Raw genomic sequence first — 67,740 nt, forward strand, 5'->3', positions numbered from 1 at the left:
GTGAAGCGGGGGAGGGAGGCTTTGGAGACGGTGGCTCGGTCTTGAACGACACGGCCGGTGGTGACGACGGGGGTTACGCCGAGAGGGGTTGGTTGCCGGTAAAGACAGGTGTTCCCGTCGCAGCCGTTCCCGGGGATGGATTTGCAGGTGGAGCTCTGACAAGTGACAAGGCGGAGTAACGATAAAGATTTGAGTTTACGGCAGTTGAGCCACGTGAGGCTGGTTTGGAGATCGAGGAGGAGGTTGACGGGAGATTTTGCGGCGGAGTCGATGTCGAGAGTGGTGTAGAATTGTTTGGTTGGTTCGTCTTTTGTGATCGGAAGAAGGTATTGAGCTTGTGATGTCAGAGTTATAGCGGCGAACATGGAGAGGGAGACGGTGAGGCGCATAAGGCCACCCATATTTCTTTTCTTATTAGTCTGTTTTTTGGTTGTTGTGATGAAGTTGGACAATAGATGTCTGATATTTATTGACCTAAGAACACGTTTCGTATTTTAAGAAAATGAAAGATTAAATTATTTGAGTATTTTTATTTCCTTCTATATAAAAAGTAATGTATCCTTTTTGGTCACCATTAATGGTATTGAACAATGCATCATACACTATGCATGAGACCATTAACTATATTTGAGAAAATGGAGATCAGTCGGTGTAGCATTAACTGGTAGGGGTAATAACTTGGGTGGTTAGATCTACGGTATAGTATTATTTTGACCTGATCATATAGCAAAAATACAATATTACTTCTTTCTAGATCGGAAATTGATATAAACAAATACATTCAACTTGAACAACAATCATATCTAAAACTTCAAACCTAGCTAGAGATTAACACATTTCAAATTGCCAGAGAGTTAATCCTAATAACTAGCTCATCCTGTTGTATATAATGCCTTATGTAACTCTTGTCTTCTTATGGCATCTCCATCCATATTTCATATTTTCCTCCAATATAAAGTAAAAGTGAATATAAAGTAAAAAATCCTGCAATCCAATTACATATCTCACTCTATAATGAGGTTTACTCTACAAATAGAGTAATTTAATTTTGTTTGTTCATCACTCCATATTCACTTTTACTCTTATTTTGGAAAGAAAAAATGGAGTTTAACATTAGAGATGCTCTTAATATCCTATCCGTTTCAAAAAATTACATATCCTAAAAAAATATTTTGTTTCAAAAGATGTATTTTTTATATTTCTAATACAATTTTTGTCAACTAATGATAAAAAATTGTAAACTTCAAGAACATTAATTGCATTTATTGAAGTCTTATTGGTTTTAAAATATAGAAAATATTAAAATTACAAAAACTATGCATTAATAACAAAGTTTTATTATGTTTTATTAATAAGTGTGAAAATTCCAAAACATATATTATTTTGAAACGGGTAGAGTATATCTTGTTTAATTAGCATAAGCTTTGAACACCCAAATACGCTTGTCTTATAATCGTAACCCTAGTATGGATTATAATAAGTAAAAAAGGTCAAACTAAATAATTGGAATTATCATTCATTTTTCAAAATCAAATAGGTGTATTAATCTAATAATCATTAATATTTTTTTTTGTCTTATTACTTATTTCTACAACTTTGATTGCAATCTGATTTCTATTTGAAATATCTAAACATAGGAAGAAAGGAGGAAAATAAGGAACACTCTGAAAAGAGTTGCCCCAGAGCCACTAAGATTAGATATAGTTTGAAACTTAAACTTCAATTGGATGTTTCAAAAAAAAAACTCCAATTGAACTAAAGAAGATACAATGAAATAACTCAAAATGTTAAAACTTTCATTCAATATTTGAAGCAAAGTAATGGGAAGACCAAATGGTTTTGGTCGCTTTCTTAAGCTCGTATTTTTATGTTCTCAGTAGATTTTATTTTTATAAAAATATCCTACTTTTCAAATTGGTTTTATTTGAATATGTATAGTCGTGAATTAATTCGTGGTTACAGTAGGTGAGTTTCCAACTTGTTGAATTCAGTTTGGAACTTCAGGGTGAATTATTGATGTCGTCAAAGAAGCCATTATAACTTTCCTTCTTGATTTAGAAAAATATGGTTGCTACTTGCTAAAATGGAATTGACGATGTGCTTAGAGTATTTAAGTCCTTTCCGTTGACGGGATAGCATGAGACTTTCCTTGAAAGCGTTGGACATTTGGTTTGTATATTTCCTATAAGGTTTTCTACTTTAGTATTTGGTTAGTCTATCATCTCTGATCTCCATCATATGTGCGGTACTTAAGAACTTTGTACAGAGAAAATTTAGAAATTTCAGTTAAATTTTCAACGAAAGATAAGAGTCGTTCAAATATTTCTAAAAATCATGTATACTCTCTCTCTCTCTCTTTTTATATATATATATATATACATATCTCTCTCTCTCTCTCTATATATATATATATATTTCTTATTTTGCAGTGCAAACATAAAACCAAATGTATAGATTCAACTCATATAAACCCATGATTTTGTTATATTTACTTTTACATGGGGAATTTTAAATTTACCTCACATTTACTATCGTTTTTCAAATTTACTTTTAAATGATAATCATTTTCATAAATATATTAAGTTTATTATGAAAAAAATAAAATTAACTCTCCTAATTTTTTTGTATAAATGTTTAATAATTATTTGTAACAGTTTATAAACCTAACCCACCTACTAAATACTAAATTGTAAACAATAATCAATAAACCATAAACCTAAATGTCAAAATATTTTTAATTGAGTATATTTTTGAAAGTTGTATTTAACTTAGTGTATTTCAAGCAATTTATCCTTTTACATAACTTTTGAACATATATCATTTCTGTTTCTCAATAGATTAAAAAATATCTTTATATTAATCTAGACTCGTTTTGTTTGTTTCTTTTAATTAGTGTGATATTACAGAAGTTCACAAGCAAAACTTATTTATATTTTTGAATTTACAAATCAAAATATTTAAGTTTCAAAACTAGTTAAGTGAAATATTGATGATATATAGTTTAGATCTTTACTCCAAATAATATATATTTTGAGACATAATATCAGTAGTGACTCTTCTAAACTTATATTTTCTTAAATTTTACTTAGGATATATATTTATTTAAATAATAAATATTATAGGCACAAGCTTAAAAGAGAAAAATAACTACTAGTCTTGATTCTCTTGAAGACTGAAAATATCCAACCTTTTTGAAACGATTTAAAAACTATCAGTTTGAATGGTATGTATAATATCATATATATGTTTGTTATTTAGTGTAAAATGTCTAAATTATTATATCGAAATGGAGGAATGCTATAAATAGATGTGAACACATAAAGAAGATATTATTCAAGAGAAACGGGACAAAAAGATGTGAACACATAAATATATGGTTGCTACTTGATAAAATTGAAATGAAGATCTGCATACGTGAGACTTTCCATTTTCAGTCTCTCATCTTTAACAAATATGTGAAGTACTTTTATAGAGATAAATTTAAAAATTTTATTTAAATTTACAACAAAAGACAGAGTTATTTAACTATTTCAAATAAATTATATATAATCCTATCATATATATATATATATATATATATATATATATATATTTCTAATTTCTTAATTTGCAATGCAAAAATGAAAACGAAAATATAGATTCAACTCACATAAGCAAATGATTTTGATTTACTTGCTTTTACATGACATTTGAGACATATCATTTCTATTTCTCAATAGATTAAAGTGATGTTTATATTAATCTAGACTCGTTAATGTGATATTTTAGAAGTTCATAAGCAAAACTTATTTATATTTTTGAATTTAAAAATCAAAATACTTTAAGTTTCAAAACTAGTTAATGAAATAGATGATACTTTAGATTTATACTCCAAATAATATATATCTTGAGAGAGAATGTTAGTAATGACTAGTGAGTACTCTTCTAAGTCTAAGCTTATTTTTCTTAAATATTACTTAAGTTTAATAGTTAAATAATAAATATTATAGGGATAATCTTTGAAAAAGTAATAAATAACTACTCTCAGTTACAAAAAAACTACTCTTGAAATTTGAAAATATCTTACTTTTTGAAACATCTATCAATTTGACGTGATGGTGTATATCATATCCTTATTGTTTTGTTTTTTTTTGAATAAACTATATGCTTATTGTTAAGTGTGAAAAATCTTCAAATTATCATTCATATCGAAATGGAGGAATGCTTTCAAAAGATGTGATCACATAAAGAAGATATTATTCAAGAGCAACGGGACGATATCATAATGTCATACGCATGTGACTGATTCTATTTTTAGGAAGGGGAAATGGAGCTGCAGGTTGTAGAATGGAGCAAGAGTGAGTCACTAAAAGCGAACGTAGACGTGCTCAAGTCAAACTCCAGCAAATATTCTTGAAGTTGATGTGTCCCAATCACAATCCAATCGTTCGGATTCATTCCGCCGTCGTAGAATGCCAAACACATCACCATCTCACTCACTTTCACCATCGTATTAGCACCATAAAATCCCCACGTCACCTCCCCTGTCTTCCCCGGCAGCCCAAACTCTATCTTCGGCACGTTCGGTCCGGTCATATCCTTTCCGGCGACGTTTTGTGCATCGAAACAATCTTTAAACGGCGCAACGGATGCGACCTTAGATATCCCCATTGCCTGTGTAATTTCAAATCCCCCCCCCCAAAAAAAAAACAGAATTAGTGAAAATCTCATTTTTAGCATGACATTGCTTCATTTCTATTTTTTTTTTTAACTTGGAATGTATAAACCTAAGTTTTGTCCATGAAATGGAATATAATTTTTTTTTCTGTAAAAAAATATCCTCACCTTTTTCATTTAAAAGAAACTCCTCATTATAATGTATAGTTTTAAACATTATTATGTGGTGTTCATCTTCTAAACCGAATTACGATGTCAAGATTTTAGTTTTATTTCATATAAATGTAAAAAATGATTTCTTATCTTTGGGAATTATACCTCTGCCTTGAGTGTAAATGACTGAGCAAGGGCATTGTAGATATCGGTGTGGAGTACAGTGTACGGAACCACCGTGCTTAGTTTGGCTCCGACTCCGCCAAGAAGCAAATTAGGGTTCAACGTCAAAGGAGTCCCGTCAACGTAGATGGATTGGACAGAGATTAGGTAATCTCCTGAGTCAGTTCTCATCGGCGTTAAAGTCTTAGGAATCTGATTAGTGCTGTTATCGAAGGGAGGGATGATGTAGTAAACGCCGGCGACATAGAAGCGACCAGTGCCGTATGAAGGCAAGCAGAGAGCCAGTTTCGGGATGACGTTAAAATCCGAGGTCACCTGTTTCGTGAACGACGAACTTCCGGGAGAAAGACTCAAAACCCCATCTACCGGAGGGGATACATCTTGGAGGTTGTAGGCACATGAGAATGTGAAGATGCGCAAGGAGACTTGGGAAAGGAAGTTTCCCCCGTCGGTAGTGGAGAAGGAGGCTGCGTCTTGGACGACATGGCCCGTTATGTTCTCGCTGCCGAGAGGGTTAGGTTGCTGGTAAAGACATGAGTTTTCGTTGCAACCGTTTCCAGGGATGACCTTGCAGGAGTCGCTGTCGCAAGCGATGGTGTGAAGAGATGTTAAAGATTGGAGTTGGTGGCAGTTGAGCCACGTGAGGTTGGTTCCTAGGTCGAGGAGGAGGTTTAGTGGAGATTTTACGGTGGTTCCGATGTCAAGAGTGGTGTAGAATTGTTGGGTGGGTTCGTGTTTTGTGATTGGAAGAAGGTATTGAGCTTGTGATGTCAGAATCATGGCCGTGAAAATGGAGAGGAAGCAAAGTTTGCCCATCATTTGTTTTCGTTAGGGTTTTTTTTGTTGGTTGGTTTGTGATGAAGATGGACTATAACATATGTATGGTATTTATAGATGTAAAAACAAACCTAGGATCTTAGAAAATAATGGTGTTCTGTTTAATTTTGTTTGGTGGCCATAGTAATGGTATCTTTTAATATTTGAACGTTGACTACGTAACCTCCATGCATAATAATGATTTAATGCTTGACAACAAATACTCCCTCCGTTTTTTAATATAAGTCATTTTACAGCTATGCACGTAGATTAAGAAAACCATTAATTTCTTATATTTTCTAAACAAAAACATCATTAATTATTTACCTAATCACAATTCAACCAATAGAAAAATAAAAGATATATTACCATTGGTCATACAACATTAATTATTAATAAATTTTACATAGAATACCGAAAACGACATATAATTTAGAACAAAAAAATTTCTCTTAAACGACTTATATAAAAAAACGGAGGGAGTAATATATTTGAAAAGAAGGAGAAGATCAATAGGTGTGTCCGCGTAGGCTAGTTTAAGGAACATTTAGCATTAATGGTACGTAAGAGATGCAAATTTTCAACCCTGCTTATGGAATACACTCACATGCATTGTGGGTTTACGTCAACATCATATATTTATTTCTTTCCAAAGTAGTTTTAATATTGAATTACCTGATATTAGGATAGCATTATATAGACATACATATATTATGTTAATATTATGATCACTTCTTGCTGGATCGAAAATTTGATAAACAGATGCATACAAAGGGAGTAACCATCGTACCTTAAACTTGTGATCAATTCGTTTCATATTGCTAGGAAAATCTTGGACCGGCATTGAATGACCATGATTACAAATAGCTCATCATATTGTATTAGACCGTCCTTTTAACCAATTGTCTCATGGAGAAATATTGTTTATAGTCCGAATCCTCAAATACATTATTCCACGTGACAATTCCTTTAATCGCAATTCTACTCTAGAAAGTCTCTTAATTAGTTTGTACGTAGAATCAATCTGACTTTCTCTGCGGATCAGCAGCTGATTCTAATTAATGCTGATTGGATGGCTCGTGTGTACCGGTCGGTCTCTGCTTCACGATGACGTCTTCGGCTGAGGTAGAATAAGCTTTGTAGTAAAATTAAATCTCTAGTTTAACTCTCGTACATATCGACAAATACAAAACATATGGTTGTCGGATGAAGTAAACAAATTCAAACAGAGTGTGTGTAACTTTCCCTCCAAGTAAAGGAAAAAAGTTTTTTTTTTTGACAAAGTAAAGTAAAAAAAAAAGTTAAGAAGGATGAAACAAGATGCAGAGGCAAAGGAGCCAGCAAGGAAGATGAACCATACCTATGTATAGATATATCGCACTCTTCCAAGCCCAGAGTAACTCTAACCATTTCCAAAACTCTCCTCCAAGGCTCAAACCCAGGCCACAAGCCCTTCTCCTATCAATCCATTCGAGATCGCGAAAAACATGACCGGGAATGCGACAGTGACCAACACAATGCAGCTGCACGACGCACGCAACAAGCTCTTACAGGACGAACTATTAGACACATTGGCACAAGTAGCTGAAATGAGGTGGCGAAGTTGATTATGGACATGAGGCATAGACCGTTGAAGGCAGCTGAAATGGTTACTGATTTCAAGACAGTCCAGTTGGTCCCATTATGACGAGAGGAGAATGGAGAGCAACCCGGGGAAGCGAAGAGGATGTTGTAGCCCACATGATGGAGCGGTTTGTTGGGGAATGTTGACACGGTACTTGACAAATAAAGTAAGGAAGCAGTGTGACGATGAAACCCAAAAAGTACAACGCAAAGACCTGTTTGGTCGCATCTAACCATTTCCATGACTTGAGGTTTTCAGCGGGGTTATGAGTGGCTTTGGCAAGAGAGTTTTTTTTTTTTTTTTTTGCTAAATTATAACTTTGGCAAGGGAGTTACATCCATCAAATGTATAAAGAGGCTGCGACCATTGGAAGAGGGGCTACAAGAATAGCAAAGGCATGTACGCTCCTACATAAATAAATTTGCCTGGGGAAGTTACTGGGTAGAGGAAAAACGATTGATGGAACTTCTCAAGGAGGTTCTTCACTGATCTTATAGTTCCTTCAAGTAACCTGTGTTTACAGAGCAAGCACAGGGTTATCATCAAACACTCATAAACGACTTATTGTAGTTCTTGCGCATTACAAGATTCACATAAACTAGCAGAGGTAGGTATACTGAGTAAGAAGAAGGAAAATATAATGATGAAAAGTTGAAAACTCACTGGGCACTTCGCAGAAAGAACTCGTGTTGCCTTGCCTTACCGTCTAGAGGAAATCTATTGCATTCTGTTTGGGTTATTTAGTGCCAAATCATTGTTTTTGTTTATATACTAGTAGTTCTTTCTTACTAATAAGGTTCAATAATGACAAGATTGATCTGATCACATATATACCTTGGTCAAACAGTATTTTTTCTCTTTGGTCATATTATTACTTAGACACTAATAAAAAGTATTGCTATTAAATTTAAACTTACATAGATTTAAATAATATCCTAATAAATATATAATGTTTATGTTGTAGTGTTTAGGTTTACGCATAAAGAAAGTCATAACATGTTCACGTAGATGCACACAAATATTAATTAGCATCTGGCTATTGTAACTCCTAAATCAATGAGTTTCCGTACGGGACAAATCATTTTCATTAACAAGCATTATCCAGAGGTTTCTGATGTAGTGAATAGATAATATAGTGATCACGTGTGAGTTATGAACAATTACCATTTATCATGCTGGGTTACTATCAAATATGATTTCTAGCACCAAAATAACACGGCTATCATATTGGATTTTCGTATGTGCCCCCCCCCCCCCCCCCCAAGAAAACCTTGTATATGTCATGTTCATAATGTAGGATAATTATCTTGTTTTAAATAGTTTTTGAAATTTGTATAAAGATAAATATTTTGCAAAACGATATCATAGTTGTTTTCAGCTTTTGTAGTTCCCACTCCCAGGTCCATGATTGCCATTGGTCAGGTATTTCTTTCTATCTTCTATTATCTTGCGAGGATGTAAGAAAATAATACTACTAGTGGGCTTTTAGTTTCTTTTTAAATAGAAAATAGAAAATGATTATTGTGTATTTTGTTAACATCAATAAAACAAAATGATAACGTTTGTTTCTCATCCGCTTTATACTTATATAAGTTTTCTTGAATCTGATAGAAAAGTCAAAAAACAAACTATTTACATAGAAATATGTAGTATGATACTAATTTAATCATCCACGTTCGTGGACATTGAACAAGATAAAACAGTAGTTGTCCACTCAAAATGTCAAATAGTGCAGCTCACGCTCAAAAACGTTGACCTAAAGAAATTTGTTTAGTATACCGATTGATTAACTGAAAGGAGGAAACGAATTGTATGTTCTCAAGTATTAAACAAGGTACGTTTAAGTTTATAAAAAAGATGTTGTTTCATTATAAAAAGTATTGCAATTACGTATGATATAAGTGCCTGGTTAATGTGTTGTTAGCTTTTTCTTTTTGTGCACTAGTCTGTTGTTAGCTTGTTATGCAGGTTATCTGTGCTAGTCACCAAAACTATGGAAACAAAAACACATTTTCCGGTTTGATCTTTAGATGGGGTATATTGCTTAACCTATTTTTTTGGTTGAGTATCGATATTTTCTTTGCGTTCATTGTAGCTTGTAAATATTTGTTGAAAAATAACATTGTTAATGGAGGCGGGAAGCATTTGCTCCTATGCATTAGATGGTTGCGCAAACATAAGCATTTGCATAACATTGTTAATGGAGGCGGTTGAGTATCGATATTTTCAACTTGCAAATATTTGTTGAAAAATACATAGAAGGCGGGAAGCATTTGCTCCTATATTTACTCTATAAAAGGAGTAAATAATAGAGTATGAACTTTTTTTTTGAACACAGAAAAATGGAGTATGAAAAAAAAAAAAAAAATCACTCTATTATTTATAGAATAATTTTTTATTTTTTGTTCATGCTCCATTTCCAACTGTCTTTTGGAATAAATTATGAAGTAGAGTTGAAGATGATTTTAGTACAACTTCCATAGATATGGTAAACCATGATATCATATAACGATTGAATATCGTCTGGTATTGATTTTTCATTTGTCTTACGCGGATAATTATCGTAATTAAAAAATAATCAAAAATATTTTACTATGTTATCGATTTGCTTAGAACTTATAAGATACAAGTAAAAAAAAAACAATCAGTTTAAGTCTTAAAATTTTTGAAAATGAAATTTTTTAGGTTTGGGTTTATATTCGTATATCTATTAGCTTCTATCAAATCTCAAATTTCAGCGATGTACCATTAAATTTGAAAGCAACAAATATATCATATTCAAAATCGAAGTAAGATTGCAAAACCACTCACATGAATTGTCAAGTAGGTTATTATTCTTTATTTTTCCTGATCCACCGGGAAAAATTACTAAAGCAGTGGGCCAGTCTCCAAAACAAAAACGATGGGCGTCCACTGTTCTAACATTCTTAATATTTTATATTTCTTTTGTCAACACAGATTCAGATTCTTTTCTGATAATGTTTTTATTCCTTTTTCTCAAAAACAAAATTAAAACTAAAAATATAAGAAATTTGTAACTATTGACCCAAAAAGGAAGAAAGATTGATTATTATTACAAAAGCTCCAAATTATTGAATGATATGTCATATGTAACACAGAGTTTTGAATCTTTGATGAATTTATAATGTCTCGAAAATTATTACTCCATAAATTAAAACAGGAGAACTGAATAGTTCTTTTGCGAACGAAATTATACAGTAAGACACGGATAATATGGATCACGTAGCTGTGTTTATTTCATTTGTTAAAGATGTTTAAATTTTATCGTTCAAAATCTTAAGCTTACTAGTTTCAATCATATTTCAAAATTCAATGATGATACATGTCCATTTAAATTAGGTTCAAGTTGCTTTCAGAACATAAATTCTACATTGCTCCTAATTTATTGGCTTATAAAATGATCTGATCTGATTTAAACCAAAAAGAGGTTTTGCATCATACCAAGACCAGTTTAAATATCCTGGTGATGGTTGGTGATTTCAATGGAATCGTATTAGTAAAAAGCGTAAAAAGAAGATAAATATGGTGATACATCACTTGATTTAATTAATATGACATATTTCTTTTCCCCGACAAGATTAGATTTAAATAGTCAGATTTCGTCCTAAAGTATATTATATTTTTATGGAAAAGGATAATTATATGTTTGTGCATATTATTACATTTTACCAGTTACATACATTTAGTTTCATTATGATTTTTTGCTGGTTTTCCTATTAAAATGTAAGAAAATAAGGCGAAGAAAATGGAAGAGAAAGTTGTAACTTGTAAGTGGATGTTATCATTTTCTTATATACGAAAAGTGTATGGTAGCTTAAAAATGGAAACAACGTCGTATCCTATGATATTTTTTCTTAACATTTTATCAAAAAAAAGTTTTATCAAAAAAAAAAAAGAAACCTAGTTAAATTTATTAAAGTTATTTTGCAAATAAACAAATAAATAAATTCCAGATAATCTCAAAAAAAAATTACAGTAATTTAAATTTAGAAATTGTAACTTAGTGATCTTCTAAACAGTAATATTCACAATAATTAAATAAAAAAGGTTATATAGTTGGAGAAATTTTCAATAACTACGTATATGAAAAGGAGATGGATAAGACAAGAGACCACAAAGGCAACATAGGTCCCGACAAAAACTAGAATCTAACGCTCAAGAATGATTCCATCTCTTCCGTGTGGTACTTACGTATTTGTGCGTCACTTCCATACGTATACACGTCAATACGTTATTTTCAGTGTATTAAACTAAGAATTAAAAAACAAAGAATCAATAAAAAAGATTCAGAAAACTTGAAATGACGAAGATGCCACCATATCATTCGTCAGCCTCCTATATTAAATAAACACCATCTCTCTCATTTGTCTCAACCTCCCATATCCATTGTCCCATATAATCTCAAACAAAGAGAGAACTCAAAGATCCAGCAAGTAGTTATTATCATCGGTGGAAGTAGAAGATGTTGGGAATTTTCAGCGGAGCTATAGTATCGCTACCGGAAGAGCTGGTTGCAGCCGGCAGCCGAACTCCGTCTCCAAAGACAACCGGCGCGACTCTAGTTAACAAGTTCGTCCAGAAAAACCCATCCGCTGTGTCCGTACAAGTCGGTGACTATGTGCAGCTTGCGTACACCCACCACAAAGAGAGTCCTCTCCGGCCAAGGTGAGTCGCCAGCGATTTACTTATATTATTTTTCGTTGGAATCAGCTTCATGATGATTCCAGTACTGAAATCATCGTCGAGCGTTTTAGTTTCATCGAGTTTTAAATTAATTATTTTCTTTAAAAAAATCACTACAAAAAGACAATAATAAAAGAGAGATTTACATAATAGGACACAATCTGACTTTTGTTTACATTAAAAAACACATTGTCTCCTTTGCACACTTTCTCTAGACAGCTGTCTTTTTCTATGACATATATAACCTTGCTTTTTGTGTAAGGAGGAGTGTGTTTCTTTTAAGAAGGCTACAGTAAAGTGAAGAAATAGAAACTAAGTTTGTCTTTAGTTACAATAAATGATAAATGTTAAAAGAAAAAGGTAATTGTATAGGAAAAAGTGAATTGTTTAGGGACGTTAGATCTAATTATATGCATAAGATCTAAGGCTGAGAATATAGTCTAAATATTTGGAGATGTGTTTGGTAATGGGTGGAGTTCGTGGTGGACAAAAAGAAGATGGTCGGATTGGGGTTTTCAGGTGTATTGTGGATGGGACTCTCGTGGTTTGTGTGATTGTTGTGGTCGTCAGATGTGTTTTGGATGGGACTCTTGTGGTTAGGGGGAGTGTTGTTGTGGTCGGGAGTGTTGTCGTCAAGGCTCTGGTGGTCAGTGTGTGAATGGATGCCGATGTTGGTTTTAGTCTGGTGACAATGCTAGTGTGATCTTGTAGGCTTTAGTCTGGGTGGAGGTAGTGTTGTACAACATATTAGTTAATGATATGGGAGTGGCTTCCAAGTGATTCTTCTTCCTCACATACTCAGTTCGTGGAATTAAAGTACATGAATAGACATAAGCTGAAAGGCACATTGAGAACAAAACAAAAGGTATCTATTAGGTGTATCATGTGTGGCGACATGAGACGGGTTGCTAAGGTTGTTATGGTTGGGTGAGTTGTGGTCGGGTAAGTCATGGTTAGGCGTCAGCTGTTCGACAGCTTTATGGTTAGAGGTTATGTGGACGGACGATGTGTGGTCAGGAGTGGAGTTGTTGCGAAGTGTGTGTTCGGGCGATGTGTGGACGGGGATTGTGTGGTTGTGCGACGAGCAGTGGTCAGACAAGTTGTGAAGTGGTGAGAATCAAGGATAGGTGGCGAGTGAATGTCGGAGTTGAGGAATAAAGGATAAACTTTTCTACAGATTTAAACAGAAGAACATAGAGTTGAGGTTTATATCGAGAACTCAGACAAAACTAAACCACCACTTCCTCCTCCTCACGTCCTCCACCATTGTATCCATATCCACCACCATAGCATCCACCATCACGGCATCCACAACCTCCTCCTCCTCCTCAGGTCTTCTACCTCCGTATCTACATCCGCCACCACGACATCTACCATCGCGGCATCCACCACCACAATCAGACAAGAAACTAACTTTTCATATATGAATCAGTTGCGAAGAGTCTCACGGAAAGACGGTGGTCTACGGCGTCCTCTGCAGAATCTGAAAAAAAAAGAAAAATCGTTAACGGTAGCTGTGGGTGTAAGATGAAGGAACAACGGCGGCGGAGACAGAGTGCAAAACGGAACTCACCTTCCATGGCGGGTTTTTCTCAATCAACGGTGCTGGCTGTGGTTAATGACGAAATCGACTATAGCCGGAGAGGATCTGATTTTTAGAAACTTGATTACGGTTTGGTGAAGGTTTGAGTTTCTAGATCTACAAGAAATCGGGGGAGAGATAAAACTAGGGTTTTTCTCTTGAAATCTACAAAATGAAAAAGAAAAAAAAAGATCGACTCTTTCAAAATTCAAATAAAAAATATCTAAAAATATATTATTTGTTTTATTGTTACTAGATAGGAAAACCAATTGTTCTGGTTAGAGAATTCATGAAACCCACTTTTACTAAGAGGTGAGGGCTAAGCTAGACATTTCACTAAGAGAAAGTGTCCACTAAGACCAAAGTGCTTTAAAGTGTAATTCATAAGATGAATTGTGTCTGTGGGCGTAAATATTTCATAATAAAAAGACTACAACGTAGGGGTTCATGTTGCATGTATCGACCAATTGAACCCTATTTTTTTTTTTTTTTTTTTGAAAAAACCAATTGAACCCTATTTCGTCCTATTTTCTTATCTAAAATCACACAGAAAAGAAGATTGGTAAAAATCACTGACTATATCTAATGGTGTAGATAATTTTGTTTTGTATAAAAGTCTAGATTCTGATCGACATAATGGGATTATTTTAAGGGTGACGTGTTTGTGGTGTGGTGTGGTACATGGTCCCAAACAATAATGAAAGTCCAAATATTGTATCTAATATATTATTTTGATAAATATGCATATACAGCATAGGTAACTTATTGGAAAACTAAAGTTTTTAAATATCTGAATATTTATTCAAAGTAAAGATTCCAATTGGTAGTTCTTTCAATCTTTATGTAGTCATCACATAATCAAAACCAAGTAACGTATTTACATGATATTTTCATGACCTAAAATATAAGATTGGGAGATCCAAAAAAATTAGATACCTTAAAATAAATAAAAAATAGTACTCGACTTGTCGGTGGAACACAAGAACACGTCTCAGAAGCTGTGTAGATCACCAAAGATGATTCACAAGCTTCTCATGACTCATAACTGAATTGTTCATGTCACAGAGACTTGGATTCTATTTGGAAGTCATTAACCACAAAACTGAAACTAGACAAAACTTGGTCCTTGTTCATAGACAGAGACGTCTACATGCGCATGAATCACATTAATGAACGGATAATAGATAACTATATGAGTTATTTTTTTTTTAAAAGTAGTCAAATACCAATGATGTGGTACAATCACTATTTACTATCCACAAAATAAATTTTCTCAGAGGGAATGACCAACCAGACACCATGCGGTAAAAAAAGTTATATCTAAAAATTCATCCACAAATCTATATAGTTACAAGAATCATAAGAGAAATATGTACTTTTGGATGTGACATGGTATGGCCAATCTACAAAAGCAGTTTTGATTGGTCCACCAAACCCTATGAGGCTATTATAACCCCACAACTATTATTTATTGATTGCCTCATGAATTATTATTATGCCTCACATTCTTAGTACTTTTTGATCAAATTGGTTTAAAAGTCTAAACCTTTGTTTTGCTCCTCTAGAGATCTCAAATTGAGTTAATTTGAACTCTGTGGATATAATATATAGGCTTATGCTCGTCTTAAGATGAGTTTTTTTTTCGAATTTATGCAGGTCATTTGGGGCTAAGGATGAGATATTCTGCTTGTTCCAAGGCTCACTTGACAACCTAGGAAGCTTGAAGCAGCAATATGGGCTTGCAAAGAATGCAAACGAGGTTCTCTTGGTCATCGAGGCTTACAAGACTCTCCGTGACAGAGCTCCTTACCCGGCTAACCACGTAGTGTCTCACCTAAGTGGCGATTTCGCCTTTGTGGTCTTTGATAAATCAACCTCCACTCTGTTTGTAGCCTCTGTAAGTTCATTTTAACCGCTTCTTTTTTACTGTGAGGTAGATTGAATTTGGCTGTAAAACTCTGATTTTCATTTGCTGCAGGACCAAGTTGGTAAGGTACCATTGTATTGGGGGATAACAGCTGATGGATATGTGGCATTTGCTGATGATCTTGACTTGCTAAAAGGTGCTTGTGGGAAATCACTTGCTTCTTTCCCTCAAGGTTGGTTTTTCTTTTTTTAAGTTCAAGATTTTAAGACACTGCAAGCTATATTAAGAGCGATTTGAATAATTGTCTGTGTTGCAGGCTGTTTCTACTCGACTGCTTTAGGTGGGCTTAGGAGCTTTGAGAATCCTAAGAACAAGATCACTGCCATTCCTGCTAAAGAGGAAGAAATTTGGGGAGCTACCTTCAAGGTGATTGATTGATTCTCCAAGAACAAATCATATCTAGTTTTTTTTTTCCAACATTTTTAAGAATGCTCATAACACAAACAATGGTGGTGGAACACAGGTGGAAGGAGCAACTGTTCTTGCAGATTGAGAATGAGAACTCTAACAGCAAAATGAAATAATGATGTAGAAAAAACAAGCTGTCCTATGAGTTCTTTAAAGCTATCAATGGTTGGTGATGGTGTTTGTACTGTTGTATCTCTCCTTTGTATTTTGCTTCTTTGTACAGCCAATGTCTGTCTCTTCTGGTGTTTTTAGTATCTTCATCCCAATAAATTAACCTTCTCTTAATGTTTGCATCTCCTGTTTCTCTCGTAAATCCCGCAATTCTCAGACATGGATATGTATGAAGTTATACTGAGATTGGCATAGAATGGATCCTTATTATTGAGTAGTAATCTTTATTTCATAATCACAACAGTCACTGAGAAGAACAATACTGAGACAAAAGAGAACAGGAACATCTTTTGAAGTTTCTCACAGACATTAAGGTGTAGTGGAAGGCAAGACCAACTCTAGTGTTCTGCAGATTAAGATGCAGGGCAGATATCCTCCAAACTGTAGAAGGAAGCAAATATATAAATGCCAAAAAAAATGCTTCGTGGATTCTCTGATGAAGAAGCTTCAGTACTTAAAAAATCAATACCTCTCCCCTAAACATCCAATAATGTCGCTTGTGAGAGTTGATCTCTTATGTTTTGTAAAAGCCAGAGATGCAGCCTTTCTCAGCAGTCCAGATGCAGCTACGCATCCCAATATAGCTGGATTCTCCGAGAGACTGAAAATTTTCAGAGAGCGTCAAAAACAAAATGAGAAAAAAAAAATCTCAATAAAACATATGATGAAGGAGAAATCTAACAACCTTTCATGACCTGATATAAGCTGTTGCGCCCATGACAAAAACACTGCAACACTAGATGAAACCAAACACATGTAGAAGACTATTAGTGGCTACACAAGAGCAATCTGATGATTTTAGATCAAAGAATAGCGAACTCACCTCCCAGAGAGGATATCACCTTGTCCACCACATCGCCTTGGAGAACCATATATGCTCACTGATTTTACTGCAAGAAACAGACATAACCACACTTGATATTCTCAAAAAATTTCTAACATAGAGAAAGGATAAGAGAAAAAGTTACTCACCTATCTCCCCATTGCTTATAAGATCAGACTTGCCTTTCCTCAGAATCGTTACGCCACCAATCCTGAATGACACATGCGTCTAATATTATAACATGAGGTTTAGTGCAATGACTTGTGGATACATAGAGATTCAAATAATTTTTCTTTCTAGACTATTAAACTGAGTTTTGTACTTACTGCTTGGCCAAAGAGCGTAGTTGATCTCCAGTATTCTCTTCATCAACTTCACAGTTCAGCACTTTCTGAACCAGACGCTTATACTCGTTCACATTCGGAGTCAAAACAGCAAGCGGATAGCTGTTGACAAGATCAATTGAATTTGTTACAAGAAACAGCCCGTCCTGCAGAATCGTTGAAGAGATCAAACATAATAAAAGATTTGGGAGGAAGAGATTGATCTGATCCAATCTTTAAGGTATATGTAACTGCTTACCCCATCTACAACAAAAGGAACATTGAACTTTTTAGCAAGAAGCATGATTTTACTCACACATTCCTGAAAATACAGAGCCTTCTAGTCAACAACCAAAGCATTAAGTAACGTGATGAAGTAGTGGGAGAGGAATCTGTACCAGGAGAAACGGATCCCTTCCCAAACCAGGACCAATCACAAGACAATCAAACCTTTCGATCCATTTATCCACTTCTCCAACCACTTTCTCCTGGACTTGTCTCTTCTCTTCCTCACTGAAATCACTAGATCATAACAAAACATAGAGATTATGAAACTCACTTAGTAGCAAACAAATGTGTGGACTGGGAATATTCACCTGATGGTGTAAGATTCTTCAAGAACAGGGTGAACTATAAGCTCAGGACTGTAACTCTTTATAACGGGAGCTGCGTCTTTCGTGCAGAAGACATGCGACAAATCAGCACCCTACAGGTTTGCAAACAAAACCAAAGATGAGTCTAAAGGATCTGTAATGAGGCTAATAGAAAGGAGACTACTGACTATCTTTAAAGCAGAAATGGCGGCGAAGTAAGGAGCTCCAGTGTATTCACGACAGCCTCCGATCACAGCTATCTTCCCTAAACACAAGATCAATTTACAAAAACATGAGCTTTAACATAAAAAAAGACTCAAACTTTGTAATTTCAAATTTGATTCATAAATAAAAAGAGATGAAGGTAAGTTTGTAACCAGCTTGGCCTTTGTGTCGTTTGAGGTCGAGAGATGGCGTCACGAGTCTCAGAACACTCTCTGCGTCCGCCTCCAATGTGGAGCTCATTGCTCGGGAAGATTGAACTTTGAGACACAAAGCGTTCGTACCTAGGACTGTTCCTTTCTGAAGGTGAATGAGAACTCAACCGCTTCGATAGAGCGCCCAAGCAGAGGAACGCTCTGTTTGATTTGGTGGGTCTTACTTATTTATTATTATTTTTTCTTATTTATTAATTTAGGGAAAGAAAGAAAACACTGAGAGTTGGAGAGAGCGAGAGAGAGGGGAAGGAGGATGAAGAGGACGGCGATGGACAACGCGATTCGATCATCGGTGGTGGTTTTGGGATCATTGGCGTTCGGGTACATGTCACTGGAGCTTGGATACAAGCCTTTCCTTGAAAAGGCTGAGCAATACGAACGATTTGTTCAATCTCAAACCTCTCAGCACCAACAACAACAAGGTATTGTATTCACTTTCTCTCAAAGCTCGATTCTTTTGTTTGCGTTTGTGTAATCAGAGATAGTTTTATGCCGTGAATGATTGATAGTTAGTTGATGCCCCCACTTCAACGTCGCTAGAACAATCTCATGATGCTCAAAGTTGGATTAGAGTGAATAGTTGATTGATAGTTAGTTGATGCTTGTCGAGCTCTTAGTTTTTGAAAATTGATAGTTAGTTGATGCTCCTTCAATGTCTTCTTCATAATACACTTTCTCCCTTCAGTTTTATTCCTTGCATGAGTGAGCCTGTCAGTCACTGCGTCTTGCATGTAATCCATGATGTCTGTTTAGAAGCTCTAACTTAGAACTTTTCTTGTTCGTAATGTTTTTCTTACTCTCTGATCTTGTAGATGGACAAGAAGAAGCGAGATGGGACAATAACAATATCGAGGGATGGGAGGAGAAAAAGTAGATGACAGAAGAACCTATGAATGTGCAAGCAATGAAGAAACCTTGTTGCTTCTTTTGTTTTCTTGATCTCAGATCATTCTGTAACCGTCATTCACTCAGTCTTACCCCAAGTATAGTACAATTTCTCTAATTTTTTTTATGATGCTCTTAAAATTGAAGTACTTGCAAGAACAGCAACGGTACACAATCTCTGTTCTTTACGATAATGGCTTAATCTGAAGCGAACCATGAACAATTGTGAAGTCAAACCACAGTAATCATTATTTTCGTTACCAAATAATTTTGTTCAAGCCTTTCCTTGAAAAGGCTGAACAATACGAACGATTTGTTCAATCTCAAACTCCTCAGCACCAACAAGAACAACAACAAGGTCTGCTCTACTCTCCCAAAGCTCGATTCTTTCGTTTGCGTATGTGTAATTGAAATATAGATTTAGCCTGTGAATGATTGATAGTTAGTTGATGTTCCATTTAGTTCTTGGACTGTGGAAGTTATCAACTGTCTCTAGCACAATCTCATGATGAAATTTCAGATAGTTTTTGAGCTATTGCAAAAGAAAGTATCAATCTCTGCTTCCTATTGATAACAATTTGTATTAGCAGAATCTCGTAATTTTTTCAAAGATTATTTATGGCAGAATGATAAGCTCATAATGACGGAATCTGTTTTTGAACGTTCTGCCAATCATCCATGATTGGTCATTTTAGAGCTTTCTGAATACTCCCAATTAGTTGGATGAGTGAGCCCTTTATGTTCTTAGTCATTGCTGTCTTAAATGTAATCCATGGTGTCTGTTAGAATCTCTAACTTAGAACTTTTGATTGTTCATAAATCATAATGTAGATGGACAAGAAGAAGGGAGATGGGACAATAACAATATCGAGGGATGGGAGGAGAAAAAGTAGATGACAGAACCTATGAATGTGCAAGCAATGAAGAAACCTTGTTGCTTCTTTTGTTTTCTTGATCTCAGATCATTCTGTAACCGTCATTCACTCAGTCTTACCCCAAGTATAGTACAATTTCTCTAATTTTTTTTATGATGCTTTTAAAATTGAAGTACTTGTAAGAACAGCAACGGTACACATCTCTGTTCTTTACGATAATGGCTTAATCTGAAGCGAACCATGAACAATTGTGAAGTCAAACCACAGTTACAGGTTTTCTTTGTAATCATTATTTTCGTTACCAAATAATTTTTTCCTTATTTTTCTATATCCATACAATCACTTTCAGCTTCCACTATGCACTGAAATACAAATAATTTATATTAAAAAAAATGCAGTTCTTGACTTGACTTGGCTGTATCCTACTGTTTCCTTATCAATTTACGCCTCTTTACTCTTTTCCGATGTTATTTCTTCTTTCTATCTGAAAGCTTAGTGATCATTTTCTTCGTGATGTTATCCATGGCTTCTTCTTCATCTTTGTCTCGCAGTTGGCTGTATCACGTCTTCCTGAGCTTCCGTGGAGAAGACGTGCGCAAAGGCTTTCTTAGTCACGTTCTGAAAGAGCTCAAAAGCAAGGGAATCATACCTTTCGTTGATAACGAGATCAAGCGAGGTGAATCTGTCGGTCCAGTGCTTGTACTAGCGATCAGACAATCAAGGGTTGCCATTGTCTTGCTCTCCCGTAACTACGCTTCTTCAAGCTGGTGTCTGGATGAGTTGGTGGAGATCATGAAGTGCAGGGAAGAGTATCAACAAACTGTGATGACCATCTTCTACGAAGTGGATCCATCAGATGCTAGGAAGCAGACCGGAGATTCCGGAAAAGCCTTTCATGAAACATGTGTGGGAAAAGAAGAAAAGATGAAGGCATGGAGGCAAGCTTTGAGTGATGTCGCGGGTATAGCTGGTTATCACTCTAGCAACTGGTTCGTTCACCTTTACTTCCACTTGTGTAGCTACTTATCATGATGTCTGTTTTAATGAGTGGCCTCTGTTTTTGTTAGTGACAATGAAGCTGACTTGATCAGCAAAGTAGCCTCAGATGTCACGGCTGTGTTGGGCTTTACACCATCAAAAGACTTAGATATAAAATCGAAGTTCATCCTACAATCAGAACAAGTTAAGATGATTGTGCTTGTGGGTCCTGCCGGGATTGGGAAGACGACCACTGCAAGAGTTTTATACAACCAACTCTCTCCTGGTTTTCCGTTTAGCACTGTTTTGGAGAATATCAGAGGAAATTATGAGAAGCCTTGTGGTAACGACTATCAGTTGAAGTTGCGTTTGCAGAAAAAATTGTTGTCTCAACTATTCAACCAAAAGGATATTGAGGTTCATCACTTAGGAGAGGCTCAACAAATGCTGAGTGGCAAAAAGGTGTTGGTTGTTCTTGATGAAGTGGATAGCTTGTGGCAACTAGAGGAAATGGCAAAGCAGCTTGGATGGTTTGGTCACGGAAGTATTATTATCATTACAACTGAAGATAGAAAACTTGTCAAGCAACTCAGACTAGGGATTGACCATATCTACGAGATGAAATTTCCAACTTCAACCGAGCCTATGCAGATCTTCTGCCAATATGCTTTCGGTCAAAAGTCTCCAGATTATGGTTTTGAAATGCTTGCTTGGGAAGTTACTGGACTTGCTGGTGATTTTCATCTTCCTCTAGGCCTGAAAGTCATGGGATCGTATTTACGAGGAATGTCCAGGAATGAATGGATAGATGCACTACCAAGGCTCAAGTCTAGCCTTGACAGAGAAATTGAATCTACTCTAAGATTCAGCTACGAGGGGTTAAGTGATAACGATAAAGCTCTTTTCCTGCATATTGCATGTTTCTTTGGTTATTTCAAGGTTGATAGCGTTAAGAGATGTCTTGAAAAAAGCGGTTTGGATGTCAACCACGGGCTTCAAGTCTTAGCTGACAAATCTCTTATATTTATAGACAGGGGATGGGTAAAGATGCATAGTTTGCTGCAACAAATGGGTAGAGAAATTGTCAAGAATCAGTCTTTGGAGGAGCCCGGAAAGCGACAGTTCTTGTGGAATATACCAGAAATTATTGAATTACTTGAAGAAAATACTGTAAGTTTTTCTTACATCTGTAGTATTCTGTTTACGTGGTTTTTAAACTGATATGCTGTTCTTTTTGAATAATCTATTTCAGGGTACTGGAAAAGTTCTAGGCATAATGTTGGATACTTCAGAGGGCGGGGAAATCCAAATAAGTAAAAGTGCTTTCGAGGGGATGAATAATCTCCAGTTCCTAAGAGTCTACTCTTCTGATATTCTAAAATTCTCCCCTAATATTCCAGCAGTCTACTCTGGTACCTTATGCATACCCGACGGCCTCAACTGCCTTCCCGACAAACTCAGATTGATAAATTGGTATAGATGTCCATTGAGATTTTGGCCTTCCAAGTTCTCTGGCAAGTTTCTTGTCGAACTAATCATGCAAAATAACATTTTTGAGAATCTTTGGGAGGGAATCCAAGTAAGAATATTCATCTTTTTGTATTGTATTGTATTGTAAAGCCTCTAAAATTTATCTCTCTTTTTTATTTTTTTGTATAGCCTCTCCAATGCCTCAAGCTGTTGGATTTAAGTCTCTCGAGGTATCTAAAAAGGATTCCAGATCTCTCAAAAGCAACGAGTCTAGAGAAATTGGATCTCCATGGCTGCGAAAGTTTGTTGGAGCTCACAAGCTCTATTGACAGTGCCACTAAGCTTACAATATGCAACCTTAGCAACTGCAGGCTTTTGAAGGAGCTCCCCTCTTCTATAAGTAGGTTAATCAATCTCGAGGAATTAAACCTCAGTGATTGCTCGAGTTTGAAAGAATTCAGTGGTTGCTCGAGTTTGGAAAAACTCAGTGGTTGTTTGAGTTTGAAAGAACTCAATCTGAGCTTTACTGTGATAATGGAAGTGCCATCATCAATGAGAACTTGGCCTTGTTTTTATCAATTGGATATGGCAGGGTGTAGCAGCCTCAAGGAGTTCCCAAACGTTCCAGACAGCATTGTAGCGTTGGTGTTGTGCGGTACATTGATAGAAGAGGTTCCTCCATGGATTGAGAATCTATTTCGTCTGCGTAAACTAATCATGTACGGAAGCAAGAGGCTGAAAAGGGTTTTTAGTAATTAAACCCCTCAACTAAAGATGAATCGTAAAAAAAACCCTCAACTAAAAATCCTGTGAAATAAACCCTCAACTTTAGTTCCGTTAACATATGTTACCCTCCGTTTAAAAAACCGTGACGGAGGGTGACATATGTTAACGGTTTATAAGTTGAGGGTTTATAATGTTGAAAACTTAGTTGAGGGTTTTTTTTACGATTCAAAAATAGTTGAGGGGTTTTATCACTAAAAGTCATTAAAGGGTTTTTAAGTTATTTATTATTCATTTATACATTGTTTTAGATTGATTTGTAAGCCTTTAAAACTAATGTATATTATTAATACATTAATCTATTATAAAATTAATTTATACATTTTAAATTAATAATTTTCAACACGATTTACAACTTATTATAACTTCAAAATATTAAATTATTTGATATTTGGCAATAGTGATATAAAAAAAATTGTGTGTTTATATCGTCATTTTCAAATATCAAATAATTGAAAGTTTCTAAGTTATATTAAATCTTAAGTAGTGTTGAGGATAATTCATCCATGAAGTCAATCTTTCTATTTGGAGTATGACGTACTTTTTCTTATTTTCATGATTTTCGTCATCAGACTCATACTTTCCTATTTTCCTATATTGTTCTTGATTTATTGTATTACTTTATGTTTCAAATATATTATTGATCAAGAAAATAAAAATATAATGTAGTTATTCAGAAATCAATGAGAATAAAAATAATCATGCATTATTTTGGAGGGGGGAGAAGTATGAACCGGATGACAGAAATCATGAAAAAAAGAAAAAGTGTGTCATACTCTAAATAGAAAGATTGACTTCATAGATGAATTATCTCGACACTACTTAAGACTTAATATAACTTAGAAACTTTCAATTATTTCATACTTTGTGTGTTTATATCGTCATTGTCAAATATGAAATAATTTAATATTTCAAAGTTATAATAAGTTGTAAGTAGTGTTAAAAATTATTAATTTAAGATGTATAAATTAATATACAAATATATTAAAATTTATAAATTAGTTTTAAAGGCTTATAAATCTTAAAACAATGTATAAATGATAATAAATAATTTAATAATATTTAATGACTTTTAGTGATAAAACCCCTCAACTAAAGATGAATCGTGAAAAAAACCCTCAACTAAAAATCCAGTGAAATAAACCTTCAACTTATAAACCGTTAACATATGTCACCCTCCGTCACGGTTTTTTAAACGGAGGGTAACATATGTTAACGGAACTAAAGTTGAGGGTTTATTTTACAGGATTTTTAGTTGAGGGTTTTTTTTACGATTCATCTTTAGTTGAGGGGTTTAATTACTAAAAACCCGGCTGAAAACTATATCTCCAAACATTTCCAAGTTGGAGAATCTTGAGTGTCTTGGTCTGAGTTTCCGTGATTTTGGTCAGCTTAATAATATTGGTCGTCTTGAAGCAACAATCGAGTGGGGGCCTGACTTGAAGCGGCGTTGGAGATTACGAACAGACTTCAGAGTTGACGACATTTTTCCGATGTGTCTACCTAAAAAGGCTCTTACATCTCCTATATCATTACGTTTCGGCTGTGATGGTCTCAAGACTATTCCAGATTGCATCGGACGTCTCTCCGGACTAAGTAAGCTTGTCGTCACAAGATGCGTCAAGCTCGTAGCACTTCCACAGCTTCCAGGTTCCCTTCTATCTATAGAAGCAGAATGTTGTCTATCCTTGAAAAGAATAGACTCTCCTTTTCAAAATCCAAATATTTGCCTAAACTTTACTGACTGCTCCAACCTGAATCCAGAAGCTAGAAAGCTCATCCAGACATCAGCTTGCAAATTTGCGTTCTTACCTGGTCAAGAAGTGCCTGCACACTTCCCTCACCAATCTACTTCACCATCTCTAACGATCAATTTGACTCCAACACCTCTACCTTCATCCTTCAGATTCAAGGCTTGCATCTTGCTGTCATATGTATATAAGCCATCTTCCGGATTCAAAGATCACAATGATGAAGAGGGTGATAATTCATTGATGGGTATGTCTTATCGCGTCAGGGGTAAACATAATGGACGCACTGTCCAATATGTATCAGACCAGCTCCATATGCCACATCTATGCATAAATCCAAAGCATCTGTATATTTTTGAAGATTCTTTCTCTCTAAACCAGGACTGCCTTGAAGCTGGAGAAACCATTTTCAACGAGCTTTCTTTTGTGTTCATAGTCCGTGATAAAACCTGTAAGGTCTTAGGCTGCGGTGTACGACTTTTGGAGGTACCTTCTTGACAGAAATGTAGATTATGATGTTGATGATGATAATGATGGTGACGAAGATGAAATTGATGATGATGGTGAAGGTTCTGACTGTCTCAACCTGAATCAGAAAGGCAAAAAGATCATCCTACAAGATGTAGAAGTGCCTGCACACTTCACTCACCAAGCTACTTCAGGCTGCCTAACGATCAATATGACTCCAAGGTCTCTTCCTTTGCATCTTACGTTCAGGAGACTATGATGACGATAATGAAGAGTGTGTCCCTAGGCTCATCCGGGAACTCTTTGATAACTATGATGAGAATGATGAAGAGGATGAGAAATTTATTGATGAGGGTATCTTGTAGGGTTGAACAGAATGGCCTCAGTGTCTCATATGGATCAACCCAGCGGTGGTCTGTTAGAAAGCTTTAACTTAGAACACTTTATTGTTCTTAGTCATTGCTTCTTACACGAATGAGGTTAAGCCTTGTGTAGGTACTGGAAATTGTCATTTTGTTAGATTTTCTGATTCCGTGCAATGCAGTTTTCCAAGAAGAGAAGCTCAATCTCAACACCCGTGGAACAACCAGTGAGAGTCTCTCCTCTCTGTCTGCTATCTACCGCAGTCAAGAACAAGGATTTGATTTACGAAGTGAACAATAAAATCATCACAAAAGCACATGGGCTTCTTTGTTGTGACATGGATACAAGAAGAGGTTGATTCAAACAAAGTACAAGTCTTTTCACGTGCATTTGCTCCCGTGCATTTCAGGTTTGTTGCACATAACTAGACACATAAATCTTCTATCAATCTTACGTCTCCAGTTTTCTTTCAATTCAGGAAAGGAGATTGGAGAAGCGGAGGAACCATGTCATATGGAGACACTGCCTGATTTTGGTGTCTCTCTGGTTCCATCAGAGACATGGGAACATACAAACCGTCTCTTTACTACTCGAAACTTTCAAAGATGGTTAAACTGAAACTGTTGAACATAACGGCTACGGCTGCTCAAAGAAACAATGGCCACCCATCATTGTACTACCTGGGCTCAGCTGGTTCTGCACCATTCCACAGGCAAGACTGCAGCCATTGGTGTCTCCCTGGAGTTCCTGATTTGTGGAATGAGCTTCTTTTTGCGTTGTTTCTTAAGCATGAAGGTTAGTCAAGACCAAACAGTTGCGATTCATATAACGTCTTTTAGTAAACATCTTCTCGTTCTTGTAGTTTGATAGGGTGATTAGGTTAATTGGGTGGGGATATGTAATTACTCATTACGTTATAAATCATATTTGGTTGTAGTTTACAACTTGTAAAATACATCTCATTACCTTCAAAGATTTGAATGACTTCATTTGTTAACAACATGCCACTAGAAGCAAACAACCAAGGCTTATGACAATCAAAACAGTTTTCCATCTTGATACGTTTATGCCTTTTTTTTCTTTGCGTCTATAAGAGTTTAAGGTAGGTGATATGATATGAACTCCATGATTACTTATACTCGGAAAGTGAATGATATACAGATAATTGTGTACATATACCATATAGACCATCAAGCTTGCCTTGGGAAATAGTTTATATGAACTATCATCTAGTAGGATAGGCGTGTGACCCTACTTTCACTCAAACACTATCCTCAAACCATATCATAAATAGAGATTCTCCATCTCTACAAAATCCAAATTGTGTATTGTCCATTTCCTCAATTGCCCACCACAAGCTGTCTTTAGATGTGGCTGTTTTAGGATCTCACAGCCATAAGACCCATAACAAAGATTTCCTTAGTTTGTTTTGTTCTTTTTTGTTTTTGTTTTGTTTAATATCATGATGAATAATGAAAACCAAGGGTATCTAAACACTTGTTGGTTCAGTTCAGTTAAATTGATAGTAATTTAGTAAAGCTATAAAAGTTTTTGGTCAAGAGATATATGTAAAATGTAACAAAAACAGAGTGGATATTGTGAACTTTGATTTGTCTTTTCAACATTTAACAACTGGATAACATCAATGCACAACCTCCTTCTGTCCTTCATGTTGTGTGTGTCCTAATTGTGTGGGACTTAGCCAGATTAGATTTACATTGTTCAAATCTCTTTCTTTTTTTTCCTCTGACCCCACTCTCCCACCCACATGCTCTTCTTCTCTCTTCCTCTCTCAAAGGGTCAATATTTTCTTGCTTATATATTTGACTCTTTCAACATTCCCTCAAACTCCACTTCAAGCAAAGAAATAACACAAGACTTACAAAGTGTTAGGAAAACTAAGATATATATGGCTATAGAGCTTGATGATGATGTCTTCTTTGCAGACATAAGCAAACAGATCTCTCTTCTCATTATGGATGAAGATGAACAGTTAAACCCTGTTTCTCTCTCTACCTCATCCGCTCTTGCGTTCCAGGTTTGTTCTCCACACACTTAATCTCTCTCTCTCAAAACATACCTCTCTCTAACTGTGTCTTTCTGGAAACAGGGTATGTTCAGAGGAAGCTACCAAACGGCCCCATATATGTATCATAAAGAACCAAGCAAAGGAACTGGCGTGTTCATCCCTAAATCTTCTCAGTCCAGAAGAAGACCTCATCATCCCAAGCAAGGTAGGTTTAATTCCTTCAACGCCAAGCAACAACACTCTCTTCATCAAAACAAGCAACAGTATCATGACAACTCAAGGTGTACTCACACCACTCACAACAACAAGAGCAGCATGATCACTAGTAATGTTCATGCCTCTATCGCAAGAAGAAGCTACAGAGATGCAGCATCTATCTACACTTGATTAATTTTTAACAAATATTTTACATGATTCATGGTTTTTGTGTGATTGATTCATATAACTATATATATTCTATAGATGCATAAGATTTATTTGTTTGTAAATCAGCGAAGAATAAAGCGTTCTGCTTCTGTAAGGAAGGTCTTGGAGATTTTATGTAATTTTTTCTTGTCATTTTAGAGATATTCATTGACTTCGCTCCTTTTGTAAAATATGTTTTAAGCATTAAATTGAAAATCAAGTTAAGAAATCTTGTTGGGTGATTACAACTAATAGTGATGGAGAAATGTGTAAAGACAAGCCCCATGTGGAATGAGCAAATGTTCTGTGTCTCTCTCTAACTTTGTCCAATCAATCAAAATATCTTTGGGACATCACAGACGAGTTTGCCACACTGTCTGAATATATAAAAAGATCAGATCTAATAACTAAGAGGTCCAAAAAGACTGTCACAAGCTCACACACCTTCTGACATGCCACTCTCACTCACATGCCCATCTCTTTTTCTCTGTCCCTCATTATTCATTCTCATTCTCATTCCTTTAGTCTTTCTATTTAACGCAAAATAATATGATGATGAACTCCGTTTTCCATTAAAAATCGCTTATTAGTTTTCAGGACGTAGTATCACATGTATTCACTTTTTCCTTTGTTTCTTAAATGTTAAAAAGCAAATGAATAGGTGTGATAAAACTGATAATCTAAATATTAACCAAACTCCCAACATCAAACATTAATAAAACATAGATACAAGGGAAATGGTAATAAAGAAGTAATGAACAGACAGACAAACTATATTTAAATGCACATTAATATCAATAGCAGCCAACAACCTTCAAGACAAGATACGAAAACATACAGTTACTTTGATTCATACATAAACTAGTAATATATTTTATAGGTGGCGGTGGAATCATTACAAGATTCTTTTCGTTGTATACTACTACATAATAGTAAGATATATATTTCGGTGATTAGAGAGTTTTAACTTTTAACATAATAGTACAGTGAACAAGTTCATGCTTCTCCTTGCAAACTTGGACTTTTGTGTTTGCAATTGAATTTCGAATTTGTTTTATAAGTCCATTACAAAGTTGTGTGGTAAATTGCAAAATTGGCCCAAAATCAACTCTCAGTAAATTTAAAAAGTAACATTTGTTTTTGAACATCACAATGAGTAAAATTTGTTAACGACACTAAACCATAACATACCATACCAAACCGCGCCGGAAGATTTGGTCCCAAAGTTCAATTTCGTTATCCTTCTTCTTCCTTTCGTCGGAGCTCCTCTCATCAATGATCAATGGCGTCCCACCAGCTTCTCTCTGTTCCTCATTTCTCCCTCCTCCCTAAAGTCTCACCCTTTCATCCTCCCTTCTTATCAACACCACGAAAACTCTCTCTCTTTCACTCTACTACTTGTTCAGCTCTCCAATCCTCCCCCAATTCTCGGATTACTAACCTCCAAGCCGTCACCGACACTTGCTCCGAAACCGAAAGCAACGCTCCCACTGAAACAACTGCTTTAACTCTACGAAACATCTGCCAAGGCTTTGTCCCCGAACACATTTTACACAGGCAAGCTCTGTTTTTTGTTTTTGGCTTAAAAAGCTCTGCTTTTACACAGGCAAGCTCTGTTTTTTGTTCCCCGGTAAAAAATTGATTCGAATTAGTAATAAAGTTCGAAACTTGTGAACTGGGTTTTGCTTATCGTTGCAGAATGGAGGAGATTGGGTTTGTGTTTCCGACAGATATTCAAAGAGAAGCTCTTCCTACTCTGTTCACTGGCCGTGATTGCATCCTCCACGCCCAAGTCTCTTCCTTTTATATCCATTCTCTGTTTTGTTATTGTCAGAACACGAGTTGATGTTTTTGGTGATGTAGACAGGCTCAGGCAAGACATTGACTTACCTGTTACTCATACTCTCTCTTATAAACCCTCAACGATCTTCTGTGCAAGCTGTGGTTGTTGTTCCCACTCGGGAGCTCGGTATGCAAGTAAGACTATAGGCCTTGGTTTTGTAACTTCCTATGGAGTGTTAGGATTCTTATTGCCTCTTTTGTGGTTTAGGTTACAAAGGTTGCTCGAATGTTGGCTGCAAAATCAACGGATGCTGAGGTGAAAGGATGTACAGTTATGGCTCTCTTAGATGGTGGGATGCTAAGAAGGCACAAAAGCTGGTTAAAGGTTTGTACTCAAAAGCCTTTTCTTCTTGTGAGTTAGCTTAGCATGGTTTAACTCTTTCTTTTTCAGGCTGAGCCACCAGCAATTGTGGTTGCTACGGTAGCAAGTTTATGCCACATGCTTGAAAAGCACATACTTAGACTTGACTCGGTGAAAGTTCTTGTTGTTGATGAGGTATAAACACACACACACTTATTCTCCATAGCAAATGATAGATGCTGTTCTGCACATTGAACATCATGATGAGAATAGTTTCTTCTGTCACTTGTTGGTAGGTTGATTTCTTATTCTACTCATCTAAACAAGCCGGTCCTGTGCGGAAGCTTCTGACTTCATTTTCCTCATGCGACAAACGTCAGACGGTTTTCGCCAGTGCTTCCATTCCCCAGCATAAACATTTTGTTCATGACTGTATGCAGCAAAAGTGGACAAAGGTTTTTGCTTATCAATGATTTGAGCTACTGTTAGATTAATACTACCCGCCTGACTGACTCTATATTTCTTGCAGAGGGATGTTGTTCATATTCATGTTAGCGCAATCACGCCCATGCCTTTGTGCCTTCTTCACAAATTTGTAGTAAGATCTAACTTGTTCTCACTTCTTTTTGTCTAAATATGGAGCTGTTAGTTACATCTGATCTGTATTTTTAACAGGTGTGTGGGAAGAAAAACAAGCATCAAGTACTGCTCGCCTTGTTGGAGTCTGATGCACCTGAATCAGCTATTATTTTCGTGGGAGAGCAGGTTTTTGAAAACCTATGACTTCACCTAATCTTAACCATATAACACTCTTTTCCTCTTTCTTGTTTTTCAGTCTGAGAAGTCAAAGAAAGCTGGAAACGATCCTTCCACAACTCTACTTATTGAACTCCTAAAAACTTCATATAATGGCTCTCTGGAGATCCTCTTACTAGAGGAAGACATGAATTTCAATTCACGAGCAGCTTCATTAACAGAAATTCGGCAAGGAGGAGGGTTTCTTCTTGTGTCTACTGATATTGCAGCAAGAGGGATTGATCTACCGGAAACAACTCACATCTTCAACTTTGATCTCCCACAGACAGCTACAGATTATCTTCACCGAGCTGGAAGAGCCGGTCGAAAACCTTTTTCGGATAGGAAGTGCATTGTTACAAACCTGATCACCTCAGAGGAAAGATTTGTCTTACAAAGATTCGAAAACGAACTAATGTTCAGCTGCGAGGAACTGATGTTGTAGGTACATACAGTATTGAATTTACATGTACATAAACTTCACATCCTTGTCTTTGTTTCCTCCACTTTTTGGTGAGTCAAAACATCATCAGCTTATAATGCCAACTTGATTAGTTACATGGAATGATTATATGAGAAAGTGTCATTATTATCAAATAAATTGCTTTTATTAATATAGTTTTGACTTAAAAGTCTCATATGACAACTCCATCTGCAATTACTGAGTTCTTCAAGATTACTGTAATGCCAGATCTGATGTAAAATCCATCTGATGACCTATCTGCTTCTTGTACTCCCTGCAAAACCATAACATTAGTATATGTCTGATGGGTCCATTTTTCTTAAATAGAAATAATTTTTTTTACCTCTGAGTTTGCTATAACTACATTCTTGCCAACTCTAGCATTCTTGTCTATAATGCATTCTCTGTAGGGGAAATGAGAAGGAAAAAAGGAATCAAGAACCTTTTGTTTCGAAGGTAAACCATTTGAAAGTGAACGTTTAGTCTTACTTAATCTTTGTGTTCTCTCCTATTCCAATGGGAACTTTTCCTTCAGCAAGTAGTGCTGCAACTTCTGCTTCAGTTTCGTAGAAGTCTGCCCCAAGCATCACAGTGTCCTATAGTTTTTATGTTTCTAGATCATTATATAATCTTAAGAGTCTGACTCTGATCCTTTCATTATGATTTAGAAAGACATTAGTTTTTTTTTCCTACCTTCAACTGAACATTACTACCTACTCTTGATCTAATTCCCACAATGCTGTGCTCAATTAAGCAGTTTGTTAAGAAGCTTCCATGAGAAATGATCGAATCAATGAGCTTCACATGGAATGAACTTAAGGGTTAGTCCTGAAGAAACCGAAAAATGATAGCTGGTTTAACTAACCTTAGAGCCGTCTATCTTTGATGGTGGCAGGTTTCTCCTTGATGTATATATTGGTTTCGCTGCGTCGTAGAAACTGAATGCTGGTGGCTAAAATGTATGGAGATATGTAGACGTAAGTGATATATAAATGAGTGTCTATGATTATAAGCAATATCTTGTCCTTACATGCTCAGTGAGGGCGAGATTTGCATCAAAGAAAGATCTTATGGTTCCTATATCTTCCCAGTAGTCATTAAAGAGATAAGCCTGCTCAAAAAGATTTTGTTTATCCCCTGATATTAAAGCAATACTCAATGTGTGCATAAAACTGAGTGTTACTGACATTCACATAGAACTCTTTAGCTGAGAAGGGTATAATCTCTGAACCAAAGTCGTTTGCTGTTGGGAAACGCCATCTGGTTTCAGAACACTTAAACTTCTTAGAATGCATATACAGAATATAGAGCTTAAAAGTGTTGTTACCTCAAGAGATTCAACAGTATTTCTTTCTTGAAAACATAAACTCCCATTGATGCTATGTATGGTTTCTTTTCAGCTTCCTCCTTAGAAAGTCCTAGAACAGTTGTGTCTACTGCCTAAGGATAATATTAGAATAATCTTCAGGTTTGGCTAAGACATCCTATTAAAAAGTTTCAACATACCATTGCTTTCAGGTCATCTCCTTTAGGTTTTTCACTGAAAGAGATGACTCTTCCTTTGTCATCTATCTTCATTAGACCAAAATCTGAAGCACGTCTACCATGTAACACAGACAGAGACTTATAAGAAACCATGATCTTTGAATGGATTTGTTGGACTCTTTTGCATTCACCTGTCATCTATTGGTATGCAGGAAATGCTTATATCTGCGCCGCTTTGTCGATGATCCTGCAGATTGAAGTATCAGTTAGGACTGGGAACAAGCCGAATACTTACTATTTTAGCAATACTAGACTTGTCTTGTACGAGTAATGAAAATTTAAACTTGTACTTTACTTGTTAAAAATAGTATTTGTTATTTCGAGTACTTATCAAGAATGAGTTATTTGCAATTTATTTGTTCCTCTCTGTTACTTGCTATTTACGAGTACTTGTGAGTTATATAACTTCTTGTTGAAAGAAATGGGATGAAGTAATATTGTCTCACCTGTACAAAATCCATGTAATCCATCCTGTAAAGGTGATCACCAGAGAGGATCAACACATCCTCTATCTCCTTGCTTCTTGCATCCTATGAAAAGAAATGTTGGACACTTTGTGTTTCCATGGGAAGATATAAGCTACTTAAAGTTTGGTTTCTACCTCAAAAAGCCAATGGAACTGCCGAACCGCATCTGCTGTACCTTGGAACCACCTTTTACCTGTTTCTCCTGGCGTTTGAGTGGCTGCAAGAGCCTGAATATTTTTTTTCAAACAATTGCCTCAGATGAGTTAACCAAGTTTGGTTCATAAAAGAGTGATGAAGAAAGCAATATCAAAACCTCAACAAAGCCGTCTCCAAAAACTCCATTGGAGTTGTAAGCACGAGTTAGATGCCTGTTCAGTGACGCTGAGTTGTATTGTGTGAGTATGTAGACTTTGTTGATTCCACTGTTGATGCAGTTGCTCATCGGTACATCTATCAACCTATAGGCTCCTCCGATAGGGACCTGTAGTTCACACAATATTCCAAAATTAGTTTTATACTTTGTTTTGCGGAAAATTTAGAAAGATGGAAGCAACTAACAGCAGGCTTGGCGCGACGCTTTGTGAGAGGAAAGAGTCGAGTTCCTGCTCCACCTCCAAGAATAATGGAAGCTACTGTCTTTGGATCTCTTTTCTCAGACTCAATTTCTTGTACCTGGAGGTTGGTGAGGTAAACAGAAGATCAAAGGATATAAGAAGCAGAAGCACTAAGGTTGAAACGTTTTTTACCTTACTCTCTCCAGCTACACTGTTTAAAGACATTTGGATTCTCTTTTGAGAGGAGTTGGTTGAAGAAGATCGAAGCTGAGCCAAGTTAAGCTTCTTCCCCATGAGCTCCCCATTGCAGAAGCTTCCTAGCTTAATGTGCTTGGTGTAGCCCGAGGAGCCGCGTAGGCAGCTCGGAGCAGAGAGGGAGATTCTGCAGTCAGGAGAGGCAACCATTTTTGCTGGAAATATTGGCTGTTGAAGAGTTCTGAGACAAGTGGAGAGATAACAGAGAAGAAAAGAGAGTTGCATGGACTAGCATTTTACTTGATATTTTGGAAGGATTTGCTTCCACCCTATCTTCAACAAGTTACATCAACCACTAGTTATTGTTTTGTGTTTAGATTTATTTTAGGGAAATTGCACCCTATAACCATAAAAAAAAACACAAACCCACTATCTAACCAAAAACACTCTCTCTCTCCTTATTTCTCTTCATATCTCTCTCTAACCTCTCACTAAAAATCTAATTACTCTTTTTTTTTGTTATTTGGCAAATAAGCCCTAGATTTTAAGACATTTATCTTTTGTCTTGACATGTTTCACAATGGCATATTCTACTGGAGTTTTATCAAGGAAACAAAAAATATTTGCAGGAGAATAGTTTTTTCTTTTTTCTATTTGCAGAGTTTTATTAATACTTTTGAAATAAATACATTATAGTTTTTTTTTTGGAACACAAATAAATTAGGGAATAAATGTTTGTATAGTTCTTCTAAAAAAAATATTTCTTCATAGACTAAAATCACTTTAGTCAATGATCCATGATTTTATATATATATATATATATATGAACAACTTTTTGATAGGTTATGCAATCACTATCTCCGAGAATTTCTAATCAAATTTTGAGTTCATCATTTTGATTTCCCATCTCTTTTGTTATACATTAATTTATTTATGAAACCATTTAAGGATGTGGTAGTATTCTTGATCACAAATTTCATTTAAGTGATATTTTAGAGCAATTCTAAAAATAAAATGGTAGAATATATATGGTTATAGGATTTATATATCAAGGACAAATCCATATATATTTTATCAAAATTATATAGCAAGTACATACTTGTTATATAATTTTTCTATAGCAAGTACAACTATATGATCAATATATACACTTTCATGATTTTAATCTAAGATTTTAGTATTAAAAAGGGGAAAAACTCTTTTAAACGAGACCGTTTGCTGAGTTAGTTAATGTGTCTACGTCGCAACATGTACATGAGAAATACAAAAGAAAGACCGAAGCAACGACTCTGAAGAGTATAAGCGAAAGAAACTAAAGATAGAGTCATCGCCAAAACTCAGCAAAGCTAAAGCTAAAAAAACCTTTGCGTCATGGCGATATCCAAGCTCCACCTACTCTTTCTTCTCTTAGTCATTCTCTCCCTCCATCGTCCTGTTCTTTCCGGTGAGTAACTCCATCGTCCTCTGTGTTCCAGTACTCGTAGTAACCGTTCTTACTAGTTTAGTTTAAATTGAGGTTTATTCATTTGTGGATTGCTTCACGAACAAGTAAATTGTCTGTGTTCTGTCTTTGATATCCACAGATGAAGAAGACCTTCTTCTTACAATTATCAACAAGTACAGAACATCACTAAACCTAACAACACTAACACCTAACGACAACGCAGATTGTCTCGCAGAAGAAATAACAGACCAATTCAAGAACCGACCATGCACAAACACCACTACCTCAGCTTCAGTCCCTGGATCCGAACCTCAGTTCCCAAACTACCCTAAGCTCCTCAAAAAATGCCATCTCAACGTAACCGCAATGAGAGACAGTGTAATACTGCCAGCTTGTGTTTCTAACCATGATCAAAGCCTTGTATTAACCAATTTCACAAACTCAGACTACTTGAAAAACCTGAATGATTCCAAGTTCACTGGAATTGGTATTGGTTCTGATGACAATTGGATTGTGGTTGTCCTCTTGACTATAAATACATCCGAAGGTAGCTTTTCTCCGGCCGTTATTTACCATTATGCTGGAGGTTTCACATTCGGCATTAACGGTTTTGTTAACAATTTTCTTTTGATGGTTCTTCTCTTTTGTTTCTTCATGTTTTGAGTTTGATAGTTGGTTTGTTTCTCTTGTGTAATGATCTCATCATATTTGTTTTTTTATCGTTTCATTTACTCAAAATTATGTACTTGTGATCAGCCTGATGACAATGCCAAGTTTCTCATTCTTGAGACTAGAGTGTTGAACTACAAATCAACACATCAATCTAGCAAAAACGATAACCTGATCCATGCAAAAACCATAATCGAAAAATCAAAAACTAAATAAACGACAAAAAGAAATCACAAATTTAGAATTGAAGTTTCATCTAACACCGGAAGCCAAAACCATGTAATATTGGTTTTATTTTTGATATCACTATTTATAAATTAAAAGAAAATCCGAACAAACAACCAAATTCAAATTAAACACCCCTAGACCTTTAAGAGCTTCTCCATTGCTGACAAACCCAATCAAATTTCCCAATAATAAAATATTATCAGTTTAGTATAAATGAAGTGTAAAATTTTTAAATTTCAAAATCCAACAGCTTCTTAGATGAAGTGATAGATATTTTGCTACTATTTCTATTTGGTATAATAGCTTTCTTTAACATTTTATTTATTTTTTAAAGAGATAATATCGTTTTTAATTTGTCTGCGCGTGAGAGTGCGTGTTATCAAAACGATTGGACAAGAAAGAGACCAAAAAGACCGAACCAACTACTTCGAAGAAGAAGAAGAGTCAAAGCGAAACGCCAATAATACATAGAAAGAGAGAAGAGCCATCGCAGAAAATCAGCAAAAAGCTAAAGAACCTCCTCAAGCATCAATGGCGATATCCAAGCTCCACCTACTCTTTCTTCTCTCACTTGTCAGTCTCTCCCTCCATCGTCCTGTTCTTTCCGACAACGGTAAGCAGCTCCCTCATTTCCATAAGAATATTCTTGAATTATTGAATTTTGGTACCTCAACACTGTTGATCGTAATGTTGACTTTAGATCTTGTCCGAAAATAAACCATCGAACCTGTTTAACTCGTTCGTACCTGCGCTAGATCTCGATCTTACTAGTTTAGTTCTGATTCAGGTTCTTGTTTCACCCGCAAGAAAATGATTTGTGTGTGTGTTGTGTCTTTAAAATCAACAGATGAGGAAGACATTCTTCTTAAAGGCATCAACGACTACAGAACATCCCTAAACCTAACATCACTTGCACATAACAACAACGCTGAATGCCTCGCTGACGAACTCGCAGACCAGTTCAAGAACCAACCATGCACTAACATGACCGGCCCTGCTTCCGTCCCTGGATCACAACCTGGTTTCACAGAGTTTCCAAAGTTCCTCACCAAATGCCGCCTCAACATAACCGCAACCAGAGACGGTGAGATCATGCCAGCTTGTGTTCCTAACCTTGATGCGAGCCTTGTCTTGTCCAATTTCACAAAGTCACGGTACAACCAGAACCTGAATGATTCTAAGTTCACTGGCATTGGTATTGCTTCTGATGATAATTGGATTGTGGTCATCCTCACTACAAATACTACTGAGGGTGGCTATACTCCGGCTACTAAGGACAGTAACTCAGGAGCTTTTGCAGTTGGAGTTAACGGTGTCGTTTCTTCGTGTTTGTTGGTTCTTCTCTTTTCTTTCTTCATGTTTTGAGTTTCTTTTCTTGAATAATAATCTCAGTTTGGTTTCTTTATGTTTTGAGCCTCATTATGAGTTTCTTTCATTGTCTTTGTTCTGTAAAAATAATGTTTTTGGGTGAAAATCTCATTGCTTTTGTGTGTTGTCTCTATCGTTTTATTTTGATGGGCTATTGTAGTAATGATCAGCTTATTTGCACTGCCTTTTTTACTTCTTGCAACCTTTGTCTATGGCAAGATTCTAAAACAAACAAGGGCCAGTCTTATCATGAAAATTGAAACTAGTGTTGGTCTCGTGGAAAAGGATTCAATTCTCTTTGGAAAAAAACTATTTACATTATTTGAGTTTATGTAAAGAGGTAAAACTATTTTTTTTGTCAAATGACTAAGCGATTGTTCACTTTACTTAATATTTACACCATAAAAAGAGTTGAAATTAGTGTATGTGATAACTTCTTCCCAATAAGTTTCACTCTGATTTTGATTGGACCTACTCTGTAAGAGATTGAAAGATGGGGTTTTTGATGGATATTGGTTTGATGGACGATTTAGGGTGGATAGAATGATGGGTTGAAAGGATTTGATAAATTATAATACTGAGAGTTGCGAAAAGACTTCAGAAACTCTCTCTCTCACTCTAGATTTGACACACCAGTTTGAGATTTGTTGATTGTTTTGAGTTCACACACCTCTACAATCAAATTGTTCAAAGAACAAATGAATCACCAAAGAGAGAAATAAGTTTTTGATTAAAGTGATTATTAAAGTTTCTGATAAAATTTCAAAATACTTAAATAGAAAATACCAGAACTACTACATGAACAGTCTGGAATGCATAAAAAAGACAAGAAAATAATTAAGCAAGCTGCATGAACATCATAGAAAACATAAATCAGACATCTGAGTAAATGAAGATGGTTGGAGTGGTGGTGGTTTCGCCAAGTAGCTCTTCTTCACTTTCTTGGTTCTGAACAAGGCGAGCAATCTTCTCACTTAGTTTCTTGGACCTTGATCTCATAATGAGCCCAACATATATGGTAAATGGATCTTCTTTCTGAGCATTGGAATAAAGCATTCACTCAGGTTCATCCACAGGATTGCATCCACGGGGTTGCATCCATTCGGATTCATCGACAGAATCGCATCTACGGGATTGCATCCACTCATATGCATTCACAGGTTCGACCATGATTGCATCAGTATCTGTAGGTATAAGTTTACATAAAATGCTTAGGACATATAAAAAGTATTTTGGCTATATAACTACAAAGATTTGATGTACTTGAATTGGCTGGTTGAAATAACACCACTACTGTATCTAAAAACATTAACTAGAAATTATTTAAGGATTGATTCATTTCTCAGCCGAGCTGCAGCGAAACAAACAGAACCCTATAAAGAGCACGTGAATATAGGCCCATATATTATACAAAATGAAGAAGATGAACCCGTATTAATTAGGCCCATTAATGAAAATTATAACGGACCATTGTAATTGTAGCATTATCTATACATTTGAAAGTGATTTTGTTTATTTGTATATTTTCATGAATTTAGAATAAATTATTAGTCCAATTAATATTATTATTAGAAAATTATTATTTCTCATTTTTCCATGAGTATAGGATATATCATTAGTTTATTTAATAATATTATTAAGAATTATTTAATATATATATCTATTTATCATAATATTTAAGATAATTAATTAATAAATTGATACAAATACAATTATTTTGAAAAAATGATTTTTCTTATTTGTCATATTTTCCATGATTTTAGGATAAATTATTAGTCCAATTAATATTATTATTAGAAAATAATTATTTGTCATTTTCCATGATTTTAGGATATATCATTAGTTTATTTAATATTATTATTGAGAATTATTTAATATATATATATATATATCATAGTATTTAAGATAATTAATTAATAAATAAATACTAACAAATTCTATCGATCGATATATATTATCATATAAACTATTATTTATAGTATGTATATTTATCATGATATTTGAGGTTATTAATTAAATAAATTAAAAAATAGATATTAAAATTTTTATTGATAATATAATAATTAGGTTAATTTTATATTTAAATTATGATTTTAATGGTTAATATTATAATAATGTTTTCTTATTCTTAAGATTTTGAGGTTATTAATTAATAAAGTTCATTAACAATAGATATTAACAAATTCTACTGATAATATAATAATTAGGTTAATTTGTCATATTCTTCATGATTTTAGATTATTTTGATTATTTGTCATGTTTTTAAAAACGTTTAGCTGGTTATTTTGTTTATTTATCATATTCTTAATATTTTCTAGCTAAGTCATTAGTTTAAGTAATCTATATTGTTAATTAAAACTTTATTAAATGAATATGTGTAATAGTTAGTATAGAATTCTAAATATTCGATATGAGCAAGGCATACGAACGATTAGAATACGATTTCATCAGCTTTCCAAGTCATAGTTTATGCTCATTATTAATCTTAATAAATATTTTTTTGTGATTTAGCTGATAATTTATCATAATATTGAGAACAATTAAAAAATTCTAATGATGATATCATATTTAAATCTATATATTATATTTACTTAAATAGTATTGAATATTATATGTATGTTTATATTATATTTGGTTGAGTAATATTAAACCAACTCTATTTTAATATATATCACATAATATATATTGAATCATATTTCTTTAAAAACAATTTATTAGGAAAATCAAAATCAATCATTATGATAATTTATAAAAAAATTGAAAAATAATTCAAAGATAATGCTATTATTTATGATGTGATTTTTTCTAAAGTCTTTATTATTCTTAATAAATATTTAGATTATATTAAATTTGTTAATAAATAATTACCATTAAATTAAAAACGAAATTTACTAATTGGTAATCATCATTGTCTAAAAGATTCTATATTGTGTTATCCAAAAATATTTTACATCAGAATATTTTTAAAATGAATATAAATTTCTGTATATAGTTTTATGTATTACGAAACTTTCAAGTTTATTTTACGTATTAAAAATATTTTATTAAAATTAAAAAAACTTTATAGTATATAAAAATTTAATATTTAATTAATTATTAAATATTTTGAAAAACATGAAAATAATTTATCCTAATATTTTTTCAATTGATAATATATCAATTTACAGTTTTTTTTGTAAAATTATTAAGCCCGCAAGTTACAGACAAAACACCTAGTTAAATATTATAATAGGTTTGTAAAAATCACTTGGAATCTCTAAAATTGATTTATTAAAATTGTTTAACCATAGTTTATTTCTAAATTAAATCCATAATCAAATCTCCAGATTATTTTGGTATTAGTGGCATCCAAATTTTAGAATTCAGATTTTATTATATGAAACAGAAAAAGAGAGAAAAGTTGAAGCATTCTTTGTAATATGTACTATTTTATGCATATTAAATTATTTATAAACTGTACGGATTTTGACAAAAACTGACATGTGATAAGTTCAAATAGTAGTGGATATATAATATGTTATGATACAATATTATTTCTATTTCCATTTACAAATTACTACAATATTTGTGTATACTAGTGTATTTAGGTCAATTATTGTTTTTTTACTATTTACAGGCCCGCGTTCAGTAAAGTCTTGATACTATATGATTCATTTCTTGCCAAATAAAAAAAGAGAGGAAGATAAACATTTTAAAATAACACAAGAGTAAAAACATTTAACACTTATCATAGTGCAGTTTGGTTGGTTGGTACTTGGTAGTGGTGGATGGACGTCAAAGGAAAAAAAAAATAGAGCTGTAAAATAGAAACAAGAATATCTTCTCACTTTTTGAAATGTTGATTTTGTCGAGATTTCTATAATCTGTATTTAGATTTTGTGCCTCCTTTTTTGTTGGATGTTCTAAGTGTGAGGAGGGAGCGTTTTGATTGAGGGACTTGACTATTTTCAGAGAGACGCAATGTTTAAAGAAGAAGACAAGTGAAATTTTGCGTTTAAGATACGTCTTTGAAACGTCACTTTCTTTTCACCATCTCTCATGTTATGACTGAAAAAATATCAAGAGAGATTGAGAGCGAATCGTATCTACTTTTCTTACCCTCACTTTCTCTTTCTCATTTCCTTTTTGTAACAGTTTACTTTCTTTTAAGCCTTTTTCAAAAAAAAAAAACAGTTTACTTTCTTTTTTTTTTTTTTTTTTTTTGTAAAAAGGCTTTCAATTAAAAAACAAAGTACAAGATGTGATTTGTTAAGTCACATAGTTTGAAAAAGTTTAGTACATAAAGTAAGCATTGAAAGAGCTATAGAAACCCAATGAGTTAGAACAACTCTTTAGTTTAACCAAACTTAAAAGGTTTCTTGTGCGCTTGATTAGGAACCTCGACCCTTACGACCTCGGTTTCCTCGTCCACGAACGGTATGCCATTCCATCTCTTGGTACCTTTGTGTACGCTTGAGCAGCCTACCCCCTCTTGACACACTTCCATATTCATCCATTTGCTCATTAATATGGAAATCACTTTCCATATTACCATGCTCTTGGATAAACTTGGTTGAGTGAGGGGTCATGATTGTTGGATCATTTCCTGAGGGTGTAGCACCCTCATTACTGATAATAGCAGATGGAACATTGTCCATAACTTGGGCTGGAGTAGTGTGAGCAGATGGTGAACCTGCTAGTGTAGAGGCTGAAGTTGACTTGGCACTAGGAAACAAGTGTTCGAAAGCAATGGAGCTATCCTGAGGAGAAGTAGCTCCCTGAGGTTCTGAGGAAGTTTCTGAACCTCCGGATTGGGAAGGAGAATGATGAGGCTGAAGCACTGTTGAAAATTTAGCTACTGTTTGAATTGGCAGTATATCTGTGCTCACCTTAGGCATGTTGCTCGCTGGTGTCTCTTTACTTGATGCAGTGTTTACCAACAAAGGATTGATATCAACCACAGGAATCTCCACCTCTTCCTGATCTTGTTTACTTTCATTATTGAGAACCAACTTGTCTTCTTTAAGTAAGCACCTTTTTGCTTTGTGACCTAAGCTCCCACATCTTTCACAAGTTGATGGAATCCAAGAGTAAACCACATCAACCAAAAATATGTTACCAAGCTTATCATCCAATGCAATTTTTTTGGGAAAATTCTTGTCAAGCTCAATTTCCACTAAAATCTTAGCCTCTCCTATGTTGAACGGATCCAGCCTTGGCTTATGAGTAAGCATAGGCTCACCAAGACCGGAAGCAATGTGAGAAATCCCAAGTCTGGAATAACAACTTGTTGGGATATTTTTTAAAGTCACCCAAGCTGGGACAGTAGAGATTTCAGGGATTCTTAATGAACCTACTGGATTCCAAGGGGCCACAAACATTAAGCAATCATCTACATGCCAAACACTTCGTTGAATAACCCAATTCCTTGTCTCTTGGTGGGGAACATGGAAAAGATAGGATGATTCTCCTAATTTCCGACTAACAATTTTGCAACTTCTACCCCACAGACGGTTAACAACAGCATGCGTTAGACCACCAGAAGGAATAGAACAGCGATGAAATTGCCCGATTACATATTCTCCTACGTTCTCAGGACCAAGTTCAAGTACCTTAGTTGGAATGATGATCTCAGGGGTGCCATCAAGTCTGAAAGTTGGTCTCGAAGCACGAAACAAGTTTCTGGAAGCCGGGTTCATCCTTGCGGCCCATGGAAAGCGAAGCGAGCCATCTTCTTTTAGCTCTGGAGGCGGCAACTTTGAAACAGGGAGATTCGGCAATGAGGGAGGAGCTCCTTTCAGCAAAGATTTCTTCTGCTTAAGGTTGGTACCTTCCTCCAGCGAAGGCCAAAAATTTTCAATCTGGCTCTGTACCAACTGAAAATCATAGCTGCGAGGCGTAGATGGCTCAGGTGGTGTAGACGGAGGAGGGAACTTTAAAACAAGAGGCTTTGACCACGCTCCCATAGAAGGTACAAATGGTGCTAGTTCCTGTTCCACGGTCTCTTGAATTTGTTGATGAACATCTGGTAGGCTTTCCAATGGTAGCGTTGCAGGAGGAGTATCTGGTAGGGTTGGAGGAGCTTCGTGAGGAAGATTCGCGGTTGGAAGGCCGGGTGTTGCAGTCGGAACGCCAGAGAATACGTCGTCACAGCAAGGTGGCGGAGGAGCCATGGTCGACGAAGGAGCAGCAGAACCGTCGCTGTCATGACACTGTGGCGACAAAACTTTCTTTCGAAATGGAGGAATCTCAGGTAAATCCATGCCAGAAAAAGGAGATGAGAGAGATTACTTGCGAAGATGGTTCACCTTTACCGGAAGCAGCAGGCGACGTCTCCGCCGTCACGGATTCGTCGATTGTAGAGGAGTCGCTTAGTTAGGTTTCGAGAGCAAAGAATTAGGGGCGCGTGTAATTCACGTTTTATGGAGCGCGCTACCGACTCCAGTTTACTTTCTTTTACCAGTTAACATTTTGAAAAGAAAAATTTATCATTAAGAAACTAAAAGCCAATTGACATTTTAAATTCTCTTACGGATTCATAGCCATATATTAATAAAAAATTAGGCTCTAAATAAAATGTTCAGTACTCTTCGTGTTAAAAGTTTGGAAGTTTATTATATATGGATAAACAAGGATACTTCGCTCATATCAAACAAAAAACACTCTATAACTCAATCTAGAATCCCTTTCTTTGAAAAAGAAACTCAATATTTTATCTGAATTGGCTCCTATTTACAGTGCACTATCCAATATATAAGAAGAGAAGGCCTACGCTCTGAATGTGATGAATGACTTTCTTATCTTCCTGGCCGAGAATTATAATTTTTTTTTTACTATTTCGATATCTTCAAGTATTTTTTATATTTCTCTAATTATTGTCAAGAAATAACATGTGTCAGTCAGTGTGTGTATCCAAACGAAGTTGATCGTCACAGATGCACCCATTTTCTAGGGCAAGTATATCTATGCACTAGGTTGATCGTGTCACAAAGAAAACAAAAATATACTATTGAGTTGTTGAAAAATGGAAGGTAATACCACTGAAACATACCCGTACGGTTATTGAAAATTGGTTATAAGAGAAATAAAACGTGTTAAACAAATTCATAGTTTATCTTCATATTGTCCTTTTTTTCTCTCTGTCATTAGTTATTTCAGAAGTTTAATTAGTTTGTTTTCCTCAAAACTTAGAAACTTGCTTACAGTCTTGTATCATTGTGCTTGCCGACAATTTTGGAATATGCCCTCAATATTTTTCTCATTCGTAAAATATTTTCAGTATGAAAACCTTTTCACAAATAGATGCAAAAACGCCATTAATCACGTTGCAAAATCATTATATAATATTCTAGGGCAGGAGCAAATCCACCAATAGAGTACCAGCAAGGATTTGGTTTTGTCGCCATGTTGCCACTACTCACGATTCACGGATCCACCCGGTACACCCGCCAAATGAACATATCGATTTTGCAAATTTTTTGTTTCGCGTTAGAATAAAATTCTTTCTGTTTCTAAAAGTTAACATATGATGCAATTCTTAACAAATAAGTGTTTGTAGTACATGTTATAAAAAAACGTTTTTGTAGTATTAGTTACCAAGAAGTACATTTAATTCCATCTTTTCTTATAAGGTAGCTGATATCTTCATATAGTCTCTTAACATAATAATTTTGATGTTGCATTTTTTTTTGTCGGCAATTTTGATATTGCAATTAAATTCATAATTTAACTAGTTAATTATTCGGTCAAAGAGAGCGACAACAAAAAGAATCTAAAGGTAGCCCACATTCAAAGAACAAAAAAGTTTGTATTTAAATAAGTGCTTCTTTTTGGTTTTATAACAAAAGTTTTAAAAAAAAATTGTCTAGGAAAAGAGGGCAGAAGGGTGACATCAAATGAGGTGTGATACTTGTGAGGAACTGAGGATAGAATAGAAAGAGAACGACGTCATGGTCGTAATAGTATATTAGACGTCCACATACTTCAAAAAAAATCACACACCAATCCTTTTGTTCAACTTAGCCACAAAGAAACCTGCCTAAGTGCCACTTTTGAACCTAAATGCTCTCTCCACATTTTCAGAATGTATATTAAAGCTTAACCTAATTGAAACACACCAAAAAGATATTGCGTCATTAATCATATTGATGATATCAAGTTGGTGGGATAATGAATTATTTAGATTGAAACAAAGATGGTTTTTCTTTTTGAAACTATCAAAGATGGTTTTTTGACAAAAGAAAATAAAACAAATGATGGTTAAAACGGTCACTCATTCAGGAATATCAAACATATCAGGATTCAAAATCAATGGATCCATATATAAAACGTGTTATTATTTTTGATATTTTACGAGGTTGCTTTAGTCATGTCAAAAGTTTATGATCAAACTATGTAGTAATTTACTGGGACTGTGATGAATACAATAGTAAGACTGTAATGTATCTTGCTAGTTTCTTTAAAACAGAAAAACTCTATAATAGAAATATGATTTAGTTTGATGTATTTTTTTTTAAGAAATAGTAATATCCAAATATAGTGTAAAAATAGAGCATACCACTATTTTCCTATATAAATAGAGAGAAAAATAATAAGCTCTATATTAGAAGTAGAAAAAACAGTTTTTTTTTTACGAAGACAGTTTTAACTCTAAATACTAGTATTATAGAGACAAATATATAGATGAGTTGTAGATGTTCTAATAATGTGTGAGTTATTTTTCTGGAGATTTTAAATTTGGTACTTCTATGTATGTTTCGATTCCTTATTATACCCAAAATAATAGTACAAGTCAAGATTATAACAAGCACAACCAAAGATTTTTGACATAAAATGCCTATTAAACATGCAATAATATATTTCTAATGCACTAATATATTTCTAATACATATTTTCAGTTGCAAAAAAAAAAACATGCAATAATATACCCAAATTAATGTTCAAAAACCCAAATGGATAGACGCGGATCCCATGCAAACTGCTTTGCAAGAAAAGGAACGTGAAAGAGAACTTTTATATAGCCATCACCACTCACAGTATATAATAATAACAATAACATTAGCCAAAAAACTCTTACATAAAAGAAACGTTTATTTTTAAAAGGTCCCAAAGCTCAGTTCATTAGAGTTTCACGTGTCGCTGGCAACATTTCGCTCTTATTTTACTCCATATAGAGAGAAAACGAGTGGCCACTTACTCAAAAAGAAAAAAAGAGTGGCCACTTACCCAATATAATTGCCGTTTAGTAATTTGGAGACTTGTCAATTTTAAGGAAATATGGTTTTGAATACTATCTGAGTTAATTACGTATGCCTGATGGTTGGTTAGAAAATATTTTTTAAATAGGAATAGTATATTTAAAAGAAAATTGTTTAAGACTATCCATGTTGCCTACCAAAACAAAAATTAAAATTTTACAAGAATTATATGGTCTTGATTGGCAAAAATTTGCAAAGCATCATACTTTTTATTATTTAATCAACTATTATTAATTATTTTTAAAGTAACAAATGTTCTTTGCTAATACTTTTATATAGTGTTTTTGGTAAAGCATTAGTATTTAAACTACTTAAAATTAAAATAATAATTATATTTAATTTAATAATAAAAAATATATATATATACATTCACTGTTTAGAAATAAAAATATACTTCAAATTCAAAATATAATCAAATATATATATATATATATATATATATTAAATAATATACATTATTTTAGTAACAAAACTATAAAGTACTGAATATATGTATTATACATATCCACTTTAAATAAAAAATTAGATATTATATATAATATTATATATATGTCATATATATAAACTTTATTTTTTCTACTAATCACTATTAATATGTATAATAATAAGTGTATACAACTTTTGCAGTATACTGATTTTATAGTTTATTGTTACCGTGTTATTATCAATTTTATGAATTAAGGTATAACTTTTTTAATATATATATATATATATATATTTATTTTATATAATTTTTATTTTACAAACAATATTTTGGTAAGAGAAAAATTATAAAAATGTCTATTCTTTCCGCTTTAAATTAAATGTCATTATAGAGTAAACTTTTCATTACATAATAACCACAGTTTTATTTTAGTTGTTGTTATAGAGTAAAAAATTTCTTTTAAAATAAGTGTTGTTTTAAATTTCAGTGCAAAATTTCTTAATTTTATATGATATTCTATTTTTCTATTGGTCAAAATGTGGTTAATTGTATAGGTAGTGATGTTTTTATTTACAAATATACAAAATTAAATTGTTTCTTAATATGTATACAAATCTAAAATAAAAACTAAAATAAAATGGAGAGAGTATTAGAGAGAGAGTCAAAAGTCAAACCGAATGCCTTTTCTATAGAGATTAGTCTAATCCGAGATACCCCATATTAGAAAGAAGAAAAAAATAATACTTCTATACATTAATACAATTGAATTGATTATCTTTGAGAGAATACATATATTCACGTCCAAATATATCTCAAAATTGTATGCTTGCTATTTGCTATATATATATATACCATTTTTGTCACACAAACTGACACACATATTATATAGATATATGCTTTTTTTTTTTTAAGTTTTGTGGGATATAAATAAATGTCATATCAAAAGAATTATAAAAATAATAAAAATGAATGTGAAATTGTATGTTTATTTCAAATGGTGAATTGTAAATTCCGTTTTCATTTAATTAAGTGTTCAAGCATTTGCATCCAAATCATTAGGTTATGTAACCATTTTTCTAAGGTATATATAACTTGAAAATAATACATTTCTCAATTAAGAGTTTGTCATTAACCTTCATTTGACCTTCAAATAGCAGTATATAACTTAAAATTAATGATTATTAAAGTTAATCTACCAATTTGAAACTTCTATAAATTAATAATGTTGAGACTACACTAAAATTATATTTTTTTATTAATTTATAGATATATTAATTTATCGATATACTAATTGAACCAAAAACAGAGGTGTGCCTACAGTGTATTGAAAAAGGCATTTGCCTTAGGCCCCCGAATAATATTACGTTTTTTAGGGCCCCAAAATTTAAAATAATTTCTAGTTTAGTTGCTTAAATTTATTTCTAAAAAATATTTTTCACGAGAATCGAATAACTCAATTTCTAAATCCATATTTTTTTTTCTTATAGGACATAACATAGCATATTTACCGTATAAACTTATTTTTTTAAGTGTTAAACTTATGTATTTCGCGAAGGTGATATATCGTATTAGAATTTTTTTTTTTTTATAATTGTATATAAATTTTTTTTTAAACTTGCCTTAGGCCCCTAAAACCCTTCGCACGGCACTGACCAAAAACTCAATTTGAAATTATAAAATTATATTATTTTATAGAGATTTTTAGTGTATATTAATTTATAAAGTATTAATTTAAAGAGGTTATACTTGAAGTATTGGCATGAGAAAATTAAGGAAGCTTCCGGGTCCAATGGTCCCAACGAAGTTGAGGGTGTGCATGCCACTAACTTCGGACCACTCAGGGGAATCTTTCTTACCAAACTAGATTAACTACCGACCAGACCACGAGCATATTCCCTCTGCCCATTTCTTCCTATTATATATTAATAAATCTCTTTTATTCACTTTTATAATCTACTTTTTTCCCGAGTTAGGAAACGGCGATATTTCTATTGAAAATTGAAAAAAAAGATTACAATAAATGATTGTGAAAAACAGAGCAAAACAAAGAAGTATCTTATTTTTGGGAAGTAGCAATGCTGAAGGATTCCCAATTTAGCAATCTCCTGTTTTCCCGATCGCCTTCAATACATCTTCTTGATATTTGAACATTCTCCTTGTACATCATCACTTCATTGTCTTCTTCGTCCTCATCCTGGTGTTCTTCGTTTTCTTCCGTCTCAATCTTAACTTCTTCGTTTTCTACATTCTCATCTGTGTCTTTCAAGATAGAGAGTCGGAGACGACCATTGCTTCGGTCAGCTTGGAAGCACCTGTTAAGAGGCGGTGCCTTTGTGGCAGTCATGACCAATCTTCCATCTTCACGGTGTGGTCTCATTTGAATGCATTGAGACCCTCTCATACTGGTCAACGGAGGTGGGAGATCACTAGGGCAACCTTTCTTAATTTTCAACGTTCTTGTCTCCGTTGTTGTTACCTCGAGTTTCTTGGTCTGCATATCAGATAAAGAAAGCAAGAACAGATCTTCGACGTCAGTAACATCAGAGCCAGTTTCACTTCCAAGATTTTCAGTACACAATGCTAAGCTCTCGTCGCTTAGAGTTCTAGAAGAAGAAGGACGTTGAACATAAGTCTTCTCTTTCTCAGAGCTAGTCGTCTTCGAGAGAGAGGAGGAGAAGCCAGAGGATAGAGACTGGATAAAGCTCCAGCTACTCGAATCAGGACCCGAGGAAGCAGCTGGTTTGTCATCGTTGCTGTTTTGGGTGTCTTTTGCATTAGAGGAGTCAAGCAAATGAGACTTGAGGGCTAAGGGTTGAGAGAAGTGAGGAGTTGGTGAAGATAGCCTAAGCCTTAAAGCCCAAGGCTCATTAAGCTGAGATGACTGAAACCCTTGTTGATACACAACAGTTCCCATTTTCTTATTAGGAGTAGATGAAATCTGTTGAGAGATAGAGATAGAAAAGGAGAGGTTATTTGTGAGATGCGAAACAAAGAAGTAGAGAGGTGTTTGGAAATGAGAATGAAGGATAATGAGAGGGAGAGGATGCCAATTTGTAGTGTCCCAAAATTGAATAAATAAAGAAAAGAAAGAGAAAGTGCGACTATGCAATGTGCAGGGACTAGAGAGGTTGGTAAGGAGCTTTTCCACACTACCACTTGTATAACGCAAAACTTTTAAAAAATAATTATGCCACACAATGCAGATAAGAATCTTGTGTGTGTGTGTGTTAAAAGGTGAAAGGAGAAAATAAGTCATTGTATAGTGCACATGGTTAAATTTGAAAAACTTTGAATGTTATCCTTTCTTTTGTACTGTTATGAAGGGAGACTTTAATTGATTGCAAAAGGAGCAATTTGGAAAGCATAGTCCCATGAAACTGATTTAATCATCGTTTTTGACTAATTCAGGCAATGGGAAAACCGAATTATTCTGACCTTCATGTGATCTGTGACAGAAAGAGACTACTAACCAGGAAAATGAAAAACAAACAAACAAAAATAGTGAGAATAAGGAAAGTTCCGAGTGAAAAATAAAATATTTGCGTTAACATTTGGGTTCTTAATGTTTACATTTTTTTTTCTTCCTAATGTTTACATTTTGAAAGACAGTATTTCTATCAAACGTTTTAGTATAACTGAATCTCCTCTTCTGATAAGTTTGAAATATTATAAAATAACATAGAATCTAAATGAAAAAAAGAAACAGAAAAGCAAACAAAACGCATACGAAAAACCAGTCGGCCATTTAGAGATAGACATAATGGAAGTAACATGTCAAAAAGTTACCGACACAGGTTGCTCTATCTATATATACACATATATTTACCTTCCAAGAAATAAAACAATACAACAAAAAGCTATGAAAGTTCCCAAATTTGGTTTCCCCAATAGTGCTATAAATTATGAAAATGAGTGTTTGTTTGTTATCTCTAACGGTCTCCATATGTTAAAAGCAAAGAGTCGTGTGGCACACATAGAGAGGGAGAGTCAAAACCTATGTCGGGTAACTCTTACACCCAGTTTCAACAACATGATAACAACAGCCCACTAAATTTGAAATCTAAATCCCATTTACTCAAGAAATAATGATTACTGACACTAATCAAGGAATAAATATGAAAATGTGTCTCCACACAAAGTTTTAGAAAGGCATGGTCATGTAGATCAAGAAACCACGACGGGAAGCAGAATACATAAAAAGAAAACTAAAGTGTGCCAGAAAAATACAATCACATCGCTTACAGTGTATTTGAATATAAAGGAGAAAAAAACACTAAATTTCCGCCCACTTATTATGACCAAAACATGAAACCCTAAACACTGTATTTGAATGCAAATGTGTTATTATGCTACCAGAAATAATGAAAGAATCACATCAAATGTAAAGCGACCAAGGTTTAGTTAAATCAAATTATAATAAGATTGAAAGACAAATAAGAAGAAGGCACCTAGGTTTAAGTTAGCTTCTAAGTCAATATTAACTCATGTTAACATCAAACGTTGCCCTTTGAATATTTGGCTAGCCAACAGTAAGCTGCTTTTTTCTCAAGAAAATAAATGTTGAGATTAAATTTCAAGATTCTCCCTCTTAAGCCATGTTACCTTGTACGGAACAGCTTATGAAGACAGTTTAAGATTCATTTTAAGTCGTCAGCAACAACAAGTGATTCCCCACTAAACACTTTTCTTTCTTCTGTCTCTCTGTTAAATCAGATGCTTACGTATTTAACCCCATTTCTAAACAACAAAAGACACTTTTTCATAGTAAACAAAAGCCCTAGGGTCACTGACTCTTCTGTAACTCCAAGGCATGTGGGTTTATTATTATATAAACAAATGTAACCTAGTCCTCTCTAACTTTACCACATAGCTTACACAAAGAAAAGCTAGAACGCGTGAGCTGTTCCTATTCCAAAGAGGGTGGGGAGAGAGATTTTGTGAGATCTTCCTGGGCTTCCTGTAATAGGAAAAGCCATCTCAGTTTTGTACTTGTGTAATAAATAATGTGTAGCTACGACCATTGATGAACTGTGAGCATAATGCTAGCTTATGTGCTGTATAATACTATGATCAACTTTAATCACACATTAGTCTTTTCGAGGTCTATTGCAGGCATGAACAGCGCAAGTGGATCTTAGCTTATGTGTTTAAAGAGATTATATTACTAAAAATATTTGGTACTATTATACCTTCGACTATATATTATAGAACAAACAAAAGAAAAAACATCTCTTCTCTTGTACTGAACAAACAAGGAACATCTTACTAAATATTCTCAGTGGTTTGGTTATCACGTATTACTACTAATTCCTCTAACAGATGCAAATGAATATATGTTTCATATTCATTGCCAAGAAAATGCACAAAAATAATATAGAACATGTGCTTCAAGAAAGTTTTCAGTTTTAGCAATATAACTCAGAAATAAGTAATCACAAACTATGTTTTGCTATTAGTTATAGTGTTATCCATAAGTATGTCATTTTTACTAGTGCCTCTCCCTCTGCTAAAGGAATCAAAAATGATATATTATATAAACAAATGTAACCTAGTCCTCTCTAACTTTACCACAAGGCTTACCACAAAGAAAAAGCTAGAACGCGTGAGCTGTTCCTATTCCAAAGAGGGTGGGGAGAGAGAATTTGTGAGATCTTCCTGGGCTTCCTGTAATAGGAAAAAGCCATCTCAGTTTTGTACTGTGTAATAAATAATGTGTAGCTACGACCATTGATGAACTGTGAGCATAATGCTAGCTTATGTGCTGTATAATACTATGATCAACTTTAATCACACATTAGTCTTTTCGAGGGTCTATTGCAGGCATGAACAGCGCAAGTGGATCTTAGCTTATGTGTTTAAAGAGATTATATTACTAAAAAATATTTGGTACTATTATACCTTCGACTATATATTATAGAACAAAACAAAAGAAACATCTCTTCTCTTGTACTGAACAAACAAGGAACATCTTACTAAATATTCTCAGTGGTTTGGTTATCACGTATTACTACTAATTCCTCTAACAGATGCAAATGAATATATGTTTCATATTCATTGCCAAGAAAATGCACAAAAATAATATAGAACATGTGCTTCAAGAAAGTTTTCAGTTTTAGCAATATAACTCAGAAATAAGTAATCACAAACTATGTTTTGCTATTAGTTATAGTGTTATCCATAAGTATGTCATTTTTACTAGTGCCTCTCCCTCTGCTAAAGGAATCAAAAATGATATAATTAAGCAACTAGTTTGACATGCTTAGAATGAATAAATAATGAAATAATAATTAGGATTCTCTAACGTAAGCAAGGTTGTGAAAGTTATGACATAGTTTAGTAATAAAATTGGAAAAAGGAGCTGACCTGCAGACGTAATCTCCAGACAAAATATCCACAAATTGAATCTTGAACAGCATAGGTGGTCCTAAAATACGAACCACCCTCATATAAGAGAAGAAAGTAATACAGCAACCTTTGGCCTCTCGAAGGGAGAATGCTTTTGAGAGTAGTGTCCTTATGCAAAAGCTGCTTTACTATATGTAATTAAGATTACAATAATTCAGTGACTAATGACAGAAGCAAAAGCATCAAATTAAAAACAGAATATATTTTGACTTCGTATCACTCAACAGTGTGAAACTTCGAATCATAATACATCAGTGTTCGCTATTGGTTTCAAGTATTCAACTATTGGAAGATCTAAAAGCATAGAGATAAACGTCATACCACTTAAGCTCAAGTGGAGACATAAACTTAAGCCTTACGTCTCCAAGTATGCTATATGATTATCGAGTAAAACAAGAGTATTGCATCTCGTGGCTCAATAGAAATTGCATAACAAAGAAAAGCCATGCATCCACCAATATCTTTTTGACCATATTATTAGTGGAACCTTTATGTGCAAATTCTCCAACTTTTGAATTATCATTAGAGATGGGGAGCTTATCTTTTTTTTTTTTGGGAAAAAATATATAGCTCACAACTTTAGCTAGGGAAAGAATATAAAAGCTTATATGTATAGAACTTTCTCATTTGCTTTTATACGGAAGCATGAGATCCACACGAAAATATCAATCTCATCCATATAACTAATGTCTTACTCACATATCATCTAAAACAAGCTGAATTTTCTACAGCTTAGATGTCAACATTGTAAAAAAGGTGGTGGTCTAGTGGTATATTGGTATAGGTGGATGCTGGTAAACTACATACACATATATAACATATACATATATATATATATACATTTTAAGAATTTCAATGGGTAAAACTTCCATTGAAGGTGCTCTAAGCAACCGAGTTCTAAAACATCTCATTACATTTCACTTTGTGGCTATACAGAGAAAAGACTTCACCCCATTTAAAAAACTCAGACATAAAGTTTAGCTGTTGGGTTGCACTATTTTGTTATTGATTAGTTCGGACTTTGGGCCTAAAATTCAGGATACTTCTAGATTAAATAAAAAAATATATTGTAAAAACGCTTTCGTGTGGTTAGTTATAAATTCTACAGATTAATACGAACAAAATAACACTCGCGGGTAAACTTACATTTAGTTGATGCACTTGGTCTTATTCGTCAAAAAGCATACATGTGGTTGATTCATCAAAGATTTGATGAATCCCATATCTTACACGAGAAAGCTCGTGATTGTTAGGTTAGGCCATATATACCAGGGGCAACCGATGAGTTTACGCCTAGTCCCAAACTCTCCTTTCACCACCAAGTTACCTCCGACTTGGTTTACATATGCATAACATTGTTACGTCAATAGAGTAAATCAATGCAGCTCTCAACAAATCTCTAACAATTCTAACTATTGGGACCTTGAAATGATTTGGTTTGGGGACAAACTAACCATCTAATAGCCTTAGACGTATCTTATGAATCTAGCTATAACCAGTGAGAGCAATACAATATCCTTGATGACTTGTTCAAGTTTCATCGAACATATAAGCAGGAAAGTTCCATACTAGAGGCACAAAATAATCAACCGTACAAATAAAACAGATGCAACATCATGAAAACAAACATAAAACAATTAATGTATAAAGATGCAACATCATGCGTGTTCTCTTCTAGGAATCGCACCGTGTGACGTGACCTTCTTCCCTTCCTGGAACCGCCATGGAAACAAACATAAAACGCCAAAGGAGCTTTCTTGTGACGAACTTGCACGTGTCAACAATTGGCTCCTTTGAAAATACATCTACATTTCACTAAAAAAGATTACCACAGCAAAAATTAAAGAATAAACTAGCCAAGAAATAATTAACGTTAAAATGGGACTGAAGAAAGCGTTCTCCTGACGAACTTGCACGTGTCACTATTGGCTCCTTTGAAAATACATCTACATTTCACTAAGAGATTACCCCATAGCAAAAAAACTATAACTAGTCAAGAAATAATTAACGTTAAAATGGGACTGAACAAAGCTTTCTTGTGACGAACTTGCACGTGTCACGTCACAATTGGCTCCTTTGAAAATACAGATTACAATAGCAAATTTATAACTAGGAAAGAAATAACGTTAAAATGGGAATGAAGAAAATTTATAAAAATGGTATCATTCATAGTCAAAGCCACATATAAACTTTACCAAATCTATAATATGTGGAAGTAAAAATATTAATTGTCTAAATTTCGTGGTATAGTATAAATTCATACGGGGACTGTAATCATGTGGTAGTTAATCAAAACTTGTTGATAAAACAAAAAGCTATGGAAGATCTCTCTGATGTAAGAAATAAGGTATAATCTGAATAACATTTTTACGTAGATGTTCTATATGAAATGATTTGTTTTCTGTGTGTGCTTGTTGCATAAAAGAACCGATGAATCACATGACTAAGATCTACGATCACCATCTATTACAATCTAATATACACTAATCTTTGAATTCTATTGTTTTAGTCTTATGTCAACAACTTTTATCATCCGAATCTGAATAATTAGCACAATTTATTCAACGAACCTGTTTCATAATACTTTATTGATTTTTTTTTTTTTACATTTGTGATATTCTGATTTATATTTAATAGGATAATTCAATAGATCGATCTCGAGCTTTTATCGATCTCGAGTATAATATGTAAATCGATCTCGAGTTTTAGTCAAATGTAACCACCATGTATTTTAACCATTGTGGTAAATCTTTTGTAACCACAAATCATTGAAAAGAATATAATTCATAGTCAATAGGAAGGATAAAATCCAATTAAATGCTATTTTATTTTTTTTACACATATTTAAATTTCATGTGGTAATAGATATGATTATTGTGGTGAAGAAGGGATATACATATACACACATGGTCTTGTGGAGTATCAAACAAATAAAATATAACCATAATACCGGTCAATAATAAATAATAACTCTCCATAACTGTAAGATAAGATTAAGAATTGGACTCTCTCTAGTCTCTCTCTATAGTGTTAAAAAAAAAAAAAGAAAAAAAAAATGAAAGCGAGGTTATCGGGAAGCTAATCAGGAAGGGGGAGGGAAGCGAAGAAGATGGCGATGTTAGAGACGAACGTTATTATTATTGTGATATTATTATTATTGATGGTGCTTATGTTGTTTCTCTTCTCCCTCGTCATCCTCTTCGCCTGCAAGCCATGGCGCTACCTTCCCCTTTTCCGATCCTCTTCCTTCAAGGTGATCAATCGCGAGACGCTTGATCACCAATGGCTTATTGATTGTGTGTTTGATTATTATCTGATTGGGAATGAGAATGTTTTTTTTGATAGATTCGTTCATAAGTGTTTGCTTTGAAAGGTAACCCTAAGAGTGATTACTTTCTTTTGCAGTTGGGGGAATTGCAGAGGCCGCTTGTATCTGATGGTGGTGATGAGCATTTGAACCAAGGCCAAACCGGTGAGGAGGGGTCAAGGGAATATGATTTAGAGGGAGCTTGCTATCAGAATGAAGGGATTTTGCAGGGACGGGCTTACAAACAAAGGCTTCCTTCTTCGTCTCCCCATCTCAACCAAGGTAAACTCTTTGCATTCATTCCCCTCTTGATTCAGCTTTGGTGAGTCTCTGCATCATTAGATTAGGTTCATGGAAATGATTAGAATGACAAAGAAGTGAATAGCTTTGTTTTACAAATAATTTCTGAAGGTTTTGACAATGCTTTGGTAGGTCGAACGATTAAACATCCAGCTGACAAGGTTAGCTTGGAAGATGTGGAAACGGATGACTTGCAGGACAACACAAGTCAGAACCTACAACATGGTCTGGAGAAGGAGAGACTTTCCGAGATTTCTCCAGTAATTGTGAATGATCAAAGTAATTTTCTTTTCCTTGGCTTTGCTAGGGTGTGTAATGTAACTTCAATCTCAATTAGTCGTGCAAGACATGTATCATAGTTTGTGTTGTAAGTGCAGTAAGTTGGCTGTGCTTGGAGGTCATTTCGGGTCCTTCCATTGGGCTTCAATTTGCTGTTCACTCCGTGAGTACTTCCAAGCTGCCATTGGGACTTGGAAGGGTTTCTCCTTCTGGTATGATATTGAAGGACCCTGAGGTTTCAGGGAAGCATGCACAAATCACATGGAACTCTACTGTGAGGAGCTACCTAGTTTTATTTATCCAACTTCTGCATTTCTCATCTTATTACTCTGTGTGTGATGCCTGCCTGGCTTTGATTTCAGAAATTTAAATGGGAGCTGGTAGACATGGGTAGTTTAAATGGAACTCTCTTGAACTCCCGGTCAGTAAGCCATCCTGATTTAGGCAGCCGAAAGTGGGGTCAGCCCGTTGGGCTTGCAAGTGAAGATGTAATAACTTTGGGAACAACGACAAAGGTCTATGTAAGTCTATCTGAGTGGTTGAAGGTGTTCCATTTATTTGTTTTTGCTTTTCTTAATTGATTTTTCATGCAATTTCTTTTCATTTTTGGAAGGTCCTTATCTCATCTCAGAATGAGTTTAAGACACCGTTCAGAGTTGGTGTGGCCTCAGATCCCATGGCCAAGCGTCGCGGAGGCAGGAAACTTCCAATGGAAGATTTTTGTTATTACAAGTGGCCGCTTCCTGGGGTTAATAAGGTTACCCTGATTTGGAATCTTCAGTTGTTTATGTGATAATAAACTTCATTGCTTCTGCTAACATAATTCTAAATGCATAATACGGTTTCAGTTTGGGCTGTTTTGTGTTTGTGATGGACATGGGGGAGCTGGGGCTGCTCAATCCGCTGTAAAGTGAGTCATTGTTTATGGTTCAGACTACCTCTGTTCACAATATGTTAGGAGGCTTCACTGACTAACAACTATGGTTTAAAGTTTTGTCTCAAACAACGATAATATTATACTGAATATATAACCTAATGTAACTTATTCTCCAGAATTATTCCTGAGGTTCTGGCGAATATTTTATCAGACTCTCTGGAGAAGGAGAAGGTGCTATCACAGCGGGATGCTTCGGATGTTCTCAAGGACGTGCTTGCGAAAACAGAAGCACGCTTGGAAGATCACCTATATGAGGTTCTGAAGCTTGTCATTTTCTTTCCTTTTCATTTGATTGCATGTTTTCTTCTTCACGACTTGGCTGCAGTGTTTCCATTGCTTCGTACTGAATGAACTAGTCGGTCCATGCAGGGTTGTACAGCTACTGTCCTCTTGGTCTGGAAAGACGGTGAAGAAAATTTATTCGCACAGTGTGCCAATCTTGGTGATTCAGCATGTGTAATCAAGTACGTCAAACATATTATATTGCTATCTTATGATTCTTAGTTACTGAGCTTGCATTAAAGGTGCATAAACTTGTAGAAGCATTTTGTTAGTGTAGAAAGAGGAAGGGGGTATGATATAACCCAAATTTGAAACAATGATCTTGCGCGTCTTAAGTGTGAGCGAGTGTGGTCTTCTTAATGAAAGCCTCTTGTTTTGGAAACTGTAGATTGTTTCTACTCTAGGCTAGGGTTTGTGGGAGAGCAAGTAGACATCAGTAGATGAGAGATCTATGCATCGTAATAAAATTGTTGTTTTGCAGAAATAGAAAAAGAGTTTATCCCTAGATTTTCGTTGATACCATCTTAATTAATAACCACATCAGATCGTTGTTTTGCTCTCAGGAAATAATGCTCTCGGCATGATAAGTTAGTAGCTTCTCGTTATTTTAACTGATTACGATTTGGTTTCCAATTTGGCAGCCTTGGTGGGAGATATATACAAATGACTGAAGATCATCGAGTGGCTAGCTTAACCGAGAGAAGAAGAATTCAAGAAGCAGGACTATCTTTGAGAGAAAATGAGACTAGGATCTTTGGTATTAGCTCAATGAATCAAACTCTCCTCTGATTCTGATTCTGATTCCATTGTATCATAGTAACCAAATCTGAGTTGATAATCATCTTCAGGTATAAACCTTGCGCGGATGTTAGGAGACAAATTTCCAAAGCAACAAGACGGCCGTTTCAGCGCAGAGCCATATATAAGTGAGCCTTTGCGTATCGATCAATCTAATAAAGACGTGTTTGCTGTATTGGCTAGGTAAGAAACATTAACACCATAACAAGCTTATCTCCATCTTCTCATCCGTTTTTTTTGGTAAATCTAAAAAGCTAAAAACAATTATGCAGTGATGGACTATGGGATGTGGTGAGTCCGAGTAAAGCTGTGCAGCTGGTGCTTCAGGTTAAACTTTTTTTTTCTATTTTAAAATGAAGCTTCATGGTTATTGCTCTGTCTGAAAATATCAAACTCATGGTTATGTTTTGAATTGAATGTCCCAGATGCGAGAGAAAGAGAGAGGGACAGAAGATAGTGCAGAGAAAATAGCAAAGGGTTTACTTGATCAAGCTAATGTGATGCGTACAAAGGACAACACCTCCATTATTTACTTAGATTTTGATCCTTCTTTGTAATATATTTGGTAAGTTTCTGTGTACAATCTTTTGTTCATTTGTTAGTATCTTAGGGTATATGAGAAAAAACCTCAGATGCAGAACTTATATCTAATTAATAAATAGCAATACCAATTAAGGTTGAAAAATTAATGTTGAAAAATTGTGTTGTTTTATCATAAAAATTGATTTTGTTGGAAAAAGTTAAATTATAGAGAAATATGTCTCAAAGGTTGTGTTTTTTTTTATCTTAAAAAGTTGCATTGATTGAAAAGAAGTTAAATTATATTTGTGTCTTTTCAACATCATCTCTAAGTCTATTAGTCACAAGAGTTGTGTTTTTAATTAGTTTTTAAAAAATAGTTACCAAAAGTTGCATACTTCTATCTGCACCTATTTGTATCTAACCGCTTAACTTTTTAAAAATTGCACATTTAATTACTCAATATTAATATATTTTTAATTTGATTGGTTGTAAATGTCCTACAATTACAACTTTCTATTAATATATACCTATTCGCTTTTAACTTTTTAAATGTTACATACTTTATCACTCCTACCTTTTCAATACTATTTAAACAATTTTGGATCAAATTTTATATTAAAAAAATCAAATGTTCGGTGTATCATACATGATGTGATCAAAGAGTTGTCTCTTCCACTGTTATGAGTCTCGGTGGTCATAAAATTAAAGCTAAAACGCTTAACCATATCGTCCCAAAGAAAATGTATCTCCAAACCATTATTTCTTTGCTCTTTAATGTCACTTTCTCTCCACTTTCACTACAAGAAATAGAAGCAATACATGACGGTCATATTTATCATTGGTTTATCGGAAACATATGTATTTTTAATTATGATCAGAAACGTGTGTTTCCGACTGTTTCCCGACAATCAAAATTTTGACTAGTGGATCTCGCTAATCATCATTTGTCTTGATATTCTAATTTTTAAATCACAATCTCAAATCTACAATATTTCTTTATAAAATAAAAATTTTCTTAAAATAACAGTTTTAATTTTTTTTAAAAAAATACATATTGATCAAAATATATTTTAAAAAATACTCATCTATCAACAAATTTTTTTTGTTTTCATAATTTTAAAACCACAATCTCAAATCTTCAATATTTCTCAATAAAAATGAAAATTTTCCTAACATAGCATTTTTAAGAATATATATTTTAAAAATACCACACATTCATCAAAAATTCTAAAATAATATTCATCTATAAACAAAAATTCTTGTTATCATAATTTCTAAATCACAATCACATCTACAATATTTCTCTATAAAAGAGAAAACTTTCTTTAAATAGAAACTTTTAGAAAATTATTTATAAAATACATCCTATTGATCACAAATTATAAAAGAATATACATCTAACAACGAAAACTCTATTTATCCTAATTTCCAAATCAAAATCCCAAATCTATAATATTTCTCTATAAAAATGAAAACTTTCCTTAAATAGAAACTTTTAGAAAATTATTTATAAAATACATCCTATTGATCAAAAATTCTAAAAGAATACACTTCTAACAACAAAAACTCTATTTATCCCAATTTCCAAATAAAAATCCCAAATCTACAATATTTATTTTTTAAAATGAAAACTTTGCTTAAATAGAAACTTTTAGAAAATTATTTATAAAATACATCCTATTGATCAAAAATTCTAAAAGAATACACTTCTAACAACAAAAACTCTATTTATCCCAATTTCCAAGTCAAAATCCCAAATCTACAATATTTTTCTATAAAAATAAAAACTTTCCTTAAATAGAAACTTTTAGAAAATTATTTTAAAAATACATCCTATTGATCAAAAATTCTAAAAGAATACACATCTAACAAAAAAAACTCTATTTATCCCAATTTCCAAATCGAAATCCCAAATCTACAATATTTCTCTATAAAAATGAAAACTTTCCTTAAATAGAAACTTTTAGAAAATTATTTTAAAAATACATCCTATTGATCAAAAATTCTAAAAGAATACACATCTTACAACAAAAACTCTATTTATCCCAATTCCCAAATAAAAATCCCAAATCTACAATATTTCTCTATAAAAATGAAAACTTTCTTTAAATAGAAACTTTTAGAAAATTATTTATAAAATACATCCTATTGATCAAAAATTCTAAAAGAATACACTTCTAACAACAAAAACTCTATTTATCCCAATTTCCTAATCAAAATCCCAAATCTCCAATATTTCTCTATAAAAATGAAAACTTTCCTTAAATAGAAATTTTTAGAAAATAGTTTATAAATGCATCCTATTGAAAATTCTAAGAGAATACACTTCTAACAACAAAAACTCTATTTATCCCAATTTCCAAGTCAAAATCCCAAATCTACAATATTTATTTTTAAAAATGAAAACTTTCCTTAAATAGAAACTTTTAGAAAATTATTTATAAAATACATCCTATTGATAAAAAATTCTAAAAGAATACACTTCTAACAACAATAACACTATTTATCCCAATTTCCAAGTCAAAATCCCAAATCTACAATATTTCTCTATAAAAATGAAAACTTTCCTTAAATAGAAACTTTTAGAAAATTATTTTAAAAATACATCCTATTGATCAGAAATTCTAAAAGAATACACGTCTAACAACAAAAACTCTATTTATTCAAATTTCCAAATAAAAATCCTAAATCTCCAATATTTCTCTATAAAAATGAAAACTTTCCTTAAATAGAAACTTTTAGAAAAGTATTTATAAAATACATCCTATTGATCAAAAATCCTAAAAGAATACACATCTAACAACAAAAACTCTATTTATTCCAATTTCCAAATCAAAATCCTAAATCTACAATATTTCTCTATAAAAATGAAAACTTTCCTTAAATAGAAACTTTTAGAAAATTATTTATAAAATACATCCTTTTGTTCAAAAATTCTAAAAGAATACACATCTAACAACAAAAACTCTATTTATCCCAATTTCCAAATAAAAATCCCAAATCTACAATATTTCTCTATAAAAATGAAAACTTTCCTTAAATAGAAACTTTTAGAAAATTATTTATAAAATAAATCCTATTGATCAAAAATTCTAAAAGAATACACATCTAACAACAAAAACTCTATTTATCCCAATTTCTTAATCAAAATCCCAAATCTACAATATTTCTCTATAAACATGAAAACTTTCCTTAAATAGAAACTTTTAGAAAATTATTTATAAAATACATCCTATTGATCAAAATTTTTAAAAGAATACACATCTCACAACAAAAACTCTATTTATCCCAATTTCCAAATCGAAATCCCAAATCTACAATATTTCTCTATAAAAATGAAAACTTTCCTTAAATAGAAACTTTTAGAAAATAATTTAAAAAATACATCCTATTGATCAAAAATTCTAAGAGAATACACTTCTAACAACAAAAACTCTATTTATCCCAATTTCCTAATCAAAATCCCAAATCTACAATATTTCTCTATAAAAATGAAAACTTTCCTTAAATAGAAAGTTTTAGAAAATAATTTATAAAATACATCCAATTGATCCAAAATTCTAAAAGAATACACTTCTAACAACAAAAACTCTATTTATCCCAATTTCCAAGTCAAAATCCCAAATCTATAATTATTTTAAAAATGAAAACTTTCCTTAAATAGAAAGTTTTAGAAAATTATTTATAAAATACATCCTATTGATCAAAAATTCTAAAAGAATACATTTCTAACAACAAAAACTCTATTTATCCCAATTTCCAAGTCAAAATCCCAAATCTACAATATTTCTCTATAAAAATGAAAACTTTCCTTAAATAGAAAGTTTTAGAAAATTATTTTAAAAATACATCCTATTGATCAAAAATTCTAAAAGAATACACATCTCACAACAAAAACTCTATTTATCCCAATTTCCAAATAAAAATCCCAAATCTACAATATTTCTCTATAAAAATGAAAACTTTCCTTAAATAGAAATTTTAGAAAATAATTTATAAAATACATACTATTGATCAAAAATTCTAAAAGAATACACATCTACCAACAAAAACTCTATTTATCCCAATTTCCAAGTCAAAATCCTAAATCTACAATATTTCTCTTTAAAAATGAAAACTTTCCTTAAATAGAAACTTTTAGAAAATTATTTTAAAAATACATCCTATTGATCAAAAATTCTAAAAGAATACTCATCTAACAACAAAAACTCTATTTATCCCAATTTCCAAGTCAAAATCCCAAATCTACAATATTTCTCTTTAAAAATGAAAACTTTCCTTAAATAGAAACTTTTAGAAAATTATTTTAAAAATACATCCTATTGATCAAAAATTCTAAAAGAATACACATCTAACAACAAAAACTCTATTTATCCCAATTCCCAAATCAAAATCCCAAATCTACAATATTTCTCTATAAAAATGAAAACTTTCCTTAAATAGAAACTTTTAGAAAATAATTTATAAAATACATCCTATTGATCAAAAATTCTAAAAGAATACACTTCTAACAACAAAAACTCTATTTATCCCAATTTCCAAGTCAAAATCCCAAATCTACAATATTTATTTTTAAAAATGAAAACTTTCCTTAAATAGAAACTTTTAGAAAATTATTTATAAAATACATCCTATTGATCAAAAATTCTAAAAGAATACACTTCTAACAACAAAAACTCTATTTATCCCAATTTCCAAGTCAAAATCCCAAATCTACAATATTTCTCTATAAAAATGAAAACTTTCCTTAAATAGAAACTTTTAGAAAATTATTTATAAAATACATCCTATTGATCAAAAATTCTAAAAGAATACACATCTAACAACAAAAACTCTATTTATCCCAATTTCCAAATCAAAATCCCAAATCTACAATATTTCTCTATAAAAATGAAAACTTTCCTTAAATAGAAACTTTTAGAAAATAATTTATAAAATACATCCTATTGATCAAAAATTCTAAAAGAATACACATCTAACAACAAAAACTCTATTTATCCCAATTTCCAAGTCAAAATCCCAAATCTACAATATTTCTCTTTAAAAATGAAAACTTTCCTTAAATAGAAACTTTTAGAAAATAATTTATAAAATACATCCTATTGATCAAAAATTCTAAAAGAATACACATCTAACAACAAAAACTCTATTTATCCCAATTTCCAAGTCAAAATCCCAAATCTACAATATTTCTTTTTAAAAATGAAAACTTTCCTTAAATAGAAACTTTTAGAATATTTTATAAAATACATCCTATTGATCAAAATTTCTAAAAGAATACACATCTAACAACAAAAAAACTCTATTTATCCCAATTTCCAAATCAAAATCCCAAATCTACAATATTTCTCTATAAAAATGAAAACTTTCCTTAAATAGAAACTTTTAGAAAATAATTTAAAAAATACATCCTATTGATCAAAAATTCTAAAAGAATACACATCTAACAACAAAAACTCTATTTATCCCAATTTCCTAATCAAAATCCCAAACTCTAATATTTCTCTGTAAAAATGAAAGCTTTCCATAAATATAAATTTTTAGAAAATAGTTTTAAAAATACATCCTATTGATCAAAAATTCTAAAAGAATACACATCTACGAACAAAAACTCTATTTATCCCAATTTCCTAATCAAAATCCCAAATCTCCAATATTTCTCTATTAAAATGAAAACATTCCTTAAATAGAAATTTTTAGAAAATAATTTTAAAAATATATCCTATTGATCAAAAATTCTAAAAGAATACACATCTACCAATAAAAACTCTATTTATCCCAATTTCCTAATCAAAATCCCAAATCTCCAATATTTCTCTATAAAAATGAAAACTTTCCTTAAATAGAAAATTTTTGAAAATTATTTATAAAATACATCCTATTGATCAAAAATTCTAAAAGAATACACATCTAACAACAAAAACTCTATTTATCCCAATTTCCAAATCAAAATCCCAAATCTACAATATTTCTCTTAAAAATGAAAACTTTCCTTAAATAAAAACTTTTAGAAAATAATTATAAAAATACATCCTATTGATCAAAAATTCTAAAAGAATACACATCTAACACAAAAAACTCTATTTATCCCAATTTCCAAATCAAAATCCCAAATCTACAATATTTCTCTTTAAAAATGAAAACTTTCCTTAAATAGAAACTTTTAGAAAATAATTTATAAAATACATCCTATTGATCAAAAATTCTAAAAGAATACACATCTAACAACAAAAACTCTATTTATCCAAATCCTCCAAATCAAAATCCCAAATCTACAATATTTCTCTTTAAAAATGAAAACTTTCCTTAAATAGAAACTTTTAGAAAATTATTTATAAAATACATCCTATTGATCAAAAATTCTAAAAGAATACACATCTAACAACAAAAACTCTATTTATCCCAATTTCCAAATCAAAATCCCAAATCTACAATATTTCTCTTTAAAAATGAAAACTTTCCTTAAATAGAAACTTTTAGAAAATAATTTATAAAATACATCCTATTGATCAAAAATTCTAAAAGAATACACATCTAACAACAAAAACTCTATTTATCCCAATTTCCAAATCAAAATCCCAAATCTACAATATTTCTCTATAAAAATGAAAACTTTCCTTAAATAGAAACTTTTAGAAAATTATTTATAAAATACATCCTATTGATCAAAAATTCTAAAAGAATACACATCTAACAACAAAAACTCTATTTATCCCAATTTCCAAATCAAAATCCCAAATCTACAATATTTTTCCTATAAAAATGAAAACTTTCCTTAAATAGAAACTTTTAGAAAAATATTTAAAAAATACATCCTATTGATCAAAAATTCTAAAAGAATACACTTCTAACAACAAAAACTCTATTTATCCCAATTTCCAATCAAAATCCCAAATCTCTACAATATTTCTCTATAAAAATGAAAACTTTCCTTAAATAGAAATTTTTAGAAAATAATTTTAAAAATACATC

The 67,740-nt window shown here is 33.4% G+C and overlaps 15 protein-coding genes across 19 annotated transcripts in view; 10 read left to right on the forward strand and 5 right to left on the reverse strand.

Annotated features, from left to right (window-relative positions):
- LOC103851206 (probable aspartic proteinase GIP2) overlaps positions 1-475 on the reverse strand; it is a 1,778-nt gene extending 1,303 nt beyond the window's left edge. Inside the window, exon 1 of the mRNA XM_009128050.3 lies at positions 1-475. This exon is cut by the window's left edge and continues 406 nt beyond it. Coding sequence (XP_009126298.1) covers positions 1-401 — 401 coding nt within the window. The 5' untranslated portion in view covers positions 402-475.
- Positions 476-4,158: 3,683 nt separating this feature from the next.
- Positions 4,159-5,871, reverse strand: LOC103851207 (probable aspartic proteinase GIP2). The gene is made up of 2 exons (XM_009128051.3): positions 4,975-5,871; positions 4,159-4,653 (listed from the first exon to the last, which is right to left on the reverse strand). Exons 1-2 carry the CDS (start codon positions 5,809-5,811, stop codon positions 4,294-4,296), a joined length of 1,197 nt encoding a protein of 398 aa, XP_009126299.1. The 5' UTR covers positions 5,812-5,871; the 3' UTR covers positions 4,159-4,293.
- Positions 5,872-11,807: 5,936 nt separating this feature from the next.
- Positions 11,808-16,366, forward strand: LOC103851209 (stem-specific protein TSJT1). The gene is made up of 5 exons (XM_009128055.3): positions 11,808-12,118; positions 15,375-15,615; positions 15,697-15,817; positions 15,902-16,011; positions 16,109-16,366. Exons 1-5 carry the CDS (start codon positions 11,916-11,918, stop codon positions 16,136-16,138), a joined length of 705 nt encoding a protein of 234 aa, XP_009126303.1. The 5' UTR covers positions 11,808-11,915; the 3' UTR covers positions 16,139-16,366.
- Positions 16,367-16,392: 26 nt separating this feature from the next.
- LOC103851208 (ATP-dependent (S)-NAD(P)H-hydrate dehydratase) lies at positions 16,393-18,550 on the reverse strand. 3 transcript variants are annotated; one of them, XM_009128054.3, is made up of 11 exons: positions 18,341-18,550; positions 18,152-18,228; positions 17,967-18,076; positions 17,769-17,883; positions 17,630-17,692; positions 17,374-17,537; positions 17,197-17,258; positions 17,048-17,114; positions 16,910-16,960; positions 16,694-16,825; positions 16,393-16,605 (listed from the first exon to the last, which is right to left on the reverse strand). In XM_009128054.3, the coding sequence occupies exons 1-11, from the start codon at positions 18,426-18,428 to the stop codon at positions 16,578-16,580; spliced, it is 957 nt and encodes a 318-aa protein (XP_009126302.2). In that variant the 5' UTR covers positions 18,429-18,550; the 3' UTR covers positions 16,393-16,577. The 3 variants fall into 3 exon arrangements, with proteins under 3 accessions (XP_009126302.2, XP_033141695.1, XP_009126301.2); XM_033285804.1 differs by having other exon boundaries at positions 16,694-16,808; positions 17,769-17,892; XM_009128053.3 differs by having other exon boundaries at positions 17,769-17,892.
- A 56-nt stretch (positions 18,551-18,606) lies between these two features.
- LOC117132143 (disease resistance-like protein DSC2) lies at positions 18,607-21,244 on the forward strand. The gene is made up of 2 exons (XM_033285806.1): positions 18,607-18,822; positions 20,117-21,244. The coding sequence occupies exon 2, from the start codon at positions 20,674-20,676 to the stop codon at positions 21,190-21,192; it is 519 nt and encodes a 172-aa protein (XP_033141697.1). The 5' UTR covers positions 18,607-18,822; positions 20,117-20,673; the 3' UTR covers positions 21,193-21,244.
- On the forward strand, positions 18,609-19,517 carry LOC103851210. The gene is made up of 2 exons (XM_009128056.3): positions 18,609-18,822; positions 19,213-19,517. The coding sequence occupies exons 1-2, from the start codon at positions 18,654-18,656 to the stop codon at positions 19,272-19,274; spliced, it is 231 nt and encodes a 76-aa protein (XP_009126304.1). The 5' UTR covers positions 18,609-18,653; the 3' UTR covers positions 19,275-19,517.
- Positions 21,214-23,408, forward strand: LOC103851212 (disease resistance-like protein DSC2; the record flags this gene model as incomplete). The annotated part of the gene is made up of 3 exons (XM_033285801.1): positions 21,214-22,308; positions 22,391-22,717; positions 22,798-23,408. Coding segments are annotated over 3 exons (1,992 nt in total), but the record flags the coding sequence as incomplete, so codon positions are not given.
- A 1,287-nt stretch (positions 23,409-24,695) lies between these two features.
- LOC103851262 (disease resistance-like protein DSC2) lies at positions 24,696-26,991 on the forward strand (the record flags this gene model as incomplete). Its single annotated transcript, XM_033284176.1, has 3 exons — positions 24,696-25,763; positions 25,979-26,382; positions 26,452-26,991. A coding segment is annotated over one exon (945 nt), but the record flags the coding sequence as incomplete, so codon positions are not given.
- Positions 26,992-27,726: 735 nt separating this feature from the next.
- LOC103851215 lies at positions 27,727-28,631 on the forward strand. Its single transcript, XM_009128059.3, has 2 exons — positions 27,727-28,011; positions 28,084-28,631. The coding sequence occupies exons 1-2, from the start codon at positions 27,742-27,744 to the stop codon at positions 28,387-28,389; spliced, it is 576 nt and encodes a 191-aa protein (XP_009126307.2). The 5' UTR covers positions 27,727-27,741; the 3' UTR covers positions 28,390-28,631.
- Positions 28,632-29,689: 1,058 nt separating this feature from the next.
- On the forward strand, positions 29,690-31,983 carry LOC103851216 (DEAD-box ATP-dependent RNA helicase 58, chloroplastic). 3 transcript variants are annotated; one of them, XM_033285800.1, is made up of 10 exons: positions 29,690-29,964; positions 30,106-30,199; positions 30,271-30,384; positions 30,458-30,574; positions 30,641-30,745; positions 30,847-31,005; positions 31,080-31,148; positions 31,226-31,315; positions 31,386-31,839; positions 31,883-31,983. In XM_033285800.1, the coding sequence occupies exons 1-9, from the start codon at positions 29,690-29,692 to the stop codon at positions 31,788-31,790; spliced, it is 1,428 nt and encodes a 475-aa protein (XP_033141691.1). In that variant the 3' UTR covers positions 31,791-31,839; positions 31,883-31,983. The 3 variants fall into 3 exon arrangements, with proteins under 3 accessions (XP_033141691.1, XP_009126308.1, XP_009126309.1); XM_009128060.3 differs by having other exon boundaries at positions 31,386-31,903; XM_009128061.3 differs by lacking the exons at positions 29,690-29,964; positions 31,883-31,983 and having other exon boundaries at positions 30,275-30,384; positions 31,386-31,790.
- AGPL (glucose-1-phosphate adenylyltransferase large subunit 1, chloroplastic) lies at positions 31,750-34,883 on the reverse strand. Its single transcript, XM_009128062.3, has 15 exons — positions 34,567-34,883; positions 34,379-34,492; positions 34,134-34,301; positions 33,955-34,047; positions 33,800-33,883; positions 33,485-33,540; positions 33,315-33,408; positions 33,136-33,248; positions 32,996-33,068; positions 32,839-32,919; positions 32,674-32,760; positions 32,502-32,606; positions 32,298-32,404; positions 32,152-32,212; positions 31,750-32,082 (listed from the first exon to the last, which is right to left on the reverse strand). Exons 1-15 carry the CDS (start codon positions 34,852-34,854, stop codon positions 31,981-31,983), a joined length of 1,626 nt encoding a protein of 541 aa, XP_009126310.1. The 5' UTR covers positions 34,855-34,883; the 3' UTR covers positions 31,750-31,980.
- A 962-nt stretch (positions 34,884-35,845) lies between these two features.
- On the forward strand, positions 35,846-36,912 carry LOC103851218 (uncharacterized GPI-anchored protein At5g19250). Its single transcript, XM_009128064.2, has 2 exons — positions 35,846-36,013; positions 36,153-36,912. Exons 1-2 carry the CDS (start codon positions 35,941-35,943, stop codon positions 36,674-36,676), a joined length of 597 nt encoding a protein of 198 aa, XP_009126312.1. The 5' UTR covers positions 35,846-35,940; the 3' UTR covers positions 36,677-36,912.
- Positions 36,913-37,272: 360 nt separating this feature from the next.
- Positions 37,273-38,463, forward strand: LOC103851219 (uncharacterized GPI-anchored protein At5g19250). The gene is made up of 2 exons (XM_009128065.3): positions 37,273-37,523; positions 37,758-38,463. Exons 1-2 carry the CDS (start codon positions 37,442-37,444, stop codon positions 38,273-38,275), a joined length of 600 nt encoding a protein of 199 aa, XP_009126313.2. The 5' UTR covers positions 37,273-37,441; the 3' UTR covers positions 38,276-38,463.
- Positions 38,464-49,860: 11,397 nt separating this feature from the next.
- LOC103851220 (protein FANTASTIC FOUR 3) lies at positions 49,861-53,437 on the reverse strand. Its single transcript, XM_009128066.3, has one exon. It carries the CDS (start codon positions 51,192-51,194, stop codon positions 49,995-49,997), a length of 1,200 nt encoding a protein of 399 aa, XP_009126314.3. The 5' UTR covers positions 51,195-53,437; the 3' UTR covers positions 49,861-49,994.
- Positions 53,438-57,139: 3,702 nt separating this feature from the next.
- LOC103851221 (protein phosphatase 2C 70) lies at positions 57,140-60,967 on the forward strand. Its single transcript, XM_009128067.3, has 13 exons — positions 57,140-57,596; positions 57,749-57,932; positions 58,083-58,229; positions 58,328-58,503; positions 58,592-58,750; positions 58,843-58,986; positions 59,078-59,139; positions 59,283-59,421; positions 59,536-59,630; positions 60,090-60,205; positions 60,297-60,429; positions 60,519-60,573; positions 60,672-60,967. Exons 1-13 carry the CDS (start codon positions 57,453-57,455, stop codon positions 60,801-60,803), a joined length of 1,686 nt encoding a protein of 561 aa, XP_009126315.1. The 5' UTR covers positions 57,140-57,452; the 3' UTR covers positions 60,804-60,967.
- Positions 60,968-67,740: the final 6,773 nt, after the last annotated feature.

Source organism: Brassica rapa, chromosome A02 (assembly GCF_000309985.2).
Source record: "Brassica rapa cultivar Chiifu-401-42 chromosome A02, CAAS_Brap_v3.01, whole genome shotgun sequence".
Taxonomy (NCBI): Eukaryota; Viridiplantae; Streptophyta; class Magnoliopsida; order Brassicales; family Brassicaceae; genus Brassica; species Brassica rapa.

What these genes read in the sequence shown, in the direction of transcription:
- LOC103851207 (XM_009128051.3), bottom strand. Translation starts at nt 5,811, where the DNA reads ATGATGGGCAAACTTTGCTTCCTCTCCATTTTCACGGCCATGATTCTG. An exon ending in CATTTACACTCAAGGCAGAG is followed by an intron (nt 4,654 to 4,974) that starts GTATAATTCCCA and finishes GAAATTACACAG; the next exon opens with GCAATGGGGATATCTAAGGT.
- LOC103851209 (XM_009128055.3), top strand. Translation starts at nt 11,916, where the DNA reads ATGTTGGGAATTTTCAGCGGAGCTATAGTATCGCTACCGGAAGAGCTG. An exon ending in GAGAGTCCTCTCCGGCCAAG is followed by an intron (nt 12,119 to 15,374) that starts GTGAGTCGCCAG and finishes GAATTTATGCAG; the next exon opens with GTCATTTGGGGCTAAGGATG. An exon ending in TTTGGGGAGCTACCTTCAAG is followed by an intron (nt 16,012 to 16,108) that starts GTGATTGATTGA and finishes GGTGGAACACAG; the next exon opens with GTGGAAGGAGCAACTGTTCT.
- LOC103851208 (XM_009128053.3), bottom strand. Translation starts at nt 18,428, where the DNA reads ATGAGCTCCACATTGGAGGCGGACGCAGAGAGTGTTCTGAGACTCGTG. An exon ending in ACGACACAAAGGCCAAGCTG is followed by an intron (nt 18,229 to 18,340) that starts GTTACAAACTTA and finishes TCTTGTGTTTAG; the next exon opens with GGAAGATAGCTGTGATCGGA. An exon ending in GGTGATATCCTCTCTGGGAG is followed by an intron (nt 16,961 to 17,047) that starts GTGAGTTCGCTA and finishes GGTTTCATCTAG; the next exon opens with TGTTGCAGTGTTTTTGTCAT.
- LOC103851210 (XM_009128056.3), top strand. Translation starts at nt 18,654, where the DNA reads ATGAAGAGGACGGCGATGGACAACGCGATTCGATCATCGGTGGTGGTT. An exon ending in TCAGCACCAACAACAACAAG is followed by an intron (nt 18,823 to 19,212) that starts GTATTGTATTCA and finishes CTGATCTTGTAG; the next exon opens with ATGGACAAGAAGAAGCGAGA.
- LOC117132143 (XM_033285806.1), top strand. Translation starts at nt 20,674, where the DNA reads ATGTTATCCATGGCTTCTTCTTCATCTTTGTCTCGCAGTTGGCTGTAT.
- LOC103851215 (XM_009128059.3), top strand. Translation starts at nt 27,742, where the DNA reads ATGCTCTTCTTCTCTCTTCCTCTCTCAAAGGGTCAATATTTTCTTGCT. An exon ending in CATCCGCTCTTGCGTTCCAG is followed by an intron (nt 28,012 to 28,083) that starts GTTTGTTCTCCA and finishes TTCTGGAAACAG; the next exon opens with GGTATGTTCAGAGGAAGCTA.
- LOC103851216 (XM_033285800.1), top strand. Translation starts at nt 29,690, where the DNA reads ATGGCGTCCCACCAGCTTCTCTCTGTTCCTCATTTCTCCCTCCTCCCT. An exon ending in CTCGGGAGCTCGGTATGCAA is followed by an intron (nt 30,385 to 30,457) that starts GTAAGACTATAG and finishes TTTGTGGTTTAG; the next exon opens with GTTACAAAGGTTGCTCGAAT. An exon ending in GGCACAAAAGCTGGTTAAAG is followed by an intron (nt 30,575 to 30,640) that starts GTTTGTACTCAA and finishes TTTCTTTTTCAG; the next exon opens with GCTGAGCCACCAGCAATTGT.
- AGPL (XM_009128062.3), bottom strand. Translation starts at nt 34,854, where the DNA reads ATGCAACTCTCTTTTCTTCTCTGTTATCTCTCCACTTGTCTCAGAACT. An exon ending in AGCGTCGCGCCAAGCCTGCT is followed by an intron (nt 34,302 to 34,378) that starts GTTAGTTGCTTC and finishes TGTGAACTACAG; the next exon opens with GTCCCTATCGGAGGAGCCTA. An exon ending in AGTTCCATTGGCTTTTTGAG is followed by an intron (nt 33,884 to 33,954) that starts GTAGAAACCAAA and finishes TTCTTTTCATAG; the next exon opens with GATGCAAGAAGCAAGGAGAT.
- LOC103851218 (XM_009128064.2), top strand. Translation starts at nt 35,941, where the DNA reads ATGGCGATATCCAAGCTCCACCTACTCTTTCTTCTCTTAGTCATTCTC. An exon ending in CCATCGTCCTGTTCTTTCCG is followed by an intron (nt 36,014 to 36,152) that starts GTGAGTAACTCC and finishes TGATATCCACAG; the next exon opens with ATGAAGAAGACCTTCTTCTT.
- LOC103851219 (XM_009128065.3), top strand. Translation starts at nt 37,442, where the DNA reads ATGGCGATATCCAAGCTCCACCTACTCTTTCTTCTCTCACTTGTCAGT. An exon ending in TCCTGTTCTTTCCGACAACG is followed by an intron (nt 37,524 to 37,757) that starts GTAAGCAGCTCC and finishes TAAAATCAACAG; the next exon opens with ATGAGGAAGACATTCTTCTT.
- LOC103851220 (XM_009128066.3), bottom strand. Translation starts at nt 51,194, where the DNA reads ATGACTTATTTTCTCCTTTCACCTTTTAACACACACACACACAAGATT.
- LOC103851221 (XM_009128067.3), top strand. Translation starts at nt 57,453, where the DNA reads ATGGCGATGTTAGAGACGAACGTTATTATTATTGTGATATTATTATTA. An exon ending in TGGAAGATCACCTATATGAG is followed by an intron (nt 59,422 to 59,535) that starts GTTCTGAAGCTT and finishes CGGTCCATGCAG; the next exon opens with GGTTGTACAGCTACTGTCCT. An exon ending in AAATGAGACTAGGATCTTTG is followed by an intron (nt 60,206 to 60,296) that starts GTATTAGCTCAA and finishes AATCATCTTCAG; the next exon opens with GTATAAACCTTGCGCGGATG.